The sequence below is a fragment of the Staurois parvus genome, unplaced genomic scaffold, assembly GCF_062004578.1.
Source record: "Staurois parvus isolate SC_StPar_1 unplaced genomic scaffold, SC_StPar_1.0 ptg001252l, whole genome shotgun sequence".
Taxonomy (NCBI): Eukaryota; Metazoa; Chordata; class Amphibia; order Anura; family Ranidae; genus Staurois; species Staurois parvus.
The window spans coordinates 908,707-980,795 of NW_028319048.1; the positions used below are offsets into that span (position 1 = coordinate 908,707).

The 72,089-nt window shown below is 41.4% G+C and overlaps 1 protein-coding gene and 1 long non-coding RNA gene across 2 annotated transcripts in view; both read left to right on the forward strand.

The window, feature by feature from the left end:
• The first annotated feature begins 1,815 nt into the window (after positions 1-1,815).
• LOC149437842 (uromodulin-like) lies at positions 1,816-33,723 on the forward strand. Its single transcript, XM_089660544.1, has 13 exons — positions 1,816-1,894; positions 2,803-3,000; positions 5,537-5,551; positions 8,075-8,905; positions 9,056-9,169; positions 13,754-13,956; positions 15,101-15,255; positions 17,558-17,806; positions 22,061-22,223; positions 24,944-25,022; positions 28,390-28,410; positions 29,354-29,374; positions 33,122-33,723. Exons 1-13 carry the CDS (start codon positions 1,816-1,818, stop codon positions 33,184-33,186), a joined length of 2,193 nt encoding a protein of 730 aa, XP_089516670.1. The 3' UTR covers positions 33,187-33,723.
• A 36,567-nt stretch (positions 33,724-70,290) lies between these two features.
• LOC149437843 (uncharacterized) overlaps positions 70,291-72,089 on the forward strand; it is a 13,181-nt gene continuing 11,382 nt past the window's right edge. The window contains exon 1 of the long non-coding RNA XR_016307992.1: positions 70,291-70,423. This is a non-coding gene — a long non-coding RNA (uncharacterized LOC149437843). The remainder of the gene's footprint in view (positions 70,424-72,089) is intronic.

Below are 72,089 nucleotides of genomic sequence, written 5' to 3' on the forward strand. Positions count from 1 at the left end.
ACAATTCTGTGTCTGTCCCTGAGTAACAATTCTGTGTCCCTCAGTAACAATTCTGTGTCTGTCCCTGAGTAACAGTTCTTTGTCCCTGAGTAACAGTTCTGTGTCCCTGAGTAACAGTTCTGTGTCCCTGAGTAACAGTTCTGTGTCCCTAAGTAACGATTCTGTGTCCCTAAAGTATCTGTGGCCCTAACTCTGTCCCTAATACAGAGAGGTCTGTCTCTCTTGAATGACCGGAGGCAAATGGAGAATTGTAAGATGGCCGCAATTTATAGCTCCACCATTACACAGTGCTGGCTGGCTGCTGATTGGCTAATGCGATCACATGTCATGAATGAATGCATTATGGGTCAGCGCGCCTTGTCTGCGCGCCTTCCCAGAGATCCCCGCTCCGTCGCCACACATGTCGCCGCCATTTTTGGAAAAATTTTGATTCGCGCATCCGAAGTCTGCTAATTTTCGGATTCGGCGCGAATCAAATTTTTCCTAATATTCGAAACAAATTCCACTTCGCCAAGTTCGATTCGCTCATCTCTAATCATAATAATGCCTATTATTATTATTCAGGATTTATATCGTGCCAATAGTTTGTGCAGCACTTTATAATATAAAGGAAGACATTACAGTTACAAGACAATAAAATATAAGAGCGTTAAGAGGATCCTGCTCATAAGAGCTTACAATCCAAAAGGGTGGGGCACATGGAACAAAAGGTAGTAGCTGTGGGGGATGAGCTGATGGAAGATTTAAAAGTTCAGTTATTAAGTGGAAGCAGGATAGGCTTCCCTGAAGATAAGAGTGTGACGGAGGAAAGGCAGGACAGAACACACAGAGTGGATGGCAGACGCACAAAGCTTTATTAAGACAAACAGACGGCAGTCCTTCAATACATTGGGTGGCAGAGAGGGTGGATTTGCCACTAAAGGATAACGAGGGGGCCCCACCCAGTTATAGTCCACTAGGAGAGCCAAGGGGGTGTCTCTGTAACAGGGGTAGTCCGACACAGGAGAGGGGTGCGAGGAGTCACCACCGCAACAGTCCAGGTAACACAGTGGGGAAGCAGGTACTCACGGATCCAACAGGGTGCCTGGTTTCCCAGGGGTAGAAGCAGAACGCAGGTACCTGTGGAGGCGGGATGGCCTCTGGCTCTGGCAGATGGGCTGTGGTAGTCTCTCCCCCTTCTGTGGGGTCTCTCACAATCGTAGGCAAGCTTTCTCTGGTTGTCTCTTCCCTCCTGTGGGGTCTCTGTGAGGCTGGGGTAGGCTTGCAAAGTCTATTCACAAGGGTCTCGCCGGAGCTTGAGATTCCTTGCAGACTACACAACAGAATGAATAGGAGCTCCCAGCATCCACCTCTTAAACTGCTGCAGGACGCTCCCCGGTCGCCGTGGCAACCGGGAGGGGGAAGGGAACACTAGACCCCAGGGAGAATCAGGCTGGTGACAGGGACATCCTGGGAGGGCAGGGATGCTGTCTGCATAGATGAAAAGCAGGTTGGGAGGTGTGCAGAGAGCTCCCAGCCAGCTGGCCAGGAGGGAGGGGGCCCAGAGTAATTTGATATGGCCATTTGGCCTAGTGACACAGGGGACAATTGGAACAATACAGAGCAGGACACTGAGGGCATGTGATACAAGGCATTAATAAGGGGATTAATAATTGGCAGGCTCCCATACCGTGACAAAGAGTTTTCAGGGATCATCTAAAGGCAGCCAGAGTAGGAGATAAAGTAGCTTTACAGACAAAGGTAGAGTGTTCCAGAGGATGAGAGAGGCTATGGAGAAGTCCTGGAGAAGAGCATTGGAGGAGGAAACAAGGGAGCATGAGAGCAGGAGGTCTTAGTAGGAGTAAAGAGGATGGTTGGGTGATATTTGGAGACAAGATGTGGAATGTAGCTCAGGGTATAGTTGTAGATGGCTTTGTAAGTTGTTGTTAGTATTTTGAGTTTAATTCACTGGGCAACAGAAAGCTAGTGGAGGGACTGGCAGAGGGAGGTAGCAGGAACTGAGCGGTTGATAAGGTAGATGATTCTAGCATAAGCATTCATGATAGACTGAAGAGGGGATAGCCTAAGGAGAGGTAGGCCTATGGGGAGGGATTTCCAATAGTCAAGGCGAGAGATAACAAGGGAGTGATTGAGTAGCTGGTGGTTTCATTAGTTTAAAAAGGGTCACATTTTAGAGATGGTGGAGGTGAAGTCTACAAGCTTTTGACAGCGACTGGATTTGAGCCAAAAGGACAGCCAGAGTCTAGGATTACACCTAGTACTCTGGTGTAAGGGATGGGACTGATAGTTGTATTATTTATCTTGATAGAAAAGTCATCGAGGAGGACAACTAGAGGTGGGGGAGAGATTAAGTGGTGTGACATCCATAAGTTAGTAATGCGAGAGGAGACTGAAGGAGTGTGGCGAGGAATGGAGAGATAGTGGAGATGTGGAGAATATGTGGAGAATGTCTCCATACAGAGTGTTGGGTTCACACTCAATGCTCATCAGGGTTTTCAAGAAATACCTGCATTGTGTTAGGCTGAAACCAGATCCAGTGAACAATGGTGAAGGGGATGAGGCCCCAAAAATATAACTAAATTTTGTTCAGCAGACGTGCTCATTAAATAAAAAGATGTTTCTAAATCGATTCTTCAGGAACATCAGTATTTATTGATCATATGAACAGGTTGAAACGCACCATTAATTTTGTTTGAATATTACACTTACAAATGTTTGACAACAAAATGCATTTATTAGACTTTCTTTCAATGTATAAATGTATTTAAGTTGTATCTATTTATATATCTTTTATTATTTCAGGAAACACATTTACATTTGAAAAAAATCCATATTATAATTACTACTACGAGAATTACTACTCTTACTATTACTACTCTTATTACTACTATGATTATGGTTTTATAAATGCCCATTTAGTAAAAAGTCCGGCTGCAGGATCCTGGACTCTGAACGCTCAGGGAAGATTTTCACTTTCTGTTCAAATATTGGGATTTACTGGTAAGTTCTATTATCTCAGTGTATATGAATAATTCTGACTCTGGCAGTTCCCCTCCTAGGGCTTGTCTAGTAGAGTCATTCCTAAAATGTGAATATTGTTAAATTCAGGTAAATATGAATCCATATTTTGGTGTGTTTTTTGTTCAGATTCAGATTCCCAGATGTCTTCTAGGAGACATGTGACCTCCATTGAGCCAATATTTTTGCTGTGATGCTGCAAAATGTTCTTTCCATTCTGGTATGAAAGGAAGCCCCTCCCAGAGTTCATCTCTCCCCATTGTGGTGGAGGGAGAAGGGGGTGTATGGAGACACTGTTGTGGCGGGATAGAATAGAGGATAGAAAAACAGCCATTTAAAGTAGGTGACTACAATGAGGGCAGCACGGGCCAATGTTAATGTTTCTTTTTTTAAATTGTTTTATAAAAAGGAACAGTTTTTTGCAGTGCTATACTCTAAAAGGCACTTGCATCTTGTCATTCTGCACCTTTGGCTTCTGGTAGTCAGTTTGGACTGTTGTAGTCTACTGGCTTACTAATTGTCATCTGGTACAATTTGTGGAATTGATGCCTCACACTATGTATGCATCCATGCCTATTGCTGTTGTTATCTATCCATCCCAAGGCTCCTGACACCTGCCTAGCCCACTCACCTAGTAATATCTAAGTATCCTTGGCATCATTTTTTGAATAAAAGGTTGACACTGTGTCTTACACCTACACTGATTCTGGCTGTTGTCTGAGACCACCAAAGCTCCCCTCCCCCAAACCCATTGGAATACTTTGTTAATGTATATAAGACTCCCAGGGTTGATAGGAGTTCCTGTTTATTTTTATTTTTGTACTCATCCCAATTTTTTTGGACCCACTATCTCATTATGCAGAACTGCAGGAATTTCAGAAACAATTTTGACAAGGTGATGAAGGGTGTCCTACCAATTTTGTATTGCTTTTCTCTATAATCAAGTATTATACAACTCTCTATAAAGTGTGTTTATCCAGTACCTATGGAGGTTATATTTAGTAAGTAGCAAGATGTGGAATTATTAATTTGCAATAAGTGAAAATGTTGACATTTGTTTTCTAAATGTATTGTAGGCACATAAAAAAGAGACATTAAAGTGGTTCTGGTTGGTACAATCACTGCATTAGGTAAAAAAAAACCTTCTATATGCAGCTCCCCCCCCAGGCCATACTTACCTGAGCCACTACAAAAGGGCAGCGACTCTCTCCTCTTGCTCCCTCCTCAATGGACAGAGTCATCAGAGAGAGCTATTGGCTGATTTCAATTACATCCTGTGAGGAGAAAGTGGGCAGTAGAGTTCAGCTTCACTTTATGTATGAAAGGACACACAGAGCACGGCTCGGAAGAGAGCCTGCACAAATGCACCGATAGCAAGTGGCTGACTATGGGGGAACTGAACAGGAAGAAGCCAGGAGCTCCAGCGGGGGACTGAAGAAGAGCAGAATTGAAGCTGATCTGTGCAAAGCCATTGAACAGAGACATTTTGTTATTAATCTCTTATGCCAGCAGTTTGCATATATATGGCCTCTTAACACCGAGAGGTCGCATTTATGTGTACCAAAATGTAAACAATGCAGGTAACAGAAAGGTCACAATCACTACTTCTGATTGGGAGCTTTATGATCGTGTGACCATTGTGACAGCCAATCACGGGGGTCACATAACCAAAATTCCTGCCTCCACCTCTCAGTGTCTGAGACCTCCTAAAGGGCCTAGAGGTGCCGGTGCTAAGGGGTTAAAAAAATAGAACTACAATTACTTATTGGTTTTTAAGGGTGCAATGGCTCCTGAGAGTTACAGAAGCTTCTTTTAACTATCCTGGACCTGTTCTTCTGCCAAAAAGGTTATAACAGACCAAAACATTATCCCCAAAAGTGACCCTAAATTTGACCCTAAGGTAGCTGTAACTTTATTTATACCCAGAGCCATGTGATCACCAAGAAAGTGCTGTGATGGCAACCACAATCCCATGTACTGTCTGTGTCTACATTGCTAAGACGGCTAAACAAAATAGTTAAAACAAGAAGGATCTGTGACTAAGGATCCTAATGATTTCTTCTGTGAGCTCTTCTAGACTGTAAACTTCACATTTTAATTTACCTCAACAGCCTCGCTAATGAGGCCCCTTCTAACCCCAAAGCCCCTTAGCACCTGCTCAGGCTGCTATGGCTATAGTTTTTACACTGTTGGTAATGTTCAAAGTCCTCAAATTCCACTGTAACTTACCTACATATTATTTTCTATCCTATGAAAGGGAATCCTCGTGGATTAATATGTCAATCTCTGAATATAAATTTTTAAAGTAATCAATCCTGAATGAATGCAATGCTAACAGCACATAGTTCAGCATCATGTAGAGTGGAATGTGAGCAATATTTTGTTGGTAAAGTGTAAGTTATTACTTTATAATTATTGATGTCACAAAATACCACTTTATCTGATGATTTGCTATTTCCAAGAGATGCATGCCAAGAAACAAAATCTAATGCTCTTATTTATGTTTACATTTTTGTAGGGTTGGACAAATCAGGTAAGTCCAACATACAACCATTTTGTGATTTCCTTATATGTAAACATTCCACTTCTATTATCTGTCTGTTATGTGTAGAGATCATCTGTCTATAGATGCCATTCAACATGGTCATCACCCCAGAGGTATACAAGCCAAAACGTCTGCATTTACCTTTGTTTGTTTCCTACAAGTGATACTTTTTCAGGTTTAGATGTTTCATGTACTCCCCAAAAGAGAATTTATTAAGAGACACTTTTAAGCAAGTTAGTGATAAATATAAATACAAATCAGGCATTGTGTCAGTTAGCAAAGTCTGTGCAACAGTCTGTATCTGTATGTGTGACCCTTGCAGAAAAATCCAAAAGGTTGATGAATTCTGTAGGTCACTAAGTCTGAGACAAGTTTACCACTGGAGGTGAGACAGGTTTCACATAAAACAGACAAGTAGTCAGTGGCCAAGTTCATTCTGTCCTAGTACTATTTGTTTTTATTTCAACTAGTATTTATTTGTTTTGTAAAAGTAACAATCATTGGTGAAGAAACAAGAACTATTACATATAAAACTGAAAGGAACAAAGGTGCAAGAACACATGAGGTTTGATAGTCCAAGTGTTATACTTACAATATCAAATCATACATCAATGTGAGAGACAGCAAAACCAATTTGAAGTTATTATGGTTATTTCTAAGGTTTAAAATCCAGATGGAGGGTTTATTCCAAAGCATTTAATGATCTCATTGAGTTGTGGGGATTCAGCCCACTCCCCTTCATCAGGGCTTAGGAAAATGGGTTTTGGCGAATTTGAGATGGAAATTGTATCAGTATAATTGTGTACTGAAAATCTTGAGTCTCCTTTAGCACTTTCAGCAGCTGATGAATGTAGCAAGGAGATCAATACATTTGGAACACAATTATCCTGATCCTATTTCATGCTCAAGTCCTCCAAAAGCCATTCTCTCAAGTCCTGATGATGGGGGTGGGCTGAGGCCCCAGAAACACATTGGCTGTTGAGTTCATTACATGTTTTTGATTTTAACATTTTAGCATTTAACATATTTAACATATTTATGGGTAAATTTGATCCGGGGTATGTCTGATTTTCTATTGGGGGATGACAAAGGCATTTTTCCCTGCTGGAGCAAATTGAATCATGCTTTTTTGGGGGGGTTTTCGCCTTTCTCTGCATCAACAGTGAATGTAGGATTGTGTGTATATATACCATTACATATATTTTTTTGTTTATTTGTTTTATCCCATTCTATTGGTTGAATTGGATGGACTTTTTTCAACCAGACTAATTATGTAACTATACAGTATAATTCCAGTGTGGTGCTTCAAATCGTTCATTCAACCATTATACTGATTGCCTAAGTATTCCTTTGAAGGTTCCTCAGTGTACAGAAGCAGCCTACACATCACCCAGCTACCCCACTGAGATAATAGTACTGTGACAGTACCAATCATAGGTACAGAATAGAATCCACATAGGGTCCCAGAGATATTTAATCCACCATCCCAATTTGAAATTATTGACACCAAGAAAAGAAAAGATAAGTATCCATCAAATCCAAAATTCAACTCAACTTGTTGCACAAAACATTTTCAATAGAAAAAATTAAATAGCCTGACAGTGATTATGAACTATGCAGTACAATACATACAAAATCTTATTCTCTATAAAGATTTTGTCTCTGGCTCATTTGTTATATTGTGGACCTTCAGCTCCAACCCAAGTAGCCCAAGGCTTCTGGATGTTCACAAATGTAAGACTTTTATCTTTCCTTACGGCTAACAATTTTTCAAAGGTTTAATTAATTTGAACAGCTTCAGACAGATTTGATGCAAGGTTTTCTTTCCAATGTCTAATGATAGTTAGCCTTGTGGCCAAGAGAGTGACCACATTATGAGAGCATGGGGGAAAGTCATCTAATTTGAACAGCTTCAGACAGATTTGATGCAAGGTTTTCTTTCCAATGTCTAATGATAGTTAGCCTTGTGGCCAAGAGAGTGACCACATTATGAGAGCATGGGGGAAAGTCATCTATTTCTAAGTTTAGGATGATTAATGGAGGTTTAGAAGAAATCATGACCCTTGTTACTTTTGAAGTAATTGAAATAAGATTTTCTGCCAGAAGCTTTTGAATTTCTTGACCATAGAGTGTGCGTCAGGCTGCCTACTTGTCATTGCAGTGGTATTTTAAAGCAGTTGATTGTGGAATTGTTTAATCTGCAGCTATGAAATGGTTAGCCCAGAGATATTCAACAAAGTAGATCTGTGGTCAGAGTCCTCTGTGACAGTCTCAGGGGAGCTAATGTTTTCAGCACCTCACAAGACAGATGGGCCAGAGGGGAGGTCAGGTGGAGTGGCAAGAGGTAGAATGTAGTGTGTTTAGAGGGGGCAACTTTATTGTGTCTGGCTGAAAAAGTCTGTTACAGCACCCGAGCTAATAGAATATATTTATCTAGACAATAGTTCACTGTATGTTCCTATTTTGTATAAACCCACCTACCCAAGAAAACAGTTTTTTTTCTCTTTTTAGGAACTTGTTCTGATTCTGACTGCCACCCAGATGCCACTTGTTCAGAATTTGGAGGATACGGGGAGTGCACATGTAAAGAGGGGTTTGCTGGAGACGGAACATCTTGTACTGATATAGATGAATGTCAGGACTATTACACCAACAATTGTTCTTATTATGGTTACTGTGTGAACACTGTCGGATCTTACACCTGTAATTGTTACTCTGGATTTGAATATAAAGAAGAATTTGGCTGTGTTGATATTGATGAGTGTGCGGACAGATCTCTGAATGACTGTGATCCAGTAGCTATATGTACAAATTATAATTATGGATATTACACCTGTGCTTGTTCCTATGGATATTATGGAGATGGAAGACACTGTGAAGTCAATGAATGCCAACAAGGATCACCATGTCGATCTAATGAAGACTGTGTTAAGTACATTGGATCCTATTCCTGTATTGACCCTTGCTCCAACTACACCGAACTTAATGACCCCTGGCGCAGCACTTCTAATACATATGATTATAGTAATTACTGGTATTACTGGTGGTATTGGTATCATTGTGACAATGGCCTGTCTGGCTGGTATCGGTTTAAAGGAGAATATGACCAGCAAATCCCTGAGCACTGCATACCACAATTTAGCTGTGGTACTGTTGTCCCCATTTGGATGAACGGCTCCCACCCTACAAGCAGTGACGGCATTGTTAATCGTGTAGCTTGTTCCAGCACGTATGATGGATGCTGCACAGAACCTTTCAATATTTCTGTGAAAATGTGTCCGGGAGGATTTTATGTGTATAAGCTACAGAGTACACCAGGCTGCAACTTCGCCTATTGTACAGGTAAGTACTGACACAAAGCATCATTCAGTGTGTTGTCTTCATGTGTAAAACAATATATCTATCTATATATACAGTATGTGTATGTATAATTCCTATGTGCTGTCTTTTCTTTCCGTTTATAAAACATTCTTTGTGCTCCTTCATTTCTAGAATCCAAATATAGCTGCTCAGGGGTGGACTGCGCTCCGGATGAGGAATGTAGAATTGTGGGCGGAGATCCTGGCTGTTACTGTAAAGATGGAATACAACAAGGAAATCTAGAAGGTACTGTAGCTTTTGAAACATGAGGATTTCTATTTAAAGGAAAGAAAGAAAGGAGCTCACCAGATATTAAGCTGCAGTTATCCATGCAGCCAATCACACATATACAGAGATGAGGACTTCACTCTTCCAAAGTAGACAAAACACAATCTCCCTCCACAGTAGGGATCACCCCAAGCATGCTAAGGTACTATGTGGAAATCCCCTGAGGATGTTTCTTCACACGGAACACATTGGGACAGAACTATGTGCCGACGTCATGCCACTGCTTTTGCTTCTGGAACCGACGGACATTTTTGTAAATGTTTGTTGAGCAATTTTTATTGTTTGATTGCTACTGGAGCAAAACTATTGTAGCTTTGTCACAAATGAATTGGAATATTGTGTGATTTAGATTAGTTTTTATTTAAAGTGAGCTTTATTGCCCTTTTTTGGTAAAATACTACACTATACAAGCTTTCTCTTTGTGGTTATGAGTGGCTCTTCACACGTAGTGCCTTAGAATGCTTGGAGTAATCCCTACTGTGGAGGAAGATTGCATTTTGGTTACTTTGGAGGAGTGAAGTCATCATCTGTATATATGTGTGATTGGCTGTATGGATAACTGCAGCTTAATATCTGGTGAGTTCCTATCTTGTGGAGTTCCTATCTTGTGGTGTTGCACATGATCTTGGTGGTGGATTTAAAGGATGGAGACACCATTGTTCTTTCAAGTGAAGAATTCACTTAAGATTGTTTCACTGTGTACTTTTTTTATTCACTATTTTAATCATTGCTTCATGTTGTTTGATATAGCAATGATTACATTTTTTTTTCTGAACACTTTAAGTTTACATTCTTTTTGAATCACTTATATTGATACGTGATAAATTTTATTTACAAATAGGTTATCATTCAACTTTAAAGGATCACCTTTTTAGACAAAAATATTAAACGCACATTTTTTGCAGGTAAAAAAATGTGCATTTATTATTTTTGTCTACAAGAGCCTGGAAAGCATTGAACCAGCGATCAGTAGATCGCTGATGCAATGCAGGTCTCCTGCAGACCTGTCAGAATATCTGCTTGGCTGTACAGGATGTACGGGCTGTATGGGGTGTATAGGATGTATAGGATGTATGGGGTGTATGGGATGTACGAGCTGTATGGGATGTGTGGGATGTACAGGATGTACGGGGTGTATGGGATGTACGGGGTGTATGGGATGTACGAGCTGTATGGGATGTGTGCGATGTAAGGTATGTACGGGGTGTATGGGATGTACGGGGTGTATGGGGTGTATGGGGTATACGGGATGTATGGGATGTAAGAGATGTATGGGATGTATGGGATGTACGGGGTGTATGGGATGTATGGGGTGTACGGGGTGTATGGGGTATACAGGATGTACGGGGTGTATGGGATGTACAAGATATATGGGATGTATGGGATTTCCGGGGTGTATGGGATGTACGGGGTGTATGGGATGTACGGGGTGTATGGGATGTGTGGGATGTACGGGATGTACGGGGTATATGGGATGTACGGGGTGTATGGGGTGTATGGGGTATACGGGATGTACGGGATGTATGGGATGTAAGAGATGTATGGGATGTACGGGGTGTATGGGATGTATGGGGTGTATGGGGTGCATGGGGTATATGGGATGTAAGAGATGTATGGGATGTATGGGATGTACAGGGTGTACGGGATGTATGGGGTATATGAGGTGTATGGGATGTACAGGGTGTACGGGATGTATGGGGTATATGAGGTGTATGGGATGTACGGGGTGTATGGGATGTATGGGATGTATGGGGTGTATGGGATGCACGGGGTGTATGGGGTGTATGGGGTATACTGGATGTACGGGGTGTATGGGATGTATGAGATGTATGGGGTGTATGGGGTGTATGGGGTGTACGGGTTTACATGATGTAAGGGGTGTATAGGGTGTATGGGGTGTACAGAATGTACAGGATGTAGGGGGTGTACGGGGAGCACAGGATTACGGGGTGCAAGGGATGTACGGGGTGTATGGGATGTATGAGATGTATGGGGTGTATAGGGTGTATGGGGTGTACGGGGAGTACAGGATTACGGGGTGTGAGGGATGTACGGGGTGTATGGGATGTATGGGGTGTATGGGTTATATGGGGTGTATGGGATGTACGGGGTGTATGGGATGTATGGGGTGTATGGGGTATATGGGATGTACGGGGTGTATGGGATGTATGAGATGTATGGGGTGTATGGGGTGTATGGGATGTATGAGATGTATGGGATGTATGGGGTGTATGGGGTATATGGGGTGTATGGGATGTACGGGGTGTATGGGATGTACAGGGTGTATAGGATGTATGGGGTATATGGGATGTACGGGGTGTATGGGATGTATGAGATGTATGGGATGTGTGGGGTGTATGGGGTGTACGGGTTTACATGATGTAAGGGGTGTATGGGATGTATAGGGTGTATGGGGTGTATGGGATGTATGGGGTGTATGGGGTACAGGGGATGTATGGGATGTATGGGGTGTATGAGGTATATGGGGTGTATGGGTTTACATGATGTATGGGGTGTACGGGTTTACATGATGTAAGGGGTGTATAGGGTGTATGGGGTGTACAGAATGTACAGGATGTAGGGGGTGTACGGGGAGTACAGGATTACGGGGTGTAAGGGATGTACGGGGTGCGCGGTGTGTACACGGTGTATGGGATGTACGAACAAGAAGATATACTGACAGGACAAATCAATGAACTACCATAGAGCTCCACAGCACCGTGGTCGTTCAGTGAGCACTACAAGCACACAGCCACTAAAGCTGTCGGGACTTGTAGTTCATTCATTCATGGAAGTCTGTGGATGAATGACGTGTGGGCAGAGCCCCACATCCCCACTCTGTTCTCAAATCTGAGACATAGTATGGGGGAACTTCTCCCCGTATTATCTGTTGAAGGGAGGGGGGCGGAGGGCAGCGGCTGTGGTTATGGGAACAATAGCTGGTGGAACATGAAATACGTTCCCAAAGGTGAACATATCCTTTAAAGATACTGCTATTTGATAAGTGCAATAAAATGTAACAGATTATGGAAGAAAACTACATAGTAGCCTGTACTAGTCTGGTGTCTTTGGTAGGATGATTAGACACACTTCCTGATTTTGACAAATAATTCTAAAAATGCTGTTTTAAAATAAACATGTTCTGACTTATAATGGTCTAATATTGTTAAAGTTCCATCTCCTTTCTTCTATCAGTTTCTGTGTCTTTGGTGAGCCCATTAGATTCCAGGTTCAGGCTGTACTGAGAACATCGCTTTCTGTCCAAATCTGCACTGATTCATGTCCCTTCTTTGTTCTAAGCCACTCCCCCAGCCATTCTTCTTCTAAATGCCAAATTCTTACTAGCCAATAAAGTCTGTGTCCTTTTAAACTTGAATAATAAGGGGTGGGGCATAGTATTAGGAGGGGTCGGAGCTTAGTGGTGGCTTAGGCAGATCCTCCATAAATCCAGGGTGTTGAGTCCAGTTTGAGGTATAACACATGTTCTTCCATGTCCTCTGCCTGCACTCTAGCAGCATTGTTACCAGGTTCAGTTTAATTTAAAAACTTGATGTTTCCACTTTTCAGATTGATAGAGTTAAGAATTAAAAATTGGGAATGTGCATGTCCCCTCTACCCAAAGATACCGGATACTATGGCCATGGCTGAATAGCCCTGCCTGCATGTCTTTCAGCTCTGAGAAGGTTCTTCTAGAGGAAATCTTCATATAAAGTAGCCATCTCCTTGAAAAACAAAAAACAAAACAGTTTTTGTGTTATTGGAGACCATTTGCAGTACTGGTATCCTAGGAGGATGGATTTGCAAAAAGGTGTTCCACATGTTACTTTCCTGCTAGAATAGGGGAGTTAATACGTTTCTGCCCTTCACTTCAGTGTACAGTCAAAGGGTCTTTTTAAAGAAATACAAACCCAACACTCCATTCATTCAGTTACTAAATGTAGTCAACACATTTGCAGGTAAAAAACATGTACATGTATTTTTTCTTCACATTTCAGCCTGTAAGGCATTGCAACCGTGATCAACAAATTGTGGGTGCAATGCCTGGATCCTGCAGACTCTCCCACTATACTGTCTGCCCATACATCATACTGGCGGGCAGTAACTGAGTGACAGGAAGGATCAATGAACTACCTAGAGTGCTCACCAGCTCCAGAGTAGTTCATTGAGAATTACAAGCCGTCAGGCATAACAGTTGACAGTAGTTGTAGTTCTTCCACTCACAGAACTCTATGAATGAATGAAGCGGCTTGGTGGGTGGAGCTCCACATGGCTGTGTTATTTTTTTTTCAAATGGTGACAGCGAGTGTGGGGACAAGATCTTGGCTTGCTGTCGCAGGGAGGGTGTGGATCAGGGAGAGGCCGCAGGAGTGGGAACTTGTTCCACCATCAAAACGGTTGTAACATGTTCCTAAAGGTGAACTTATGCTTTAAGCAATCCATTGTGAGTGAGGCAGATGAGTCAGGTGGATGACAAAGACCTTCCAGTATATTATATTTACAATATCCTGTATATCAATATGGGTTTTCATTCTACATTTGTAGATGATCGTAAACCAAATGTCACCTGTGGCCTGGAGAACATAGAAGTGAGGTTCAGCAAATGTCTCCTGGAGCAGTGGGGATACAACACCTCAGCCTTTCATCTAAGAGACAATTACTGTCGAGGAATCATTGAAAGAAGTAATAAAAGTTACATCACTTTCATCACACGGCCATCAGATGGTAGATGTGGGGGATTCATTGGGGTATGTAGAATCTACTGCCATGTTATCTGATGTTGTATTCATGAAATCTTTGCATTACCATTGTCCCCATTTATTTAATCCAAGGCTTCCCGCTCCCCATTACCAGTGAATGGGCCTTTGATCTTTATAAACAAATGTCCAGTTTTGGTCATCACCATATCATTATATCACCTTCTCTAAGTGCATTCAATAAGTTGTGTTCAATATACAGATCATTCATACAGAAGTCAGTTCATATTTTTTTTTCACTGGACTTCTTTACCAATGGACTTGAGAAGGTGACATGAGGACATGGAATGGACCTGTTACTATTCACACTAAGTACATGAATGGGTATGCTACTTTTATGTTACTTTTATGTTAGCCTCATGATTATGAATGATGTAATTAAATCATTTTAATGTATTGGATATGGAATCATACATTATCTTATCTGTATTTCAAGTGACAATATGAACAGAATTTAATAAAAGTAAAGGATGTACCTGATATATTTCAAATATACAGCAGACTTCCTGTAGTGATCTGACAGCAGAAAACCACTAAGGGGGGATATAGATAAAGCAAGTAAACCCGGGATATTCACCTACCCATCATCCCTTCTTCCCATTCTCTGTCCAATCAAAGGCTACATACTGGTGAATACTAATGTCAAGTAAAAATCCTCAAATGATGGATCTGAATATGCGGTGAGAAGGTTTGATGCTGAGTATCTTCTAGCAGACTTGTCGGCTTTCCAATCAGAATCAATAAAATGATTTGTAAATCACAAATGTGTAGAACAGATCGGGGTCAGCAGCTGTAACAATGTAACTGAGCCCTGGATTCCCCCTTGAAGAACAGGAGACCCGAATGAGCAGTAAAAGATGACTCAGTCCAGGTGTTGGATGATCTCTATGGTGGAGGATACAACAGGGACAGACAGAGAGCGATCAGTAAACCAATCATTGGTCACTTTATTGGTGTTTTGACTCATTTTGTTGCCTTGCTTTGATTAAAATGGCAGCTCACAGCGTGCGTCAGACTGCAGAGGAAATGAGCCGGAAACATGACTACATGACAATAACATACAATAAGTCATATATATTTTTGCCTGGAATTGTTGTTTAATTCTTTAACTTTTACTGTAAATGTTATTTTTCAGAACGATGGAACTGATATCACATATACAAACACTGTATACCTAACACCAAAATCTGACGGAGTGATTGTAAGAGATGAGTACCCCATTGACTTCCATTGCTCTTATCCATCAGACATGGAGATCAACCTTCTAACCGCTATCAGCAGCTACGTAGTGTGAGTCGCTTTCCTTGGTACCTTTCCTAGATACAGGTGTAGTGCTGAATGGAGAAAATGGAAGTCCGGCACCAACACAGTTTGGAGTAAAAGAGTTACAGACTTTATTTGATATCCATCAAGTCAATAAAAAATCCATAATATAAAAAGATTAACGTGTTTCTGCTCCTTCCGGGCCTTAGTCATTATAATTATTACAACTAAGGCCCGGAAGGGGCAAAAACACGTTAATCTTTTTATATTTTGGATTCTTTTATTGACTCGATAGATAAAAATGAAAGTCTGTAACTATTTTATTCCAAAGTGTGTCGGTGACGGACTTCCATTTTCTCCATGCTTATCTATGACAAGCACAGTGTATGTCCTGGCATGGACCAAGTACCCTGCTGAACTAATTGGTGTCCAGTCCTGTAGAAATGTATTTCTTTGATGATTTATACATCAGGTTCTATTTTATACATCAAATATGCTTTTAAATGGTTTGCCTTTAATCCTCTATGTATAAATGATAAATTATTTGTTCAACTTTAAGCCCTGCCCTTTGCACCTATAACAGCTTCAACTCTTCTGGGAAGGCGGTCCACAAGGTATAGGAGGGTGTCTATGGGAAGGTTGGACCATTCTTCCAGAAGCACATTTGTCAGGTCAGGCACTGATGTCGGGGGAGGAGGCCTGGCTCACAGTCTCCGCTCTAATCCATCCCAAAGGTGTTCTATGGGGTTGATATCAGGACTCTGTGCAGGACAGTCAAGTTCCTCCACCCCAAACTGGCTCCTCCATGTCTTTATGGACCTTGTTTTATGCACTGGTACGCAGTCATGTTGGAACAGGAAGGGGCCATCCCCAAACTTTTCCCACAAAGTTGGGAGTGTGAAATTGTCTAAGATGTGTTGGTATGCTGATGCCTTAAGAGTTCCCTTCACTGGAACTAGGGGGCCAAGCCCAACCCCTGAAAATCAACCCCACACCATAATCCCCCTCGACTAAACTACACTTGTCACAATGCAGTCAGGCAAGTACTGTTCTCCAGGCAACCGCCAAATCCAGACATGTCCATCGGATTGCCAGAGAAATTTGATTTGTCAGTCCAGAGAACATGTCTCCACTGCTCTAGAGTCCAGTGGCGGTGTGCTTTACACCACGGCATCCAACGCTTTGCATTGCACTTAGTGATGTAAGGCTTGGATGCAGCTGCTCGGCCATGGAAACCCATTCCATGAAGCTCTCTGTTGTTGGGCTCATCTGAAGACCAAATTAAGTTTTTGAGGTCTTTAGCTATTGACTCTGCAGACAGTTGGCGACTTCTGCGCACTGTGCGCTTCAGCATGCGCTGACCCCGCCCCGTCATGTGACGTGGCCTACCACTTGGTGACTGAGTGGATGTTGTTCCCAGTTGCTTCCACTTTGTTATAATCCCACTAACAGTTGAGCGTGGAATATTTAGTAGCCAGGAAATGTCACGGATGGACTTATTGCACAGGTGGCCACCTATCACGGGACCACGCTTGGAGTCACTGAGCTCCTGAGAGCGACCCATTCTTTCACCAATGTTTGTAGAAGCTGTCTGCATGTCTAGGGGCTTGATTGTATACACCTGTGTCCATGGAGGGGATTGGAACACCTGAATCACATGATTGGGAGGGGATTGGAACACCTGAATCACATGATATGGAGGGGATGGGAACACCTGAATCACATGATTGGGAGGGCTGGCCCAATACTTTTGGCAATATAGTGTATATGGTCTTTTACGTAACCTGGGTGGTAGGCTGCTCTGGTCATGACCCAAGACCCTTACCAGCTAGATATGATATTGTATACAAAGATACACAAATAATTGCAGCACAAACAGCCCCCCCTGTGTAAACATTTACGTTCGCTAGTACTGTGCATATATTAATATTTTATGAAAATTTATCCAATTATGTGAAAAAACTAAAAAGGGATTTTGATTTTCACATAATTAAATAATAGAAGTGAATATTCACACAATTTGTTGTGTGAGATATCTCAACTCCTTTAGTAAATCAGCCTCAATATCTTCATTATGAGCATTCTCCTTATAGAATAACGGCAGTCTGGCTACAAATCTGAAAGTGGGATGTGATTTATTTTATTTATTTAGTTATTTATTTATTACATAGTGGAATAAATGTTTGTCTAATGTTGCTGTTATACACAAAAATTACTTTAGAAATCCTAAAACAAAGACACTTTTTCTATATGAGACCAAAAATGAACACATCATGTTTTTGTATTTTTTGCTTCTTGTTATTTTAATAATGACTATATTCTGTTACAGTGGGGCCACTATCAACATCGCTGGAACAGCAAATTTCACAATTACGATGGGTCTATTCCAGGATTCCAGCTACACCACCCCATATACTGACTCCGAGGTGTGGCTGGACTCCTCCTCCATTCTATATGTTGGTGTCATTGTAACTGGAGCTACGGCTTCATCGCCATTTGTGCTCGTCATGAAAAACTGCTACGCCTCTCCAACAGCTGACAGCTCCTACGGCCCCCGATATGATATCCTGATAAACCAGTAAGTTCCTTACATGTGTTGTATATTATTGGTATCAAGCTATAGTAAGCTTTGTCATTTTATCCTTTTTCCAGCATTGCCAAATAAATACAGAACACCCAATCAGATCTGTAAGTAGGAAAATATGAATATTCCATTGCAAGGTTGGACAAACCCCAGGAAAACCCATATTCCTCAGATATAGCCGAGTGATGAGGATCACAGGAGCCCCGTCATTTTATTGGGGACATGGTTGGATGCTTCTCCCTGCCCTTCACTTGATTTATGTGATAGCAATATTTGGGGTGACAATGTATACAGAGGAACAGTTGGTTTTCCTATTGGGTAGATGAAGTGTTGAAGAATGACAGTGAAGGAACAGTGGAGTGTAGGTACGGGTGGGAAATGTTACCAAACTTTACTTATGAAAGTAGTAGTTTCAGTCTGACTGGAGTTTGCAAAATGTGTTCTTTAGATTTGACTCGCGGCACTACAAGGCAAAGTCTAATCAAAGATTATGAGGAATATAAAGCTTCCTGGATAAGACAGAAGATTTAAAAGGAACTGATGTGGGTAGTGGGGAGACCTATTTTAAAAAAGCTCTGTAGAATCTTAGCAAGGGACTGGCATGCTTACCCATCCATCACCCATGGGGAGTACAGAGCTGAATGCCGGGGGTGCTGGGCTTCTATATGTTGTGTGTGAGTTTGGAGGAGGAAACGCTGTTGATATGAAAGAAACTCACAAACAACAGATACAAACCCAGAACAGAGGACATTCATCTTTGCACCCCCCATGGGTGATGGGTGGGGAAGCATGCCAATCCCTTACTAAGATGATAATCAAAATCCTTAAAATCTAAAGTACTTTAATGTTCAATAGGTTTTCATTAAGAGTTTCAAGATACATACATCACAAATACAAAGGATCCACAATTGGAGCAAGTGATGGTAACACACATAGGCTGGTAATAGGATCTGTAATACACTTGTACAAGAAAGGAGCATTGAGGCACCTTAACACTGGCTGCATGATTTTATTAAAGTCTCTTTACATTTTTCAAGTTGCTTTTATGTCTTTTTGTCTAAAACTCAAAGCATAAAAAAGGGAAAGGACAGGTTTGAAATGATTTTGTCTTTTTTTACATAATGAATGCTCACCAAACCGATTTTAGAATTTACCTGTCAAGCATTGGTGTCAGAATCTAATCAATGGTGGAAAAAAAACAAAATGACCTTTCAGATCAGGAAAACTGTTACAGGAAAGAGAATATTAATGAATGGGGATTACTCACCTTTATAGCTTGATATGGTTGAAAATATTCTAACCTTGTCTGATGATATCACTTTTAGATGCCCCAACAAGAATGACCCAACACTGGGCTTCTATATGTTGTGTGTGAGTTTGGAGGAGGAAACGCTGTTGAAAAGAAAGAAACTCACAAACAACAGATACCAACCCAGAACAGAAAACATTCAGCTTTGTACCCCCCATGGGTGAAGGGTGGGGAAGTATGCAAACCCCTTGCTAAGATGAAAATCAAAATCCTTAAAATCTAAAGTACTTTAATGTTCAATTGGTTTTTATTACGGGTTTCAACCTCCCTGGCAGTATTCCCGAGTGTAGCTCGGGGTTAACTTCCAGTACCAGAAGCGGTAACCCCCCTGAGCTACACTCGGGAATACACTGCAGCGCTTCTCCAGCGATCCCTGTATCACTTACCTTGTCCTGCACTCCCGCGATGTCCCCCCTGCAGTGTTCCCGGCCATCTCCTCCAGCTGATGCCGGCATCCGTCTTCCGGGTTCCGTTCCCTGCAAGCGTCGGGACGTAGGGGGATGGAACTGGCGGGAAATTAAAAAATGTCAAAATTTGACGTTCACTCAATACAGTAAAATCACATAGTATAACATTCCTGTATCAAACCATTTCACATACATTGTGTCCCGAGTGCTTTGTCCGGCGCCCTGCCTGCATTTTTATCGCCCTTTCTGCCTGGAAACTGAGAAACGTCCATGGCGTCCAAAAAGTGTCCCTTTAGGTGAAAAGCGGTTTTAGACCGGCTAGAGAACAGCGATAGTAAATCAGAACCACTTGCAGAATTGAGTGATAATGATTGGTGGGGGAAATTCCTCATCAGACACTGAAAACGATTCTGCGACTGAGCTCAGCGATGTGCGAACTTGGCGCTATATTTCACATTTCAGTGTTTTTGGTTTGATTATATTATTGAATTACATTTATTATTATATTTTTTATGATTATTTATTATATTATATTTTATGATTTTGTGTTTCACATTTTATCCTCCCCGGGATGTTTACTAGACTCTTGTTCGGACAGATTTCAGGGAGTTATTCCTAAGAATTACAGGCCTACAATAAAAAAACAATATATTTCCATTGAAAACAATGTACCGCTTTGAGCACAGAAATATGGACATAATCAGACTCTAGGGAGGTTGAAATACATGCATACAAAATACAAAGGATCCACAATTGGAGCAAGTGATGGTAACACACATAGGCTCGTAATAGCATCTGCAATGCAGTTGTACAAGAAAAGAGCATTGAGGCACCTTAACCACTTAAGGATCGCCCTATAGCAGATAAACTGCTACAGAGCAGCCCTCCTGTGCAAAACCACATACATATACATGATCAGGGGTGGACTGACCATTTGGAAACTCGGGCACTGCCTGAGGGCCCGGGGTCAGTAGGGGACCCATGGGATGCCCCTGGTACCTTTTTTATAGGCTTTTTTGAGTTTGGGCAAGGGCACAGGGGCCCCATGATCCCCTATTGTCCGGGGGCCCCATGAGTTGTCAGTCCGCCCCTGTACATGATTCCGCACTTCTACATAGGGGGCACACACGAGCGCCGCCGGTGTACCACTTTGGCTGTGAGTACTCACAGAAGAAACTGATCTGTGAGTTCTGTGCAGCGAATGTCCACTGGCACCAGCCAACTATTGGGCGGAGAAATAGATCAGAGCTCTGCCAATGTAAACAAGTCAGAACTCTGTTCTGACCAGGGACGGACTGACCATTTGAGCACTCGGGGCCCCGAGGGCCCGGGGTCTGTAGAGGGCCCCATGAGATGCCCCTGGTACCTTTTTATAGGCTTTTTTGGGTGTGGGCGAGGGCACAGGGGCCCCATGATCCCCTATTGTCCGGGGACCCCATGAGTTGTCAATCCGCCCCTGGTTCTGACAGAGGGGAAGTGATGGATCTTGTGTCCATGCAAAGCAGGGAATAAGATCAATCACTTCCCTTAGTAAAAGCAGCACACAGTTTACACTGAAACACTAGCTAGGCACACAGTTAACTCTTTGATCGCCTTAGAAGTTTAGCACCTTCCTCACCGGTGTCACTACTACAGTGTCAGTCTATCTTTTCAGCACTGATCACTGTATCCGTGTCACTGGTTCCCACAAGGTGTCAGTTAGTGTCCGATTGTCTGATGCAATATCGCAGTCCTTCTATAAGTCACTGATCACTTGCTATTATAAAGAAAAAAGAAAAAATTTAAATTCCAGTATATATCCCATAGTTTGTAGACATTATAACTTTTGTGCAAACCAATCAATATACGCTTATTGGCATTTTTTTACCACAATTATGCAGCAGAATATATTCTGGCCTAAATTTATTAAGAACAATGTTTTTATTAGATATGTTTTATAGCAGAAATTTAAAAAATATATATTTTTTTAAACTGTGTTTTTTTTTTATTATAACGCAAAAACAACAAAAAAAAAAAGCGCAGTGGTGATCAAAGAATACCAAAAGAAAGCTCTATTTGTGGGCAAAATGACTTCAATTTTATTTGGGTATAGCTTTGCATGACCGCGCAATTGTCTTGTAAAGTAACGCAGTGCTGTATATAAAAAATGGCCGGGTCATAAATCTTTCGGAGGGCAGGTGGTTAACACTGGCTGCATGATTTTGTTAAAGTCTTGTTACTTTTTTCAAGTTGTTTTTTTGTATTTGTGTCTAAAACTCAAGGTAATAAAAAAGGGAAAGGACAGGTTGGAAATGATTTTGTCTTTTTTACATAATGAATGGGCCTCCTGTTTGCTCACCAAACTGATTCTAGAATTTACCTGTCAGGCATTGGTGTCAGAATCTAATCAATGGTGGAAAAAAACCCAAAATGACCTTTCAGATCAGGAAAACTGCTACAGGAAAGAGAATATTAATGAATGGAAATAACTCACCTTTATAGCTTGATATTGCTGAAAATATTCTGATCCTTGTCTGATGATATCACTTTTAGATGTCCCAACAAGAATGACCCAACACTCTCCATGGCGGAAAATGGAGTGTCCCTTAAAGGTCGCTTTTCACTTCAAGTGTTTAAATTCCTGGCAGGATTCAGTCAGATTTACTTACACTGTCAGGTCGGCTTGTGTGACACCTCCAACTCCTACTGTGCAGCTGTGAGTATTGATTGGTAATGTACATTTCTGTGTTCTAAGGTTGGGAATTCAGGAAAACAGATGAATTCCAAGTCAGAACTGATACATGTGAAATGTTTCTCTTGGAAAGGAATTTTGTTAATCTGTTTGGCTAATCTTGTGGTTTAGGAACCCCTGCCACACTGCACAGCCAGAAATATAACTCCACTGTTTCCTGTTTCAGTAACTTTCTTTGTCACCTGCCTGCTAATTGGACAATGAGTTATCATAGAGATGATGATGGTTGATTATCTAATGAGCAGGCTAGAGATAGAGATGGGAGCAGGAGCCTGAAATCTGAAGAAGAAAGTAGGAGCGGCGCCCTCTGTAGGTGTAGTGTGGTAGAAGGGTGGGAATCACAAATCAGACTGGAAAGGACTTACATGTTATTTTGTCGGGTTAAAGATTTTACTATACTGATAGGCTAACTGGGCTCCACTTAAAGCGGAACTCTACTTACCTGTTCTCCAGTGTTGTGTTCCCCCAGAGCTCCCCACTGGGCACTGACATCATCAGCCTGGTGGTCTTTGGGTATCAATCCAGAGATGATTTAATTGGCTGGCCCAAGATGATGTGACTCCCACACATGTGTGCACAGCTCCGTGTATAGAGAGGACAGGCAGGCAAGGGAAGTGTAATGCAGAGACATTGTATCTATATTCTGCATGAAAGATCCTGCCCGTCCTCAATGGTTTATTTTTTAAATTTAGATTGTAATGGTTCACATATTAACAAAATAAATAAATAACAAACAAATCATACTTACCTGCCCTGTGCAATGGTTGTGCACAGAGCAGCCCTGATTCCCCTCTTCTCGGGTCCCCCACCAGTGCTTCTGGCCCCTGCCTGCCCTGGAGGCATTCAAGCATGCTCGCTCCCGCTCCACCTCTAAATGCCTATAAGACACAGAGAGTGTGTCTCCGCCCCGCCTCCCACTCTCTCCTCACTGGCTAAGATTGAAAGAAGTGGGAGCCAATGTCTCCCGGTGCTGTGTCTCAGCCAATGAAGAGGGAGAGACCTAGGAGATCTGATGCTCTCATGCACAGTGCTGGATCACAATAGGGGGGAGGGGAAGACTTAAGGTTTTTTACCTTCATGCCTATAATGCAAAAACTTTTTGCCTTTACAACACTTTATGTTCCATTTTAAACTGTGAGTGTTGTATGTCTAATGAGGTAGGAATATTAGAGTGCAAGCTCCTCCGGTGCAGGGGATTGGCTTAGAGCTCCTTGTCCAGCATTACAGAATGTGTGACGGCTTTATGAAATAATATTAATATTAAAATACTACTACCACTACTACTACTACTACTACCACTACTACTACTACCACTACTACCACTACTACTACCACGACTACTACTACTACCACTACAACTACTACTACTACCACTACAACTACTACTACTACCACTACAACTACTACTACTACCACTACTACTACTACTAGCACTACTACTACTACCAACACTACTACTACTACTACTTCTACCACTGCTATTACCACTACTACTACTACCACCACCACCACTACTACTACCAACACTACTACTACTAATACTACTAAAACCATTACTACTACTATTACTACCAACACTACTACTAATGCTACCATTACTATTACCACTACTACTACTACTACCAACACTACTGCTTCTACCACTACTACCACTACTACCACTACTACTACTACCAACACTACTACTACTACTAATACTACTAAAACCATTACTACTACTATTACTACCAACACTACTACTAATACTACCACTACTACCATTACTATTACCACTACTACTACTACCACTACTACTGCTACTACTACCAACACTACTACTACCACTACTACTGCTACTACTGCCAACACTACTACTACTACTACTACTACTACTACCACTACTACTACTACTATCTCTACTACTACTACTACCACTACTACTACTACTACCACTACTACTACTACTACTACCAACACTACCACTACTACTACTACTACTACCAACACTACCACTACTACTACTACCAACACTACTACTACTACTACTACTATCACTACTACTACTAATAATAATAATAATAATAATGTGTGACTGTGGTTGGTCAGTTGGATTAAGTTCTTCTGTTGGTTTGTCTTTATGTGGCAAATATTATCAGTTTCTTTGATAAACTAATGAAAAACAATGTTAGGAAAGGGAAATCTCAACTGAAAATTCAATTAAAATTAATATTTATAAAAAATAATATATATATATATAAGACAATGGCACATACATTTACTATTAATTTGAAATTTCTTGGAATGTTTATTACATGACAGTTTGATCATTTTGTTATCATATAATAGTTCATGTCTTCATAATAAGTCGGCATGTTATGTATTTATTACAATTGAAAGTATTTCCTATTTGTAAACATGAATTGATAATAATGATATTTATTGCATTCATTTGTTCCCTTTAAAAATATTCTTGAACAATATACATAACTAACTGATATTTCCAATAAGATGAGGAGTTTTATTTGCAGTATAAACATGTTGTCATTTATATAACACCCGGGGCTCTTTGGGAAGATCTAATAATACATTAAGAATTGTTCTCATTCCTGGGATGTAGGAACCCTCAGAATTTGACAATACATGTTTGTGACATCTCTATTATTGTTTCTGGGTTAGAATTTGATGACTCTTTTTTGGGGTTTTAGAGTTGTCCGGCTATGAGATCTTCTTCGGTTGGCAATGATAATGTGAAAAATATAACTATTGGACCTATATACCAGAAAGGTAAGATTTATTTTTATAAAGACTGTTTTTGGAAATATGTGATGTCTCCTATACTGTACATGTGACTGTCAATATCTACTTCTAGTTCACAAAACATTTGTATAACAATGCTTAGCATGGGAAGGTGTTAGTCGTATGGTACAGGACACGGGATCTTTAGTTGTTGCACTGGGTATTATGCATCTGCCTTCAGGTGATTGGACGCCGGTAAAAAAGAAAAGCCTACAGGGACATCCCCCTATATAAGACCTCCCACTCCCTGAGAGCCTCAGTTGTTTGCTAGTGTTAGCTTAGTGAAGTTTCCTTTTCCTATGAAGCTTTTCTTACTCTGTTGATTCCGATTATATTCATTGCAGAACCGTAGTCACTGCGACTCTTGTGCAGCAAGGGCGGTTGGATCTTCTTGCTGTTGTCCAGCAGCTCCTCTGCACACATCACTTTACAGTTGGAAACAGGGGCGGACTGACAACTCATGGGGCCCCCGGGCAATAGGGGATCATGGGGCCCCTGTGTCCTTGCCCAAACTCAAAAAAGACTATGAAAAAGGTACCAGGGGCATCTCATGGGGCCCCCTACTGACCCCGGGCCCTGGGGCAGTGTCTCAGTTTTCAAATGGTCAGTCCGCCCCTGGTTGGAAACCAAATGGAGGAATTTTTCTCATTCTGGATCTAAAGACTCTCAATGCGTTCAGAGGTTCTGCATGGGTTCTGCCAGGCCAGTAATTGCCTCTTTGCTTCTGATTTTTTTGCTTCAGTAGACATTTGGGAAGCCTACTTGTACATTTCCATCTATCCTCCCCATCAATGCTATCGGAGTTCTGCAATGGACGATCAGCATCACCCCTTTGTCTCTCATCACTTTGGCCTGTCCTTGATACCTTCGGGTTTTCACAAAGGCGCTTGCCCCAGTCTGAGCTCTGCTCTGTGTTCTGGGGATTCATGTTGTGGGATTCCTGGATGATCTCCCAGTAAAGGATCAGTCCTCCCTATCCCTGTCAGCTAACATCCAGTGGATGATGCAGATTCTGCAAAGCTTTGGTTTAATCCTCAGCCTATGAAAGTCATTGATGGAACCTTCTCACAAACTAGAGTGCTTTGACCTGTTATACATGATCCAGTCCAGGATTTTCCTACCCTTGGACCAACTCCTGTCTCACTTTGTGGCTGCATGATTTTTTGGGGGTGGAAGGATGGCCTCTTTGAAGCAGTGCCATATGTCTACTTTCTCTCCACACTGTTGTAACTCACCATTTTGTCAGCATCTGACCCCAAGGCCAGACTCTCGCTGGGGTTTGGGGTTTTCAACTTAGTGCTGGAGTCAAGGAAGTCATTTCACTAAAAAGATGTATAATGGGAAGCAGGCTTGATTTTCTCATGGATAGAACTGTATATTCTGGCCCTATACACAGCCAAATCCCTGGAGTGGAGAGCTGGCAAGTGAACATGATCAGTCTTCATAAAATTCTGTCTTGCTTGGTGCAAGTTAAGGAAATTTCTCCTTAGAAATACTCCAAGGGACTCATCCTGCCTTTCTGTCAGTCACTCTGGTCTGAATCAGCATATGGCTTTGAGCACTAATAAAGGGGAAATGTCAGCCTTGGCTGTATTGTTTCATAGGCCATTGGCTTCTCATTCACTATTTAAGGCTTTTGTACAAGTTGTCTCACTCACCTTTCACTTTGCACACTCCACTGTTTCTCCATGGGGTCTTCATCTGGTTATTTTAGCTCTTCAGAAGCTGCCCTTTGGACCCACTTGGGATATTTTCCGTAGCCTGACCTCATTTACAAGGTGGCCATTCTTGTTACTATCACCTCTACGTGGAAGGTCTCTGAGATAGCAGCCATAGCCTGTGAGGAGCCCTTCCAACTGTTGCACAAGGACAAGACTTTCTTAAAGCCTCCTTCTTCCTTGAGGTGGTTTCTTCCCTACATCTCCTCCAGTACATTGCCATTTCTTCCTTATGACCTGCACTGACATTCCTCTCCACTGACTTGACATAATACTCACTATGAAAGTTTGTCTCTTAGTTGGTGCCGCTTTTATGCAATTTGATCCCCTTTTTGTGCTTCCTGAGGGTTTCCAAAGGGGAATTTCTGCTTCAGATTCCACCATTGCTAAGTGGATTACCTGAGTTCATGGTCTAAATGATAGGACTCCTCCCTTCTCTTTTAAAACAAACCTGTTAGTGCTTCATGGACTTTTCAGCATCAGCCACTTGATCTTCCATTCACATGTTTGTAAAGATTTACCAGGTGGACATTAAGGCCTCCTCTAATGGTGATTTCAGCCATAGGTGCTACAAGCAGCTCTCTGACTCTGTGGATAAAATAAAAGATGTGGCACTCCCAAACCCACAAAAATAAATGTTGCAAATGGAGAAAGGATGACTGAAAAGGATATAATAATGAAGTGTATATAAAAAAATTTAATAAACATCCACAGAGCTGGAGGACCTGACTTGTACATTATGGACCAAGAAGAAAATGAAAAAAATCTGATCTCTTGATTGCGTGCTACAAAACTGAAACTATCTTGGAGTGGGAGGAGTTACAAAGGAGGATGTCACTGCATACACCCCTTTTTTGTCCAATCACCTGAAAGTAGCTGCATAATAGTCAACGTAATTAATAGGGATCCTGTATTTCAAATTTCACTCCAAGAAAAAGATTTTACTGGTATGTCAAAAATATTATGAATTTCCCTCCTCTTGTAATTTTGAGAAGCAGAATATTCTGGCATTTTTCTCACTTTACAACACTTCTTTAAAAGTGTTTTTAAAAGCAAAAAAAGCTTTTTTTTCAAAAGCAAAAAGCAGCGGTTTTGCTAACAGAGTTCAATGGAGAAGCTGCTGAAATGTATGGTAGAGCGTTTTTGACACTTTTTCCCATGTTTTGCATTTTTATTCTGCCCAGCAACAAAAAAAATTACACTTTAACAAAAAAAAATAGCTGAACAAATGCAAAAATGCATCAAAAACACGTAAGAAATGTGTGTAGAAAAACGCAAACCAAACTGCGAAAAGCACTGAAAAATGGATAACAAGCAAACTGCATAGGTGTGAACTCAGCCTAAAAGTTGAAAATAACTTGTTAAAAACTGATGTAGAAGTAATGATGCGCTATTCTGTTTTTTTTCTTTTATATCTATTTCTTTATTTGTAACAAATTGGATATAATACCCAGGCTTCATTTCAGTAGCTGATATCACATAAAGTAATTGATACAAAAATATATATTTTAGAAGTACAATAAACCTTTTCTAATAATCCATGAAAAGTTAAGGTAAGAATGTTAATAATACAAAGTTAAATTAAGTTAATAATACAAATTTCATTAATAATATTTGTATCTTTATTTTACTTTCAGCTGCTGGGGTGTCTGTTGGAGGTGAGCTTGAGTTTTTTTTATAATCAGCTGCAATTTTATCAAGTGCATTATACATATAAAAGAAGTATAGAATTAGGTAGAAGTCTTATCACTGGTTGCTGGTAAACGTATTTGGCTGGATAGGAGTTAATTCTTTCCATGCGGAGAGCACCTGTGCTCATTTTTGGTATCCAATCAGAATAAAGGGGATTGGAGAAACATTGAAATTAAAAAATATAGAAACATAGAAAGGTGATGGCAGAAAAAGACTAAGTGGTCCATCGAGTCTGTCTGTTTTGTCTGTTTTGTGTGTGTGTGTTGTGTTTTTTTTGGGGGGGGGTGTTTTTTTTTTTTTTAGGCGGTGGAGTGTTTTTTTTGTTTTATTTTGTTTTGTTTTATTTTTTTTTTGGGGGGTGCTTTATTCTTGTTTTGTCTTTTTGTTAATGTTTCCTAAATATGATTGTTTAATAGAAGTTAATTTGAAGTTGCCTTGATATTAATAATTCCCAGCACAGCTGATTTGAGAGCAAATTACGGCTCCACTGTATATATATATGGGCAGCACGGTGGTTAAAGAGTTAGCACTTCCACCTGGCAGTACTCGGGTCATTGGTTTGAATCCCAACCAGGGCACCACCTGCCTGGAGTTTGCATGTTCTCCCTGTGCCTGCATGGGTTTCCTCCGGGTACTCCGGTTTCCTCCCACACTCCAAAGACATGCTGGTAGGTTAATTGGATCCTGTCTAAATTGGCCCTACTATATGAATGTGAGTTAGGGACCTTAGATTGTACGCCCCTTGAGGGTTAGGGACTGATGTGAATGTACAATATATGTGTAACGTGCTGCGTAAATTGACAGCGCTATATAAGTATCTAAAATAAATATATATGAACAAATGTGATAAGTAACATAGTTTTGTTATAAAAAAAACACCTGATTTGTGTTTATATCTTTTATTTCCAGCTGCTCTGTCTTCTGATGGAGGTAAGAGAGGAAATTATATATTATAATCAATTGCCTTTAGTCATAGTGGATCACATTTGGTTGGCTGGTGGAGTAACTCATTGGGATAAAATGTCTAAATAAGTCATCTGAGTCCCTATTCTTGGGAAGGTGTGTTCCCTTCCTCCATTCAGTGAAGTTAGGTGGGATTTCAGAAATGTGGAGGTCTTCCTCTGTATTGAGGGATCGGGGTTGTCCATCCTATGAAACAAAGTAAGAGTCTTAGAACAATTCTCATATAAAATCCGCACCTATAGAAATTACAACGTGCTGATTGGTAAGTACTGATACTGGACACCTTTTCCTTTCCTGATAAGGAAGGTGGAGATACTACAGAGATATTCCAGAGGTGGAGCGCTGTTTGCTCAAAACAAATATACTCTCAATAAAAAATAATAAATGTAAATCCACACTGGTGAAAAATGATTATTTGAGAAACAAATAAATATCTTGTGCTCACAGTATAAATAATTACACAAATCCTCCTCATTACCGTATTATAAAATGTGTGTCTCAAAACATTCATGAGCAGATGTGCTGCTGCTAGAGATGTGCACAGCGAAAATATCTGTTTATTTCGGATTAATTTATTAAGTTTAAAAATTCATTTTGTCATCATCGTTATGTTAGAATGATTCATTTTCTGAATTAATTTTGTATAGTCAGATTCCTTTCATATACTCGGATTTGTTTCACATATTTGGAGTTTGTTTCATATATCTGGATTAGTTTTGGATATTCAGATTAGTTTCATATATTCAAATTCAGCTAGTTCATCCCACAAAGCGAAATGGAGCGAGCTGATTGGAAGATTTACAAAAAAAAAACAAATGGACCAAAATTAATTTTGGATTCATTTGTTATGTTTATTCATTATAAAAAGAAATGGAATGAGCTGATTGGACGATATCCAAAAAAACAATGGGACTAAATTGATTTCAGATTCATTTGTTATGTTCATTTGTTACAAAGAGAAATGCAATGAGCTGATTGGACAATATCCAAAAAAACAATGGAACTTAATTGATTTCAGATTTATTTGTTTTGTTCATTTGTTACACAGAGAAATGCAATGAGCTGATTGGATGATTTACAAAATAAATACATGGAACAAAATTTATTTTGGATTCATTTGTTATGTTCATTCATAATAAAGAGAAGTGGAATGAGCTGATTGGACAATATCCAAAAGAACGAATGGAACAAAATGTTGGATTCACTCATTATGTTATGATTTAGAGATTCTGATGGATTCACCTCCATCCAACCCAAACACAATACATGGGAATCATCATCTTATTTCACTTTTATACCTTGCTGTATTTATTGCAATATGTTTCCATTTCATATATGGTGCATTTTTTATAATAATGAAAAATGGTAAAATGAAATGGAAGCGGAGGAACGTATGGAACAAAATAAATTCTGGATCCATTAGTTATGTCGTTACATAATTTTGGATGCTAAAAACAATAATAAAAGGCCCAAACTGTAGTGTCATGTCATTAGAATGAAACAAATGAATACAAATTAATTTGTTGTTTTCTTACAATTTATTTATGATTTGTTGAAATTCATTCCTATTGTGATACAGAGATTAGTATACATCCAAATCTCTGAATAACAACATTTGTTTTCCAGAAATATGATTTGTAATGATAAGAATCACACATGTCTAGCTATCACATTAAAAGTGCAAACCAATAAAGTTCTCATTAATATAATGCTCTTAATAAAATGTCTGTGTAAACATTGAAATCTTCAGTGCCAAGTCTGTAATATTTCACAGTTCCTTGTGCTTCAACAAGAATCCAGTGACCACAGTGATCAGTGCCCAACCACATACAGCTCAGCTTGTGGAAAACTCACTCACTGGGTCTCCCATGACCCCTTAAAAGGTCTTTATACTTTTTTTCTGTTTCTGCTGTTCTGCTTTAATATCTCCTCCTTTACTCTACTTTCCTCCAATTCCCTGCCTTAGACAGTTTCCTCCACTCTCCATGCCATCACCAATTAAAAGGGAAGAGCAGATAATATAACACCGTTTTATTTAATAAACCCCACAACATACACACATTTCATACTTACATACTGTATAGATATGTAGGCCTCATACATATAAACTGCACTGCTGGCCCCAAGATGGCCATGTGCTCCACAGACTGGAATCCTGGGATCCCCATCCCTGAAGACATTCTTTAGATGAAATGCGTTGGGTGGGGCTATGTCCAAGACGTCACTTAAGGTCTGTGGAGCACACGACTATCTTGGATTGGGGCCAGTAGAGGAGGCATACATATCTATGTAGAATTTAAGGTCACAATTTGTGTATATTGTGGTTTATGACATAAAAGGGTGTTATATTATCTGTGTTTCCCTTATTTTACATGACGGTGACATGGAGAGTGGAGGGAACTGTCTCTAGGGTGTTATTTACATCGCTGATATAGCCCTGTTGTTTAGATAGGTATAGAACAATCAACAACCAAGCAATGAAAAACATACAGGAGCAGCTCTTCTTGTAACAAGATCACATGTATCCCTGTACAAAGATTCTCTAAGTGCCCATTGGGTAGGAATACCTGAGTAGCAGCAAGTCCATAGTCCTTTAAAAGCAAGAGTCCATTAAAGTGATTCTAAAGTTTCATTTGTTTGTAAACTAATAAACATGTCATGCTTACCTGCTGTGTGTAATGGTTTTGCACAGAGATAGCCCGGATCCTCCCCTTTTTGGGTCCCCCACTGGCTCCTCCTGTCTTTTGGGTGACCCCACAGAAAGAAGTTTGCTATGGTCACCCGCTGCTTCGTGTGTCCATTCACACACCGAGCCATGGCTTTGCCCTCCCATCTCTCTCCAACTTGACTGACTGGTTGTAATTGACAGCAGCAAGAGCCAATGGTTCCTGCTTGCTGTCTCAGCCAATGAGGAGGTAGAGACTCAGAACAGCCAAGGCTGTCATTCACACCGCTGAATCACAATGAGGCTCAAATAAGTTCTGAGGGGGCTGGGGGGGCTGCTGCACACAGAAGTTTTTTTTTAACTTCATGCAGAGAATTCATGAAGATAAAAAACCTTGATCCTTTAGAACCACGTTAAGGAAAAGAAACCACAAGTGGAAGCAAGAATCCTTAAAGTCCATGTCTGGCAATAATCCATAAAGGCACAAAGTCCATAGCTGGCAGTTAAGAGTTCATAAAGTCTTCAGGTTTCCAGCCCCTCAGGGAACCCCTACTGCCCCCCCCCCCATCCCCTGGAGGAGGACACAGTCCAGCAGGGTAACAGCGTGCATCTTGGCAGTGACTTAGGAAGAGCTCTCAGGGGCACAGAAGAGACTCTATTTATACGGGTTGACCTGCAGGGGGGGTGGACCTCAGAATTTTGGTGGGAAGACCTGGCCAGCCACATTAACCCTTTCCTCTGAGATCCATCCACCGAGCAGGCCCCCCCAGGGACACAGTGCTCACATAAACATCGTAATAGTTGTAACTGAAAATTTGACCCAGATAATTGCAGAAAAGTCGGCACAGAAAAATAAAACATTAACCATTTGTACACACCTGCACTTTCATTTGAATAGTTGTATTTGGTATACACAGACAGATGGGGGGGGTCACTGCAGAGTTCCCCGATACTGTCTTACTGGGGGAAAATGAGTGTACAGATTGGATGACTGATAGCATGTTTAAGGATATTTTTTGAAATGATCATTTTTGTTTTCTGTCTTCCAGGCACTGCTGTACCAATGGCAAAGCTTTTCATCTCCGCCATTGTTTTCCTGTTCCTATTGTACTAGCATTAGTGAGACTCATCCATGTGAATTGGTGTCAGATTTGTAGATCAGTGACACTCTACACATTGTGGAAGGGTTTTATAAACACTCAGAGCAAAGCATGATCCTCTACTGCAGACAAAGTCTTGCCAAGATGGTAAATATCGGGAGAACCACAACCATCACACTTCCTGGCATATCGATTAAATCTTATATGGCTTAACACATGAACGCATTAATAAATGTGGGAGAATTTTGCTGACCAGCATAGCCAGAAGAAAATAAAAAATGAGAAAGTCAGGTCAAACATTTGGAAACATATACAAGACTCAAAAAGTTGTCCAAAGTGGGACATTTCTGCAAGGAATGATTTGTATCTGGGATAAATAGGAGATATATACACATATATGGGTTAAGGGGAATCTTTTAGATGGTATTTCATGTGATCATTTTCTATACATGATTACCAAAACTAAACACTATTAGCTTGAAAAAAACCCGAATATTATGGAAATGATTTTCAATGAGTATAATACAGATATAATAAATGGCATCTAAAAAGTTTTGTGATGGATTGTCTTTTTTTTTGACAAAGGAATACCATGGGATCCTCCCAGATAACTGATGTATACTGTCTGCAAGTATAATATATACAAAATCAAAAATTAAAACCATATGGGACTTTTATGGGGTAATTAAAAGAAAGCTGAGAAGGTATAATTAAAACAATGTTTTTATTTCACAAAAAATGCATTATTAAAAGGAGTAAACCATACTGACTAGAGATGAGCGAATCGAACCAGGCGAACCGGAATTCGAGTCGAATTTCAGGAAATATTCGATTCGCGTCGGAACCGAAATTTTGCCTACTTCGGGTGCGCGAATCGAACATTTCCAGATCAGCCGGCAAAAGTGTCCCTGCAGTGAGCTCCGCTATTTCTGACAGTTCTCGGACAGAAGGAACACATGTTTAGCGGTTGAAACATTGTATCTATTAGTTTCCATTTAGGATACAGATGTTTCAACCGCTGTACATGTGAAGAAGCTGTGAGAGAACTGTCAGAAATAGAGGAACTCTGCACATACACTTTTGCCGGCATGGAATTATTCTTCTTTTCATCCTACTTCTTCTTCTTCTTCTTCATCCTCATCCTCTTCTTCTGAGGATGAGGATGAGGATGAAGAAGAAGAAGAAGAAGTAGGATGAAAATAAGAATAATTCCAAGCCGGCAAAAAGTGTATGTGCAGAGTTCCTCTATTCTGCAGATACACTTAGAGGAGCTCTGCAGATACACTTAGAGGAGCTCTGCACATACACTTTTTGCCTGTTTGGAATTAATCTTATTTTCATCCTACTTCTTCTTCTTCTTCTTCTTCTTTATCCTCATCCTCAGAAGAAGAAGAAGAAGAGGATGAAGAAGAAGAAGAAGAAGAAGTAGGATGAAAATAAGAATAATTGCAAGCCGGCAAAAAGTGTATGTGCAGAGTTCCTCTATTCTGCAGATACACTTAGAGGAGCTCTGCAGATACACTTAGAGGAGCTCTGCACATACACTTTTTGCCGGCTTGGAATTAATCTTATTTTCATCCTACTTCTTCTTCTTCTTCTTCATCCTCATCCTCATCCTCAGAAGAAGAAGAAGAGGATGAGGATGAAGAAGAAGAAGAAGTAGGATGAAAATAAGAATAATTCCAAGCCGGCAAAAAGTGTATGTGCAGAGCTCCTCTAAGTGTATCTGCAGAGCTCCTCTAAGTGTATCTGCAGAATAGAGGAACTCTGCACATACACTTTTTGCCGGAAACCGCTGTATGGAGGGAATGTCCCAGAACTGTCATAAATAGACTATTTCTGACAGTTCTGGGACATTCACTCCATACAGCTGTTTCAACCGCTGTATGGAGGGAATGTCATGGAACTGTCAGAAATAGACTATTAATGACAGTTCTGGGACTGTCCTTCCATGCAGCGGTTGAAACATTGTATCTATTTGTTTCCATAAATGGATCCATTTATGGAAACAAATACATACAATGTTTCAACCGCTGTATGGAAGGACAGTCCCAGAACTGTCATTAATAGTCTATTTCTGACAGTTCCATGACATTCCCTCCATACAGCGGTTGAAACAGCTGTAGACTATTAATGACAGTTCTGGGACTGTCCTTCCATACAGCGGTTGAAACATTGTATGTATTTGTTTCCATAAATGGATCCATTTATGGAAACAAATACATACAATGTTTCAACCGCTGTATGGAAGGACAGTCCCAGAACTGTCATTAATAGTCTATTTCTGACAGTTCCATGACATTCCCTCCATACAGCGGTTGAAACAGCTGTAGACTATTAATGACCCTTCCAGCCATGCCCAAAAGGCAAAATACCCGATCAGCTCTACCAAAGCTGACTGCTCTCAATCCCCCAATTGCAGAGTTTGGCTTGATGGTGGGGAAGCTGCTTTCAGAGACACACAGCACTCATACTCATTGGCTGAGGACACCAGCTCAGTCTTCTTCTGCAACCCACAGCCGACCTTGGGCAGCCCACCTGACAGCCCTTCTACTAGAAGTCCTGCTAAAACAAAGAAACCCAAGCAGGGAAATGAGCCTCTTTCTTCACATAGCTTGTCCCTTCCAATGCTGCTGCTTCCTTTATTGGAGGATATCCCTGCATCTTCACAAACTGCTACTGTTACAGATCCAAAGGACATGTTCATTTCTTTGAGGAATGAAACAAAAGGTGGTGTTTCAAAGTACACTTGGGGACTGGTAATCAAGTAATTCTGTTCAATTCTATTCTTTTCGAAATGTGAATTTGAATGACGGCTATATTTATTCTATTCTATTCTATTCCTTTATTTTCTATTCTTTTCTTTTGTATTCTATTTTTTTATTTTCTATTCTGTTTGTTTTATTCTATTCTTTTAAAAAAATGAATTTCAGAAGGCAGCTATCATTTTATTAAACAGAGTAGTGTTCCCCCTGCGCTTAATATGAATAAATCTATACTAAGCAGCTAGCACCTCAAACCTTTTACTTAGAGGTGAATAAACAAACTAAACAATAATATGGTGCAGCGCTATATATGCATAAATAAATTAAACCACATAAGTGAAATGATCCTCATAGGACCTACATAAAATGTGCAAAACAGTGAACAATATTGCATAAACACACAAGCTCCTAAACTTGGACCCAGTAAGTGAACTAATAAAATAAATAGTGCATGAACTCAAATACTGAACCCACTCCCTAACAAGGGATCAATACCATACACCAATTGTGTACACAGTGAATACAAATGCGGGATAATAAATGTAAAAAAAAAATATGTAAGTGGGTTCAGTTATCATTTTATTTAGCTATCATTTAGCTATCATTTTATTCTATTCTATTCTATGCCTATACTTTCTATTCTAGTCCATTATTTTATTTTCTGTTCTATTATTTTATATTCTATTCGAAAGACCGCTATATTTTAATGCTAATACACATAGTGGTTTATTTACTAAAGCTGGTTCCCTCAGAATCTGGTGCAGCCGTGCATGGCAGCCAATCAGCTTCTAACCTCAGTTGGTTCAATTAAGCTTCAGCAATAAAACCTGGAAGCTGGTTGGTTTCCATGCAGAACTGCACAAGATTCTGAGTGAACCAGCTTTAGTAAATAAACCCCATAGTCTTTGAAGGAAATCAGCAATAATCAGCAATATGTTCATACTTAAAATTTGTTCTCAAATTCAATTTTCAAATTCAATTAGAATTTTGGAGAAAATTTAATTTCATTATTTCGGATTCATTACTGTTGTAATTTGGATACATCCAAATCTCTGAATAACATAAAATCCGTCAGAATTTCTATTCAGAATAACAGAGGATGGAACTCTGAAAGAAATATTCCAGCAACCCCCAATACTGGCCTTCCGACAACCCCCAATACTGGCCTTCAGACAACCCCCAATACTGGCCTTCAGACAACCCCCCAACCTCAGAAATAATCTAATCAGTAGGAAACTTCCTTCTGATGATGATGTCACAAATAATGGAAGCAAACCCTGCAATAAGAAACGCTGCAAACTGTTCAACCAAATCAATCCATCAAAAAGTGTCCGACACTCAAAAGGATCTTGTATGTACTCTCCAGTGCCTCAGGATACGCACAGCCAAAAGGGAAACTCAAAAGGATCTTCAATATCTCCGGATCATACAGCTGCACCTCCAGTAATGTGGTGTACCTTATCCAGTGCAGAAAATGCAGCAAAGGATCTTATGTTGGCGAAACAGGACAAAAGGTGCAAACAAGGATGAATCTGCACAGACATACCATCAAGGAACACAAAGAAGATGACCTCTGCACACCTGTTGGACACCATTTCACACAACCAGACCACACAATGGAAGACCTCAATATTTTAGTTCTTAAAGTAAATTTCAAATCCATTCAAGAAAGAACAACTTTTGAACTAAGTATGATAATTCTATTTGACACAAGAGATAACGGCCTGAATTTGGACCTGGGATTCCTCAATCATTATCCGACAGTTTTATGCCTATCAGCTCAAGAATGACTGCCTCTGCTAGTGTCCCCCCCCCCCCCCCCATACTTTGCTTTTGCTGTGTCTTATCTCTGTTTTTTTTTTCCCATCCCCTACATCTCTTGCAACATTCTGCTAAATCTTTGTTTCAGTACTGCTTAGACCTGAAGAAGGGGACATTCCCCGAAAGCTTGTCCTCAAAATTGTATGTTAGTGCAAATAAAAAAAGTATCACGGACAGGACTGAATTTCTCCTATTCAGAATGAAGCAATCCGCACAAGTCTAGAAATAAAGAGATTATTCATTGTTTATAAAGTGCATTATCATTGTTTTCTGGACGGTGTGCCAATATGTAAAACTGTGCTGGGCAAGTCCCTCACTCAACATATTGCACTTCAATCATTTTGGGGCTGGGAGCTTAGAATGTTGAGTTCCAGGTGTGGAGATCTGCAATAATGGGGGGGGGATGGAATTTACATTCTTTGACCAGAAGCTGCATACAGTATATCTATCTATATAAGTCCTTGATCTGCTAAGGTGACACTGAGGGGACATGCTTGGAGATCTGTCCATACAAATGAATCCTATTGTTCTGACTCGCCTACGAGGCCATACACTTTATCTCCAGTGATGGGATCGGTGAACACAATGATGAGGAAGTGAAGCTGGCTGTCCTAGGATGGTTCAGGCTTCCTGACACATCTTTCTATGCCAAAGCTTTCCAGGCATTAGTTAAATGATTGGATTAGCGTATATATGTAGCAGGGGAGGATGTTGAAAAATAAATGTAGTTTCCACTCCTTGAAATGTGTTCTTTTATTACTGTATATAAACTCAAAACTCCCGGTTTGACTTGAACGCCCCTCATCTACTAGTAGAAATGGTGTTCTGTAGAGAATGATTGCCTACAAAGTGCAAAGCGATAAGTGATGCAGAGGCCAGAATGGAATTAAACCATCAATGGCTCAATGTGTGGCGTCCCCCATGCAATGTGACCTTGTATGTATGTAACAAAGGACCACTCCAAGTGCCAATGCTATGCCTCGGGTACCCCACTCAAGAAGGGTGCTGGCGTATGTGCTAATCCAGTAAGAAGTAATACAAGGTAGGTGAACGTCACACACCAAATGGCTTAAAGTGCAGAGGAAGTAAAAACCAGCCTCAGCCATGACCCCTCTGATAACCACGCCCCCTGACACATTTTGCCCCACCCACATGACTTAGTCATAGAGGTACCTCAAGCAATGTTGAAACAACTAGCAGAGCCATCCTTAACCAGGGTCCCTCTAGAGATGGCTGGGGTTCCTGGAACTCTGGCCAACTGAGCTCCCATGTCATGGTTCCTGCATAGTTCCGGGTCCAACACCACTTGGCAGAGCCAACTGTAAGGGTGACATTCTGACCACCACTGTAAGGGGAGCATTCTTGCCACTGACCACCACCAATGTAATAGGATTTTATTTTCCAATGACCACTAATGAACTAATCATAGCAAGGGTTTCCTGAAAATGATTGCAAGGCTAAATTGACTGAACTGAAACCTTTCTGAAAGAGTAGAGGACATAACTTCAAATAGAGAATCGATGTTCCATGATTAACCCCTTGATGCCAACCAACCGCGGTCTCACAGAGCTGGGCTTTTTTCCGTTGGGCCGCTAATTTGTGTATCCGTCCTTCTTCTAGGAGTGCACTGCACAGCGCATTGCCAGCACAGAGACTGAGGTGTCACTGAGAGCCCCGTGTCCCGTTCTAACGATTGGGACCCGGAACAAACAATCCATGGTCACCTGATCACTATGATAGCCTCTGATTGACTAGCACAGGGACCAGTTAGTGTGAAGCCCGCCCCCTTTGTTTTCTCACTCTGAATGGAGGAGAGAGATACATTGTATCATAACATTGTATATACATTATATCATTATATACATCATATTATACATTGTATCATTATATACATTGTATCATTATATAAATCAAATTATACATTGTATCATTGCATACATCAACTTATACATTGTATCTAGAGATGAGCGAATTATTCAAAAATTCGATTCGGCTGATTCGGCGAATTCGTGGAATAAATTTGATTCGAGTCAAATATATTCGCTGCAAATTTAACTTATAAAAAGGGTGTTTCTAGGCTTCAGAGAGCCTTTATATTAGTGCAGAACACTGTACCTTTAATTTAAATGCCCTTGGAGTCTGCTGGGGAAGAGAAATAATACTGTCAGTCAGTATGACATGCAGATGAGTGCCGTCGATCTTAGAATCACCGCACACTTCACTCATTTGGGCAGTCACGGGGCCAAAACCAGAATGTGGAGCCACAGTGTGACGGTGGAGGCAGCAGCAATGGGAGGCCATACAGCACCCTATGACAAAATGGAACCCAGCAGCAGTGTGAGGAGACCTGAAAGTGGCACATGGCAGAGTGTGGCGATGGAGACAGCAGCAATGGGAGGCCGTACAGGGACCCATGACACACTCTGGACCTGGCAGCAGCATGAGGAGGCGGTACAGGGGCCCATGACAGATTACGGGCCTGGCAGCAGCATGAGGAGGTGGTATGGGGGCCCATGGCAGATTAGGGGCCTGGCAGCAGCAATGGGAGGCCATACAGCACCCTATGACAAAATGGAACCCACCAGCAGTGTGAGGAGACCTGAAAGTGGCACATGGCAGAGTGTGGCGATGGAGACAGCAGCAATGGGAGGCCGTACAGGGACCCATGACACACTCTGGACCTGGCAGCAGCATGAGGAGGCGGTACAGGGGCCCATGACAGATTACGGGCCTGGCAGCAGCATGAGGAGGCGGTACGGGGGCCCATGGCAGATTAGGGGCCTGGCAGCAGCAATGGGAGGCCATACAGCACCCTATGACAAAATGGAACCCACCAGCAGTGTGAGGAGACCTGAAAGTGGCACATGGCAGAGTGTGGCGATGGAGACAGCAGCAATGGGAGGCCGTACAGGGACCCATGACACACTCTGGACCTGGCAGCAGCATGAGGAGGCGGTACAGGGGCCCATGACAGATTACGGGCCTGGCAGCAGCATGAGGAGGTGGTACGGGGGCCCATGGCAGATTAGGGGCCTGGCAGCAGCAATGGGAGGCCATACAGCACCCTATGACAAAATGGAACCCACCAGCAGTGTGAGGAGACCTGAAAGTGGCACATGGCAGAGTGTGGCGATGGAGACAGCAGCAATGGGAGGCCGTACAGGGACCCATGACACACTCTGGACCTGGCAGCAGCATGAGGAGGCGGTACAGGGGCCCATGGCAGATTACGGGCCTGGCAGCAGCAATGGGAGGCCATACAGCACCCTATGACAAAATGGAACCCACCAGCAGTGTGAGGATACCTGAAAGTGGCACATGGCAGAGTGTGGCGATAGAGACAGCAGCAATGGGAGGCCGTACAGGGACCCATGACACACTCTGGGCCTGGCAGCAGCATGAGGAGGCGGTACAGGGGCCCATGACAGATTACGGGCCTGGCAGCAGCAATGGGAGGCCCCTAATCTGCCAGCACCCTATGACAAAATGGAACCCACCAGCAGTGTGAGGAGACCTGAAAGTGGCACATGGCAGAGTGTGGTGATGGAGACAGCAGCAATGGGAGGCCGTACAGGGACCCATGACACACTCTGGACCTGGCAGCAGCATGAGGAGGCGGTACAGGGGCCATTGGCAGATTACGGGCCTGGCAGCAGCAATGGGAGGCCCGTAATCTGCCAGCACCCTATGACAAAATGGAACCCACCAGCAGTGTGAGGAGACCTGAAAGTGGCACATGTTTGGGGCATGATTCATGGCGGATTTAGTCAATTGTGTCAGGAACTGGTGGTTTGAAATCCAGACTAATCCACGCCTGATTCATTTTCACAAACGTGAGTCTCTCCACACTTTGGGTGGACAGTCGTGTCCTCCGCGGAGTTACAATACCTCCTGCCGCACTAAACACGCGCTCCGATGCCACGCTACTGGCCGGGCATGACAGCCTTTCAAGGGCAAATTCAGCTAGTTGGGGCCAAAGGTCAAGTTTCGTTGCCCAGTAGTCAAGGGGATTGTCTACCTCGGTTGGCAGGGTGCTGTCCAAGTAGGCCCAAGCCTGTTGTTTGAGCTCCTGCTCCAGGTCCACCTGATGCTGCTGCTGCTGCTGCGGCGGGTTAGTAGTTTCCTCACTGCGCTGGTGAAGAAAGCTACTCATCATCGACTGCAGACTGAGGCAGCCGCTGCTGGTGGAGCTGCCACTGCTCCTACCACCCCACCCCTCCCCTGCTGCCATGGCAGCGGAACGCGAGCGCACAGGGCCCACAGTGTCTGAGGATGGACGTTGGCGCAGAAAGGCAGAGACCAACTGACTACATAGGTGGTTTTTATAGTACGTTATTTTGGCCTCCCTCTCAGCAGGTGTGAAAAAGGCCACCATTTTTGAACGGTAGCGAGGGTCCAACAAGGTGGACAGCCAAAAGTCATCCCTCTGTCTGATGGTTATTATTCGGCTGTCGCTACGCAAGCAACCGAGCATGCTATGGGCCATTTGTGCCAAGGAATGCGAGGGACTCCCTGCCTCCATCTCCACAGCATACTGCCACGGTGCGTCTGGGTCCTCTGTCTCCTCCTCCTCCTCCTCTACCAGATGCTCCTGCTCCTCCACTCCTGTCCGCTGAGTGGAAAAACCACCCATTTCACTCAATAATTCCTGAGCATCAATGTCCTCCTCTACCTCCTCCTCTTCTTCCTGTCCTACCCCCACAGGGGTCATGTGGCGTTGAGATCTGTGTGCCACGTCTACCGTACCCTGACCAGCCATTGTTAACAGCATTTGTTCCAGGACGTGCAACAGAGGAATGACATCATTCATCCCATAGTCCTGCCGACTCACGAATAGCGTGGCCTCCTCAAAGGGCCTGAGCAAGCGGCAGGTGTCACGCATGAGCTGCCAATGGCTGACATCTAAGTTACACAGGGAGTACCTTTATCCGCTTGTAACATCAGGAAATCGGTGATGGCCTTTCGCTGTTCGTAAAGGCGGTCTAACATGTGTAGGGTTGAATTCCACCTTGTTGCAACGTCGCAGATCAGGCGATGCTGTGGAATTCCGTTCTGCCGCTGCAGCTCAATGAGGGTGTTCTTTGCGGTGTAGGAATGGCTGAAATGCATGCAAAGTTTACGTGACATTTTAAGGATGTCTTGCAGTGGGATGGTGGATTTTAGGAACCGCTTGACAACCAGATTGAACACGTGAGCCATGCATGGCGCATGGCACAACCTTCCTTGACGCAGAGCAGACACCATGTTCTTTCCGTTGTCGGTGAACATGGTTCCGATTTTCAGTTTGCGCGGAGACAGCCATCTGTCGATTTCTCTGTTCATTACACTCAGAAGTTGCTCCCCTGTGTGACTACGTTCGCCAAGGCATACCAGGTGCAGCACAGCGTGACACCGTTGCGCCCTGCACATGTGATATGCCGGTCGGGTAATGGGACTTGGCACGGGGGTGGCGGCTGAGGACACGGCGGAAGAAGAGGTGGTAGAGGCGGACATCTTTGCTGGACCAAGGACGTGCAAACGTGGAGGCAAAAGCGTCGTGACCTGTCCAAGTTGCTGGTGCGGCTGTGCCGGCACCACGTTCACCCAGTGGGCCGTAAATGACATGTACTGTCCCTGACCGTAGTTACAGCTCCACACGTCGGCGCTGCCGTGCACTTTGGCAGAGACCGACATGCTCAAAGACTGGCCCACCGTCTCTTCTACATGTGAATGCAGGGCTGGCACTGCCTTTATGGCGAAGAAATGACGGCTTGGCACTCTCCACCGCGGCTCGGCACAAGCCATCATTTCTCGGAAAGGTGCTGAGTCCACCAGTTGGAAAGGGAGGGACTGCAGCACCAGCAACTTGGACAGGAGGACGTTCAGCTTCTGCACCGTCGGGTGCGTGCGTGCTCGCAAACTGTTGTCTCTTGGAAACGGATTCCAAGAAAGCAATAGTGGTGTGACCCTCCTGCGCTCCAAGTGTGTATTTAAAAATAATAAACCAAATAAATAAATGGGTGTATAAATCCCAAAGGGAGCTGCTAGCATTAAATCATATACCAGTGATCAAGTGAATATAAAACATAAGGAATGCTGCGCTACATTCAAATCAATTTGTGAATGTGGGATCCCAAAATATTAAATCAAAGAGTGTGACAATATTAACAATATTAATCTATAGGTGCTTACTGATAATACCAAAAATCAAATGAATCACTTAAAAAATATATATAGAAACACAAAAAACTGTATCTATACGTATGTGCATAAATACAAATACATACACATATATATAATTAAATCACACGTGCCTGTTGTGAAGTGAAAAAGAATAACCATAATATTGATACACGCAAACTTATATCTCAAAGTCCAAAAAATAGAATATTCTAAGTGAAAAAAACAGTAAACGGTGCTTCCAAATTATACTGTTAGTGACCACGAGTGAAAAAATCGTGCAGGTTTCTGGGTGTATATAGATCTACGAATCCAACCACCTTCTGGATTAGCCTCTCACCTCATCCCTTCGACCCTTGCGGATCAAAGAGCAGTAGTGGATCCCTCTCACAGATCCTCCAGGCACCAAAGCACTCCAAGACAGCTCTCAGGATATAATATTCCCACTCAGGCTCTTCTCCAGGAAAAGTTGAAATATCAATCTCTCAGAATGAGACAAAGGAATCCTCCCATAGTGTAGTATATTTATTATACCATAGGAACATGTAACAAATGTAAAATAGGAACTCACGTAGCAGCCAGTCCACATTAAAGCCTCATGCTTTCAGATGAGGATATGTCTGTTGGGTGTACAGCTGAATGCACAGGTGTACCAAGATGGCCGCCACGCCGGAAATACGTCACCACGCTACGCCGACGCGTTACGTCACAATGTCATGTGACTTCATCAGGGCTGTCAATCACAGTGACGGTCACTCTTTTATACCCAGCTAGATAAAGGGAGCCACCCACATAGGAGATGTTTTCTTCAGCCTAATCTCATCAGTACTTCCTGCGGCCATTACACTGAAGACCACTGGGGACTACTAAGCAAAAATACATAGACTAATAGCTGCAGTAGGCGCATCTACACAGACAACGTCCGAGGACTGTAAAATGATGCACCACCTGCGATTAATATACCTATTAGTTAAAAAACGGCAAAATAACTTTATACACATTCCCATTTTAATTAAATGTTAAAAAAGGATATATTATTTATTGAATAGGAATTTTATTAAAATGGATAAAATAGACCATCTCTCACCTAATTACATGCTAATAACGCATGTAATCTCCAATGGTATATACCAAAGGTACAGCCAATTAATTACACGGAAATATATATATACCCCTGCATACAAGTATATATACAATCCAAACCTCAGTCTAATCACAAATAATTACGCATAAATTTTAAAATCAGTAAAATAATTTAAAAAATAATTTAAAATTAATATTTATTAATGAAAATTGATATTTTATATTTTTATAAAAACTCTTTTATTTAAAATATTAATAATATCCCCACCCTTCACCAGCACATAAAAGACCTACTCCGAAAAAAACTCACACACATATATTCTATCCGAAAGCATGAGTTTACATAATCAATATATAAAATGTATATATCTATAGCACCATCTTAAACAACCTCAAAAATCAGAAATAAAGCAATTTAAATCAAACTCAATGTTCAAACCATTGGGGAAATAAGTGTGCATACTATAAATCCACTTTGACTCTAATTGGCTCAAAGTACGCACCTTATGGCTGCCTCGCCAATGTCTCTTATATTTCACATGACATTGTGACGTAACAAGTCACATGACATTGTGACGTAACGCGTCGGCGTAGCGCGGTGACGTATTTCCGGCGTGGCGGCCATCTTGGTACACCTGTGCATTCAGCTGTACACCCAACAGACATATCCTCATCTGAAAGCATGAGGCTTTAATGTGGACTGGCTGCTACGTGAGTTCCTATTTTACATTTGTTACATGTTCCTATGGTATAATAAATATACTACACTATGGGAGGATTCCTTTGTCTCATTCTGAGAGATTGATATTTCAACTTTTCCTGGAGAAGAGCCTGAGTGGGAATATTATATCCTGAGAGCTGTCTTGGAGTGCTTTGGTGCCTGGAGGATCTGTGAGAGGGATCCACTACTGCTCTTTGACCCGCAAGGGTCGAAGGGATGAGGTGAGAGGCTAATCCAGAAGGTGGTTGGATTCGTAGATCTATATACACCCAGAAACCTGCACGATTTTTTCACTCGTGGTCACTAACAGTATAATTTGGAAGCACCGTTTACTGTTTTTTTCACTTAGAATATTCTATTTTTTGGACTTTGAGATATAAGTTTGCGTGTATCAATATTATGGTTATTCTTTTTCACTTCACAACAGGCACGTGTGATTTAATTATATATATGTGTATGTATTTGTATTTATGCACATACGTATAGATACAGTTTTTTGTGTTTCTATATATATTTTTTAAGTGATTCATTCGATTTTTGGTATTATCAGTAAGCACCTATAGATTAATATTGTTAATATTGTCACACTCTTTGATTTAATATTTTGGGATCCCACATTCACAAATTGATTTGAATGTAGCGCAGCATTCCTTATGTTTTGGATTCCAAGAAAGACTGCTGACGGAATCCGTGAAGAGGAGTAGCAGGAGATGGAGCATCTGAACGAGCGGAAGATGCCAACGAGCGACAACTCCCCTCAGCAGAGGTGTTGGAGCCTTGACTGGCTGATAGAGGGCGATTGACGTCGGGTGACAGAGCAAGTAACGGAGCGGGTGATGGAGCGGGGGCTGGGGCAGGCAAAACCGCCGTATCTTTATCACGGTTTTCCCAGGCCACCGAATGGCGACGCTGCATATGCTGACGCAACGCTGTAGTCCTAACATGGGCCCCCTGGCCACGCTTGACTTTCTGGCCACATAGTCGACATACGGCTACGTTTACTTCCTCGGGCGGCTTGACGAAAAATTGCCACACCACCGAGTAGGAAACTTTGCCCCCGCTACTCCTCACTGGCTGACTGCTACTTCCTCCGTGCACACCGGCACCACTACTGGCCGTGGTGGTAGGCTGCAGTGGGGCTGGTGCTCTACTCCGTGGCCGTTTGCCTCCACTGACACTGCTGCGACCCTGCTGCCTCCTGGGCAACCCACCGACTGTTTTGCTCGCTGCCAAGCTGGCACCCTCTTCTCCTGATGATGCAGAAGCAATAGCCTGATGACGACGAGGCTGCCAAGTGCGATCAGCCTCATCATCATCAATTAGGGTCTCCGCCTCACTACTAGCCCCCTCGGCTGCGTGTGGGTCAGGAGACAGACCTGTCTCTAGACCGGCTACCGAGTCACTCTCCTCGCCAGTACTTCTTCGCTTGGCTGCTGAAGAGGCGGATGTCTCCCCCCGTTCCTGACCGCCCTCTGTTAGCTCTTCCTCACTGTACAGTGGGGCTGAGCCCACAGCATGCGATACTTCGCTTGGTGAGGGAACAGCAAAGGACAGGGGCAGGTAGAGGACACGTGATTTCAGTGGGCTTGCTCCCAGGCCATGCCAACTAACGGTTGTGTCTGACGTACACACCGACCGTTGGCTGTAGGTGTCAGAGGTGACCTGGGAAGAGGAAGACGACCGAGCCAACCAATCGATGACGGCAGGGTTGTCGGTGGAGACACGACCACTGGATGACACCGGGAGCACTGGCCTCTGGCTGCGACTAGTGCTGCCTCGACCCCTTCCTCTGCTGCCACGTCTGCTCGCTCCTAAAACATTGCCTCCTCTGCCACTCCTCTGCGTGTTGTCTGACATACTCTTTAATTCTATAAGCACCCCAAAAATAACGTAACGATTCTGTGTCCCTCAATAACAATTCTGTGTCCCTGAGTAACAATTCTGTGTCCCTGAGTAACAATTCTGTGTCTGTCCCTGAGTAACAATTCTGTGTCCCTGAGTAACAATTATGTGTCCCTCAGTAACAATTCTGTGTCCCTGAGTAACAATTCTGTGTCCCTCACTAACAATTCTGTGTCCCTAAGTAACAATTATGTGTCCCTCAGTAACAATTCTGTGTCCCTCAGTAACGATTCTGTGTCCCTCAGTAACAATTCTGTGTCCCTGAGTAACAATTCTGTGTCCCTGAGTAACAATTATGTGTCCCTGAGTAACAATTATGTGTCCCTGATTAACAATTCTGTGTCCCTGAGTAACAATTCTGTGTCCCTCAGTAACGATTCTGTGTCCCTCAGTAACAATTCTGTGTCCCTGAGTAACAATTCTGTGTCCCTGAGTAACAATTCTGTGTCCCTCAGTAACGATTCTGTGTCCCTGAGTAACAATTCTGTGTCTGTCCCTGAGTAACAATTCTGTGTCCCTGAATAACAATTCTGTGTCCCTGAGTAACAATTCTGTGTCTGTCCCTGAGTAACAATTCTGTGTCCCTGAGTAACAATTCTGTGTCCCTGAGTAACAATTCTGTGACCCTGAGTAACAATTCTGTGTCCCTCAGTAACGATTCTGTGTCCCTCAGTATTAATTCTGTGTCCCTGAGTAACAATTCTGTGTCCCTGAGTAACAATTATGTGTCCCTGAGTAACAATTCTGTGTCCCTCAGTATCGATTCTGTGTCCCTCAGTAACAATTCTGTGTCCCTGAGTAACAATCCTGTGTCTGTCCCTGAGTAACAATTCTGTGTCCCTGAGTAACAATTCTGTGTCTGTCCCTGAGTAACAATTTTGTGTCCCTGAGTAACAATTCTGTGTCCCTGAGTAACAATTCTGTGTCCCTGAGTAACAATTCTGTGTCTGTCCCTGAGTAACAATTCTGTGTCCCTGAGTAACATATCTGTGTCTGTCCCTGAGTAACAATTCTGTGTCCCTGAGTAACATATCTGTGTCTGTCCCTGAGTAACAATTCTGTGTCCCTGAGTAACAATTCTGTGTCCCTGAGTAACAATTCTGTGTCTGTCCCTGAGTAACAATTCTGTGTCCCTGAGTAACAATTCTGTGTCCCTGAGTAACAATTCTGTGTCCCTCAGTAACGATTCTGTGTCCCTGAGTAACAATTCTGTGTCTGTCCCTGAGTAACAATTCTGTGTCCCTGAGTAACAATTATGTGTCTGTCCCTGAGTAACAATTCTGTGTCCCTGAGTAACAATTATGTGTCTGTCCCTGAGTAACAATTCTGTGTCCCTCAGTAACGATTCTGTGTCCCTTAGTAACAATTCTGTGTCCCTGAGTAACAATTCTGTGTCCCTGAGTAACAATTCTGTGTCTGTCCCTGAGTAACAATTCTGTGTCCCTGAGTAACAATTCTGTGTCCCTGAGTAACAATTCTGTGTCTGTCCCTGAGTAACAATTCTGTGTCCCTGAGTAACAATTCTGTGTCCCTGAGTAACAATTATGTGTCTGTCCCTGAGTAACAATTCTGTGTCCCTCAGTAACGATTCTGTGTCCCTTAGTAACAATTCTGTGTCCCTGAGTAACAATTCTGTGTCCCTGAGTAACAATTCTGTGTCTGTCCCTGAGTAACAATTCTGTGTCCCTGAGTAACAATTCTGTGTCCCTGAGTAACAATTCTGTGTCTGTCCCTGAGTAACAATTCTGTGTCCCTGAGTAACAATTCTGTGTCCCTGAGTAACATTTCTGTGTCCCTGAGTAACAATTCTGTGTCTGTCCCTGAGTAACAATTCTGTGTCCCTGAGTAACAATTCTGTGTCCCTGAGTAACAATTCTGTGTCCCTGAGTAACGATTGTGTGTCCCTGAGTAACGATTGTGTGTCCCTGAGTAACGATTGTGTGTCCCTAAGTAACGGTTCTGTGTCCCTAAGTAACGGTTCTGTGTCCCTAAGTAATGGTTCTGTGGCCCTGAGTAACGATTCTGTGTCCCTGAGTAACGATTGTGTGTCCCTAAAGTCTCTGTTGCCCTAACTCTGTCCCTCAATACAGACAGGTCTGTCTCTCTTGAATGACCAGAGGCTAATGGAGAATTCTAAAATGGCCGCGATTTATAGCTCCACCATTACACAGTGCTGGCTGGCTGGCTGCTGATTGGCTAATGCGATCACATGTCATGAATGAATGCATTATGGGTCAGCGCGCCTTGTCTGCGCGCCTTCCCAGAGATCCCCGCTCCGTCGCCACACATGTCGCCGCCATTTTTGGGAAAATTTGATTTGTGCGTCCGAAGTTGGCTAATCTTCGGATTTGTCGCGAATCAAATATTTCCCAATCTTCGAAACGAATTCCACTTCGCCATGTTCGATTCGCTCATCTCTAATTGTATCATTATATACATCAACTTATACATTGTATCATTATTTACATCAACTTATACATTGTATCATTATATACATCAACTTATACATTGTATCATTATTTGCATCAACTTATACATTGTATCATTATATACATTATATAATTATATGCATCATATTATACATTGTATCATTATATACATCAAATTATACATTGTATCATTATATACATCAAATTATACATTGTATCATGATATACATTATATAATTATATACATCATATTATAAATTGTATCATTATATACATCCTGTTATACATTGTATCATTATATACATCAAATTATACATTGTATCATTATATACATCATATTATACATTGTATCATTATATACATCATATTATACATTGTATCTCTCTCTGTCCTTTCAGAGAAAAAAAAAAACACAAGTGTGTGTAAAAAATAAATAAAAATAATAATAATAAAAAAATAAACAAAAATATCTAGATCAATGTTTGATCTAGGTCTGTGCCAGGGTTAGTGTTCGGATCAAGGTCTGGGTCAAAGGTCAATGTCAGGATAAAAGGTCAGGTTAAAGGGTCAGGGTTTTTTTTTAATTAGTATCAGTGGCAGGATAAAAAAATCCAAATGCGCACTATTGTTTCTGGGCCGTACTACGGGTACAAACAAAAAATAACATACACAAATGTGATATCGCCGCGATTGACAGGTGCAGGAGAAATTATTTTGGGTTGTTCTTTGGTAGGTTATGGCTAGAGATGAGCGAATCGAACCAGGCGAAGTGGAATTCGATACGAATTTCAGGAAAAATTTGATTTGCGTCGAATCCGAATATTAGCCTACTTCGGGTGTGCGAATCGGATTTTTCCCGATCAGCCGGCAAAAGTGTCCCTGCAGAGAGCTCCGCTATTTCTGACAGTTCTCTGACAGTTACTTCACATGTACAGTGGTTGAAACATTGTATCTATTTGTTTCCATTTAGGATACAGATGTTTTTATTCGGAAACAGATACAATGTTTCAACCGCTGTAAATGTGAAAGTCAGAGAACTGTCAGAAATAGAGGAGCTCTGCAGATACACTTAGCGGAGCTCTGCAGATACACTTTTTGCCGGTTTGGAATTCTTCTTATTTTCATCCTACTTCTTCTTCTTCTTCTTCTTCTTCATCCTCATCATCATCAGAAGAAGAAGAGGATGAGGATGAGGATGATGAAGAAGAAGAAGAAGTAGGATGAAAATAAGAAGAATTCCAAGCCGGCAAAAAGTGTATCTGCAGAGCTCCTCTAAGTGTATCTGCAGAATAGAGGAGCTCTGCAGATACACTTTTTGCCGGCTTGGAATTCTTCTTATTTTCATCCTACTTCTTCTTCTTCTTCTTCTTCCTCTTCATCCTCATCCTCATCCTATTTTTCTTCTTCTGAGGATGAGGATGAAGAAGAAGAAGAAGAAGAAGAAGTAGGATGAAAATAAGAAGAATTCCAAGCCGGCAAAAAGTGTATCTGCAGAGCTCCTCTAAGTGTATCTGCAGAATAGAGGAGCTCTGCAGATACACTTTTTGCCGGCTTGGAATTCTTCTTATTTTCATCCTACTTCTTCTTCTTCTTCCTCTTCATCCTCATCCTCTTCTTCTTCTTCTGAGGATGAGGATGAAGAAGAAGAAGAAGAAGAAGTAGGATGAAAATAAGAAGAATTCCAAGCCGGCAAAAAGTGTATCTGCAGAGCTCCTCTAAGTGTATCTGAAGAATAGAGGAGCTGTGCAGATACACTTTTTGCCGGCTTGGAATTCTTCTTATTTTCATCCTACTTCTTCTTCTTCCTTTCTTCCTCTTCATCCTCATCCTCTTCTTCTTCTTCTGAGGATGAGGATGAAGAAGAAGAAGAAGAAGTAGGATGAAAATAAGAAGAATTCCAAGCCGGCAAAAAGTGTATCTGCAGAGCTCCTCTAAGTGTATCTGCAGAATAGAGGAGCTCTGCAGATACACTTTTTGCCGGCTTGGAATTCTTCTTATTTTCATCCTACTTCTTCTTCTTCTTCCTCTTCATCCTCATCCTCTTCTTCTTCTTCTGAGGATGAGGATGAAGAAGAAGAAGAAGAAGAAGAAGTAGGATGAAAATAAGAAGAATTCCAAGCCGGCAAAAAGTGTATCTGCAGAGCTCCTCTATTCTGCAGATACAATTAGAGGAGCTCTGCAGATACACTTTTTGCCGGCTTGGAATTCTTATTTTCATCCTACTTCTTCTTCTTCTTCTTCTTCTTCTTCTTCATCCTCATCCTCATCCTCAGAAGAAGAAGAAGAGGATGAGGATGAAGAAGAAGAAGAAAAAGAAGAAGTAGGATGAAAATAAGAAGAATTCCAAGCCGGCAAAAAGTGTATCTGCAGAGCTCCGCTAAGTGTATCTGCAGAGCTCCGCTATTTCTGACACTTCTCTGACATTCCCTCCATACAGCGGTTGAAACATTGTATCTATTTGTTTCCATTCATGGAAACAAATAGATACAATGTTTCAACCGCTGTATGGAGTGAATGTCACAGAACTGTCAGAAATAGGCTATTTCTGACAGTTCTGTGACATTCCCTCCATACAGCGGTTGAAACATTGTATCTATTTGTTTCCATAAATGGAAACAAATAGATACAATGTTTCAACCGCTGTATGGAGGGAATGTCACAGAACTGTCAGGAATAGCGGAGCTCTGCAGATACACTTAGCGGAGCTCTGCAGATACACTTTTTGCCGGCTTGGAATCCTTCTTATTTTCATCCTACTTCTTCTTCTTCTTCTTCATCCTCATCCTCATCCTCAGAAGAAGAAGAAGAGGATGAGGATGAAGAAGAAGAAGAAGAAGAAGTAGGATGAAAATAAGAAGAATTCCAAGCCTGCAAAAAGTGTATCTGCAGAGCTCCGCTAAGTGTATCTGCAGAGCTCCGCTAAGAAATAGCGGAGCTCTGCAGATACACTTTTTGCCGGCTTGGAATTCTCCTTCTTCTCATCCTTCTTCTTCTTCTCATCCTTCTTCTTCTTCTCATCCTTCTCCTTCTTCTCATCCTTCTCCTTCTTCTCATCCTTCTTCTTCTTCTCATCCTTCTCCTTCTTCTCATCCTTCTTCTTCTCATCCTTCTCCTTCTTCTCATCCTTCTTCTCATCCTTCTCCTTCTTCTCATCCTTCTTCTCATCCTTCTCCTTCTTCTCATCCTTCTCCTTCTCCTTCTTCTCATCCTTCTCCTTCTTCTCATCCTTCTCCTTCTCCTTCTTCTCATCCTTCTCCTTCTCCTTCTTCTCATCCTTCTCCTTCTCCATCTTCTCATCCTTCTCCTTCTCCTTCTTCTCATCCTTCTCCTTCTCCTTCTCCTTCTTCTCATCCTTCTTCTTCTCATCCCTCTTCTCATCCTTCTCCTTCTTCTCATCCTTCTTCTCATCCTTCTCCTTCTTCTCATCCTTCTCCTTCTTCTCATCCTTCTTCTTCTTCTCATCCTTCTTCTCATCCTTCTTCTCATCCTTCTCCTTCTTCTCATCCTTCTCCTTCTCCTTCTTCTCATCCTTCTCCTTCTTCTCATCCTTCTCCTTCTCCTTCTTCTCATCCTTCTCCTTCTCCTTCTTCTCATCCTTCTCCTTCTGCATCTTCTCATCCTTCTCCTTCTCCTTCTTCTCATCCTTCTCCTTCTCCTTCTTCTCATCCTTCTCCTTCTTCTCATCCTTCTCCTTCTCCTTCTTCTCATCCTTCTCCTTCTTCTCATCCTTCTCCTTCTTCTCATCCTTCTCCTTCTTCTCATCCTTCTCCTTCTCCATCTTCTCATCCTTCTCCTTCTCCTTCTTCTCATCCTTCTCCTTCTCCTTCTCCTTCTTCTCTTCCTTCTCCTTCTTCTCACCCTTCTCCTTCTCCTTCTTCTCATCCTTCTCCTTCTTCTCATCCTTCTCCTTCTCCTTCTTCTCATCCTTCTCCTTCTCCTTCTTCTCATCCTTCTCCTTCTTCTCATCCTTCTCCTTCTTCTCATCCTTCTCCTTCTTCTCATCCTTCTCCTTCTTCTCATCCTTCTCCTTCTTCTCATCCTTCTCCTTCTTCTCATCCTTCTCCTTCTCCTTCTTCTCATCCTTCTCCTTCTCCATCTTCTCATCCTTCTCCTTCTTCTCATCCTTCTCCTTCTCCTTCTCCTTCTTCTCATCCTTCTCCTTCTTCTCATCCTTCTCCTTCTTCTCATCCTTCTCCTTCTCCTTCTTCTCATCCTTCTCCTTCTTCTCATCCTTCTCCTTCTCCTTCTTCTCATCCTTCTCCTTCTCCATCTTCTCATCCTTCTCCTTCTCCTTCTTCTCATCCTTCTCCTTCTCCTTCTCCTTCTTCTCATCCTTCTTCTTCTCATCCCTCTTCTCATCCTTCTCCTTCTTCTCATCCTTCTCCTTCTTCTCATCCTTCTCCTTCTTCTCATCCTTCTTCTTCTTCTCATCCTTCTTCTCATCCTTCTTCTCATCCTTCTCCTTCTTCTCATCCTTCTCCTTCTCCTTCTTCTCATCCTTCTCCTTCTTCTCATCCTTCTCCTTCTCCTTCTTCTCATCCTTCTCCTTCTCCTTCTTCTCATCCTTCTCCTTCTGCATCTTCTCATCCTTCTCCTTCTCCTTCTTCTCATCCTTCTCCTTCTCCTTCTTCTCATCCTTCTCCTTCTTCTCATCCTTCTCCTTCTCCTTCTTCTCATCCTTCTCCTTCTTCTCATCCTTCTCCTTCTTCTCATCCTTCTCCTTCTTCTCATCCTTCTCCTTCTCCATCTTCTCATCCTTCTCCTTCTCCTTCTTCTCATCCTTCTCCTTCTCCTTCTCCTTCTTCTCTTCCTTCTCCTTCTTCTCACCCTTCTCCTTCTCCTTCTTCTCATCCTTCTCCTTCTTCTCATCCTTCTCCTTCTCCTTCTTCTCATCCTTCTCCTTCTCCTTCTTCTCATCCTTCTCCTTCTTCTCATCCTTCTCCTTCTTCTCATCCTTCTCCTTCTTCTCATCCTTCTCCTTCTCCTTCTTCTCATCCTTCTCCTTCTTCTCATCCTTCTCCTTCTTCTCATCCTTCTCCTTCTCCTTCTTCTCATCCTTCTCCTTCTCCATCTTCTCATCCTTCTCCTTCTTCTCATCCTTCTCCTTCTCCTTCTTCTCATCCTTCTCCTTCTTCTCATCCTTCTCCTTCTTCTCATCCTTCTCCTTCTCCTTCTTCTCATCCTTCTCCTTCTTCTCATCCTTCTCCTTCTCCAAGGGCATTTAAATTAAATGTACAGTGTTCTGCACTAATTTAAAGGCTCTCTGAAGCCTAGAAACCCTTTTTATAAGTTAACTTCGTAGCGAATAAATTTGCATCGAATCAAATTTCTTCCTGAAATTTGGCGAATCAGCCGAATCGAATTTTTGAATAATTCGATCATCTCTAGTTCTCATCCTTCTCCTTCTTCTCATCCTTCTTCTCATCCTTCTCCTTCTTCTCATCCTTCTTCTCATCCTTCTCCTTCTTCTCATCCTTCTCCTTCTCCTTCTTCTCATCCTTCTCCTTCTTCTCATCCTTCTCCTTCTCCTTCTTCTCATCCTTCTCCTTCTCCTTCTTCTCATCCTTCTCCTTCTCCATCTTCTCATCCTTCTCCTTCTCCTTCTTCTCATCCTTCTCCTTCTCCTTCTCCTTCTTCTCATCCTTCTTCTTCTCATCCCTCTTCTCATCCTTCTCCTTCTTCTCATCCTTCTTCTCATCCTTCTCCTTCTTCTCATCCTTCTCCTTCTTCTCATCCTTCTTCTTCTTCTCATCCTTCTTCTCATCCTTCTTCTCATCCTTCTCCTTCTTCTCATCCTTCTCCTTCTCCTTCTTCTCATCCTTCTCCTTCTTCTCATCCTTCTCCTTCTCCTTCTTCTCATCCTTCTCCTTCTCCTTCTTCTCATCCTTCTCCTTCTGCATCTTCTCATCCTTCTCCTTCTCCTTCTTCTCATCCTTCTCCTTCTCCTTCTTCTCATCCTTCTCCTTCTTCTCATCCTTCTCCTTCTCCTTCTTCTCATCCTTCTCCTTCTTCTCATCCTTCTCCTTCTTCTCATCCTTCTCCTTCTTCTCATCCTTCTCCTTCTCCATCTTCTCATCCTTCTCCTTCTCCTTCTTCTCATCCTTCTCCTTCTCCTTCTCCTTCTTCTCTTCCTTCTCCTTCTTCTCACCCTTCTCCTTCTCCTTCTTCTCATCCTTCTCCTTCTTCTCATCCTTCTCCTTCTCCTTCTTCTCATCCTTCTCCTTCTCCTTCTTCTCATCCTTCTCCTTCTTCTCATCCTTCTCCTTCTTCTCATCCTTCTCCTTCTTCTCATCCTTCTCCTTCTCCTTCTTCTCATCCTTCTCCTTCTTCTCATCCTTCTCCTTCTTCTCATCCTTCTCCTTCTCCTTCTTCTCATCCTTCTCCTTCTCCATCTTCTCATCCTTCTCCTTCTTCTCATCCTTCTCCTTCTCCTTCTCCTTCTTCTCATCCTTCTCCTTCTTCTCATCCTTCTCCTTCTTCTCATCCTTCTCCTTCTCCTTCTTCTCATCCTTCTCCTTCTTCTCATCCTTCTCCTTCTCCTTCTTCTCATCCTTCTCCTTCTCCATCTTCTCATCCTTCTCCTTCTCCTTCTTCTCATCCTTCTCCTTCTCCTTCTCCTTCTTCTCATCCTTCTTCTTCTCATCCCTCTTCTCATCCTTCTCCTTCTTCTCATCCTTCTTCTCATCCTTCTCCTTCTTCTCATCCTTCTCCTTCTTCTCATCCTTCTTCTTCTTCTCATCCTTCTTCTCATCCTTCTTCTCATCCTTCTCCTTCTTCTCATCCTTCTCCTTCTCCTTCTTCTCATCCTTCTCCTTCTTCTCATCCTTCTCCTTCTCCTTCTTCTCATCCTTCTCCTTCTCCTTCTTCTCATCCTTCTCCTTCTGCATCTTCTCATCCTTCTCCTTCTCCTTCTTCTCATCCTTCTCCTTCTCCTTCTTCTCATCCTTCTCCTTCTTCTCATCCTTCTCCTTCTCCTTCTTCTCATCCTTCTCCTTCTTCTCATCCTTCTCCTTCTTCTCATCCTTCTCCTTCTTCTCATCCTTCTCCTTCTCCATCTTCTCATCCTTCTCCTTCTCCTTCTTCTCATCCTTCTCCTTCTCCTTCTCCTTCTTCTCTTCCTTCTCCTTCTTCTCACCCTTCTCCTTCTCCTTCTTCTCATCCTTCTCCTTCTTCTCATCCTTCTCCTTCTCCTTCTTCTCATCCTTCTCCTTCTCCTTCTTCTCATCCTTCTCCTTCTTCTCATCCTTCTCCTTCTTCTCATCCTTCTCCTTCTTCTCATCCTTCTCCTTCTCCTTCTTCTCATCCTTCTCCTTCTTCTCATCCTTCTCCTTCTTCTCATCCTTCTCCTTCTCCTTCTTCTCATCCTTCTCCTTCTCCATCTTCTCATCCTTCTCCTTCTTCTCATCCTTCTCCTTCTCCTTCTCCTTCTTCTCATCCTTCTCCTTCTTCTCATCCTTCTCCTTCTTCTCATCCTTCTCCTTCTCCTTCTTCTCATCCTTCTCCTTCTTCTCATCCTTCTCCTTCTCCTTCTTCTCATCCTTCTCCTTCTCCTTCTCCTTCCTCATCTCCAAGGGCATTTAAATTAAATGTACAGTGTTCTGCACTAATTTAAAGGCTCTCTGAAGCCTAGAAACCCTTTTTATAAGTTAACTTCGTAGCGAATAAATTTGCATCGAATCAAATTTCTTCCTGAAATTCGGCGAATCAGCCGAATCGAATTTTTGAATAATTCGATCATCTCTAGTTATGGCAGTAGCAAGAAATATACAGCTACATTTAAAATAAATGTTTTTGGGCCAGTTTTCCTTTGGTAATAAAAAAAATCAAGAGATATCATTACCATTTACCACCAAATGAAAGCCCAATTTGTCTTGAAAAAAAGCGCGATATAATCCACCTGGATACAATATGTAGTTGTGATGATATGTACGGATTTACTAACACAGGTCAAAGTTGCAAAATAATAAGAAGAAATAGCTTACAAAATGTAACATCCTCCCATCAGCTAATTTGGGAAAGGCGCGCTTCTGAGCTAGAATTGAAAATAAACCTGACACCTAGCGCTTTGGATTTTATATTTTAGTATCGTGTTTTTTCTAAGTTTACTCAATCAAAAATAATTACCGGTGATGTGGCATTTAAACTGTGGTACTATAAAAAAAGATTTGGGTCTGTTACTTCTAAATTAGACTTTCTGAATTCCACACTTTACACAGGTGAAATATTGCTATTAAAGGCTTGAAAACTAAAATAATTTAAAATGTAAATTGTTATTACAAGTTGTTTTTTCATCTTTTCTGAAATTTTTTTTATTGTAATAGGAATGTTACAGAAATTGACAAATCAGAAAAATAAATAACATCTCAGAGTTGTAATACTGTATTTACACTAAAGACCTGAGAACTAACATCTCAAAGTTAAAACATTGTTACTGAAGACCTGAAAACTTAAATATTTTAAATTGTGATTTGCTCTTAAAATCCTATTCTTTATATTTCTTTAAATTGTTTTATTTTAATAAGAGTGTTAATTAAAAAATCAGAAAAAGAAATAACATTTCAGCTCTGAAATATTGTTTTTCCACTAAATACCTGAGAACTAAAATATTTCAGATTGTGATTTGTTCTTAAAATGCTCTTCTTGATATTTCTTTAAATTATTTTATTCTTAGTAAGAATGCTAAATGACAAATCAGGAAAAAAATAACATCTCAAAGTGAAAACATTGTTACTGAAGACCTGAAAACTTAAATATTTTAAGTTGTGATTTGCTCTTAAAATCTTCATTTTTATATTTATTAAATTTTTTTTATTTTAATAAGAGTGTTAATTGAAAATCAGAAAAAGAAATAACATTTCAGAGTTGAAATATTGCCAATAAAGGCCTGAAAATTAAAATGTTTCCAATTGTGGTTTGATCTTAAAATACTCTTCTTTTTCTTTCTTTGAATCTTATTATTTTAATATGGATATTATTCAAAAAATTATAAAACAAAATCTCAGAGTTGGACTAATGCTACTAAAGAGACCTGAAAACTAAAATATTAAAATTGTGCTTTGTTTTCAAAAGTCTCTTTTCTATGTTTGTTTTATTTTTTTATCTTAATAAGGATTTGATTTGCTAAATCAGAAAAAGAAATAATATCAAGGAGTTGAAATATTGTCACTAAAGGCCCAAAAATGAAAATATTTAAAATATAAATTGTTTTTTAAATTATCTTCTTTATATTTCTTATTGATAAGGATGTTGATTGCCAAATTAGAAAAATAAATAACATCTCAGAGTTGAAATATTGCCAATAAAGGCCTATTTTAAATTGTGATTTGTTTTTAAAATGTTCTTCTCTATATTCCTTTAAATAATTTTTTATCTTAATAAGGATTTCAATTCCCAAATCAGAAAAAGAAATAACATCATGGAGTTGAAATATTGTCGCTAAAGGTCTAAAAACAAAACATTTAAAAAAATGTAAATTGTTTGTGAAATTCTCATTATCTTTCTTTATTTTTTTTATTATTGATAAGGATGGTACTTGACAAATCAGAAAAATAATTAACATTTCAGAGTTGAAATATTTCCTGAAAACTAAATTATTTAAAATAGTGATTTGTTCTTAAAATGATCTCCTCTATATTTCTTGAAGTTGAAATATTGTCAAAAAGTCTCTAAAAACTAAACTATTTAAAAAATGTAAATTGTTTCTAAAATTCACTTTATCTTTCTTTGAATTTTTATTATTATTGATAAGAATGGTAAATGACAGATCAGAAGAATAAATAATATCTCAGAATCTTAATAAGGATTTTAATTGCCAAATCAGAAAAAGAAATAACATCATGGAGTTTTAATATTGTCACTAAAGGCCTAAAAACTAAAATATTTTAAAAATGTAAATTGCTTCTAAAATTCACTTTATCTCTCTTTGAGTTTTTATTATTATTGATAAGAATGGTAAATGACAGATCAGAAAAATAAATAGCATCTCAGAGTTGAAATATTGCCACTAAAGTCCTGAAAACTAAATATTTCCAATCTTGTTCTTTTTTTTAGAAACAATTGAGTACTGTCTGTGATACTTGTTTTATTTGCACTACCATACAATTTTCAGGACAAGCTGTCCCCTTCTTCAAGGTCCAAGCAGTACTACGTCTCAAAGTTTTAGCAGAATGTTAAAAGAAACAATCTCTGAGAGAAAAAAATAAATAAAAAATAAACAAAAATAAACAAAAAAATGTACACAGTAATGGTTATAAAACTAGGATTAGACTAGAGATAAGACAGTAAAAGCAAAGACTGACATCAAGCAAGATGGAAGATACTGTTTTTTTCTTTAAATTCTTTTTTTCATTCTTTCAATGTTTATTATCTTAATATGGATAATAATTGACCATACATACAATTTTAAGTCTCAGAGCTGAAATATTGCCACTAAAGACCTGGAAACCAAAATATTTAAAATGTGATTTGCTCTTAAAATTTTCATCTCTATATTTCTTTAAATTTTTTTCATCATATTAAGGATACTAATTGAAAATCATATAAAGAAATAACATCACTTAACATTGTCACTAAAAGTCTATAAACTAAACTATTGTAAAATTGTAAATTGATATTAAAATTCTCTTCATTATCTTTCTTTGAATTTTTATTATTATTGTTAAGGTTGGTAATTTACAAATCAGAAAAAGAAATGACATCTCAGAGTTGAAATATTGTCACTAAAGGTCTGAAAACTAAAATATTTCCAATTGGGGGTTGTTTCTAAAATTCTCTTCTTCTTTCTTTCTTTGAATTTTTTTTATCTTAATATGGATATTAATTGACAAATCATAAGAAATTTGTTTTTTCAAATATTGCCAATAAAGGCCTGAAAACCAAAATCTTTAAATCTATTATTTGTTTTTAAAATTCTCTTCTCTCTCTCTATATATATTTTTTATCTTAATAAGGATTTTAATTGACATATCAGAAAAAGAAATAAAATCATGAGGTTGAAATATTGTCACTAAAGGCCTAAAAACTAAAATATTTTAAAAATGTAAATTGTTTCTAAAATTCACTTTATCTCTCTTTGAGTTTTTATTATTATTGATAAGAATAAAAAACTAAATTTTTTTAAAATGTAAAGTGTTCTTAAAATGTTCTTCTTTATCTTTCTATGAATTTGTATTATTATTGATAGAGTTGGTACGTTACAAATCAGAAAAAACTAATAACATCTCAGAGTTGAAATACTGTCACTAAAGGCCTAATAATGAAAATATTTTACAATCATATTGTGAAGTGAAAAAATGCTGCGCTACATGAAACAATGGCACAATCCTCATATAACAAAAAACAAAAAAGTAAAAAAAAAAAAATAGATATATAGAAGATAAAATAATTGGAAAAAATTATTAATATTGAAATAAAAATATAAAAAAAAAATATATATATATATACATTAACAATATATATACGTATATGAACATACATCCTCCACCATATATCTGCTCACCTCACGCAGTGTGACCGCACATTGTACAATGTTACGATCTAGCTGCACTTTTGTTCCCATATGGACTCAGAAGATCAGCTTGCTGAATGAAGACTCCAAAGTGAGCTCCCTCCTGATAAACATCTGGGTATCGGCTGTATTCCTCATTAAAAATAACTCACTTTAGAGCTTTATCCTTTTAAACTTTAATTCATCAATTAAAACATATGAAATACGTTCCGGAGGTGTACTTTGCACCATGTATGATGAACATCCAGTGATGTACTGATTAGACACTAGATGGCAGTATCATCTCAGCAGCAGAGTCCTGCACATGCTCAAAGCAGACACCATCCTTAATGCAAGGCACAGCACGGGGCCACTTAATGAATGCTATTGCCTGCTGTAATGTCATATCAAGAGCCGTTAGTAGAGTACTACAAGCCGCTATCCCGATGAATGGCAACGTCATGACGTCATCAGCACACTCCTCCCCTGAGCATGTAATCTTAATAAGGATTGTAATTGACAAATCAGAAAAAGAAATAACATCATAGAGTTGAAATATTGCCACTAAAGGCCTAAAAACTAAAATATTTAAAAATGTAAATTGTTCTTAAAATTCTCTTCTTTATCTTTCTTTGAATTTTTATTATTATTGATAAGGTTGGTAAGTTACAAATCAGAAAAATAAATGACATCTCAGAGTTGAAATATTATCACTAAAGGTCTAAAAACTGAAATATACTATATCCGCTCTCCCCGGACCCCGCATTCACTATATCCGCTCTCCCCGGACCCCGCATTCACTATATCTGCTCTCCCCGGACCCCGCATTCACTATATCCCCTCTCCCCGGACCCCGCATTCACTATATCCACTCTCCCCGGACCCCGCATTCCCTATATCCGCTCTCCCCGGACCCTGCATTCACTATATCCGCTCTCCCCGGACCCCGCATACACTATATCCGCTCTCCCCGGACCCCGCATTCACTATATCCGCTCCCCCCGGGCCCGCATTCACTATATCTGCTCTCCCCGGACCCCGCATTCACTATATCTGCTCTCCCTGGACCCCGCATTCACTATATCCACTCTCCCCGGGCCCGCATTCACTATATCTGCTCTCCCCGGACCCCGCATTCACTATATCCACTCTCCCCGGACCCTGCATTCACTATATCCAGTCTCCCCGGACCCCGCATTCACTGTATCCGCTCTCCCCGGACCCTGCATTCAATAAATCTGGTCTCCCCGGACCCCGCATTCACTATATCTGCTCTCCCCGGACCCCACATTCACTATATCCGCTCTCCCCGGACCTCACATTCACTAAATCTGGTCTCCCCGGACCCCGCATTCACTATATCCGCTCTCCCTGGACCCCGCATTCACTATATCCGCTCTCCCTGGACCCCGCATTCACTATATCCGCTCTCCCCGGACCCCGCATTCACTATATCTGCTCTCCACGGACCCCGCATTCACTATATCCGCTCTTCCCGGACCCTGCATTCACTACATCCGCTCTCCCCGGACTCCACATTCACTATATCTGGTCTCCCCAGACCCCGCATTCACTTTATCCACTCTCCCCGGAACCCGCATTCACTATATCTGGTCTCCCCAGACTCTGCATCCACTATATCCGCTCTCCCCGGACCCCGCATTCACTATATCCGCTCTCCCCGGACCCTGCTTTCACTATATCCGCTCTCCCCGGACCCCGCTTTCACTATATCCGCTCTCCCCGGACCCCACATTCACTATATCCGCTCTCCCCGGACCCCGCATTCACTATATCCGTTCTCCCCGGACCCCGCATTCACTATATCCGCTCTCCCCGGACCCCGCATTAACTATATCTGGTCTCCCCGGACCCTGCATTCACTATATCCGCTCTCCCCGGACCCTGCATTCACTATATCCGCTCTCCTCGGACGCTGCATTCACTATATCTGGTCTCCCTGGACCCTGTATTTACTATATCTGCTCTCCCCGGACCCTGCATTTACTATATCCGCTCTCCCAAGACCCCGCATTCACTATATCCGCTCTCCACGGATCCCCCATTCACTATATCCGCTCTCCACGGATCCCCCATTCACTATATCTGCTCTCCCCGGACCCCGCATTCACTATATCCGCTCTCCCCGGACCCTGCTTTCACTATATCCGCTCTCCCCGGACCCCGCTTTCACTATATCCGCTCTCCCCGGACCCCACATTCACTATATCCGCTCTCCCCGGACCCCGCATTCACTATATCCGTTCTCCCCGGACCCCGCATTCACTATATCCGCTCTCCCCGGACCCCGCATTAACTATATCTGGTCTCCCCGGACCCTGCATTCACTATATCCGCTCTCCCCGGACCCCGCATTAACTATATCTGGTCTCCCCGGACCCTGCATTCACTATATCCGCTCTCCCGGACCCCGCATTCACTATATCCGCTCTCCCCGGACCCTGCATTCACTATATCCGCTCTCCCCGGACGCTGCATTCACTATATCTGGTCTCCCTGGACCCAGCATTCACTATATTATCACTCCCCGGACCCCGCATTCACTATATCATCTCTCCCCGGACCCCGCATTCACTATATCCGCTCTCCCCGGACCCCGCATTCAGTACATCTGCTCTCCCCGGACCCCGCATTCACTATATCCGCTGTCCCCGGACACTGCATTCACTATATCTGCTCTCCCAGGACCCCGCATTCACTATATCCGCTCTCCCCGGACCCCGCATTCACTATATCCGCTCTCCCCGGACCCCGCATTCACTATATCTGGTCTCCCCGGACCCCAAATTCACTATATCTGGTCTCCCCGGACCCCGCATTCACTATAACTGGTCTCCCACAGTAAACGGAATATGGAAATGTAATTATTTTAGTAAATATAAACTGCTAAATACCTTTTCTCACCAGCAGTATAGAGTAGTCTTGTGACTTCTATCAGTGTCCAGCAGAGCACTGGTTAATGCTTGTAGGAGGAGTTTTCATTCCCCTCTAACTGTCCTATGATACTGCAGGACCCCTGACCCTCTTTCTGGACAGTGCTGATTGGCCTTGTGCTGATCACATGCATCTTCCTAAAGAAAAAAAAACTCTCTAGCCATACACACCAAACTGAGCATGCACAGAGTGATTCCTGGAGCTTTGTACTATCAGCAGATGGATTGGGGACAGTATAAGAAGAAGAGAAGACAGGATCAAACAGCTTTTTTACACAATGCAGATAATTAACCCCTTAGGTTCCACAGTGAGTATAACAAGCATGCTTTACTGCATCTACAGACTGATTGTACTGTTGTGTGTTTAGTAACACTTTAATGTGATGTTTTATTTAATCTCCTTGTAGCATGAAATAAACACATTAAAATTAAAAGAAAAGTGTAATATACTAAAGTCAGCCATCCATGGATGGAATCTCAGCTGGACTGGCCAAGATTTGACCCATCTATGGGCAGGCTGGTTGTATCCAAGTTGATCCATTGATTGACTTCAGTACAGCCAGCCTGTTGGATTTTGCACATGCGATTTTGGCCAGTGGCTATAGCCTCTGGTGAGCAGCAGTGAGCCTTGTGTCCTGCCGGCCAGGAAAGCTCCCCACCAGCAGAACACAATATATAAATTGGACTACATCTAAGAAACTAAAGCTGAGGCAGTCTAGCCAATGCAGTTTTCTGAATGAGCGCCCAAAATATCCCCAAGAAGAGGTCTCAAAAGGAAGGCACCAGAAGAAAAACAAATATTGGGTTGTGTTAGGTGTGAATATCCGGGGAGCTCATCTTCTACTTTCATTGCCTATCTGGTGCTAAAAGATTAATATATTGAAGATCTATTCAAAGAGCTAAACTGTGAAGAAAAGGTGACATAATGGTCAAACTTCGCTTACAATACAGAAAAGGTAATTTACTGAAAATATTTAACTTATTTACCTCGAAGTCTCAAGGAGTGTTCGGTTATTTTGTTAATAATGCTTCGGGCGACAACAATAACATTTTTTTGAGTAGCAAACATGGCAAAGTATAAGGGAGTCAACATGTAATATGATAAGGAATGCACCGAGAGGCTTTGTTGTGTTTTTCCCTTTTGAGGGGCAACAAAGCAGACATTGTACTTGTGAAAGAATAATTGTTGGGAGAAGTTTGTGTTCATGAAGAATCGATACAGAAAGGAGATTCTACAATGAGAAGCTGGATGTCTCTTCCTTCGGGTCCGGCTGTGTGCTCCCCATGACAGCTGATGTGATTAAACCTGGGTGGGAGGGTTAAGGTGGTCTATGCCATAGCGGCTCATGGTGGGGATTAGAAATGTATGAAGGGTCTAGTTCCATTGCTTGCCTAGAAAAAGAAAATCGGAACCCAGCAAGGGAGGTTCAGATCCTGTACCTTTAAATATTCATGAATGTGAAAGTGATCTCAAATACATAAATGTACCAATAAAATGTCAATAACACCACATAATTGAAATAGTCCATTAACACCGTGTGTTGAAGTATAAATAAAACATTCCCTTTAGTTCCACCCAAAAAAAGATCTTGTTTGGAATCCGGCCACCAGTGAGTCCGGCCACCACGTGACACACACAGCCTCCTACCAGATCAGAACATTCCAAATTATAGGTGCTTTGTGAAAGTTCAGAGGTGCGTGGGCCTTCTACTAATGGAGCATCCAACTACAGGGAACCACAGGGCACAACAAGAGGAAACTCAACTGTATACCCTCTTTCCCTCCAATGATGACAATCCGGCAAAGAAACAGACGACAGCCTCCAATAGTTTAAAACTTGGTTTACTTTAACCCCAGAAGTCCTTCATCAGTGGCCTATATCTCTATACACTAATTATCACAAAATAATAATCATACAAGTCATATGTTTTATTAATAATCATTTATTATAAACTATGTTCAAACTTGTTCTACAAAACCTGCTGCATTGAATGAAAACTTTGACATTTATTATGTTTAGCTATGTTCATAGCCATGCTTAGTTATAATAGTCCCAAAGGCAGTTCTTGTCCTCTGATTGCACTTGCTGCAGAGGCGGATATTGCACTCGCTGCAGAGGCGGATATTGCACTCGCTGCAGAGGCGGATATTGCACTTGCTGCAGAGGCGGATATTGTACTTGCTACAGAGGCGGATATTGCACTCGCTGCAGAGGCGGACATTGCACTCGCTGCAGAGGCAGATATTGCACTTGCTGCAGAGGCGGATATTGCACTTGCTGCAGAGGCGGACATTGCACTCGCTGCAGAGGCAGATATTGCACTTGCTGCAGAGGCGGATATTGCACTTGCGGCAGAGGTGAATATTGCACTCGCTGCAAAGTGGGTTGGTATATCCTATACCACAGTGTCTGCGGCGTCCTCTACTTGTTTTTGTAGGGAAAGTACCATACATGTCCTTGCAAATGTCTTTTGGTGGATGGACAGTTGACCTTTTGTCTCCGGTGCCCTTTGAAGGACTCCCTTTCTCTGTGGATGGTCTCTTCCTGTTATCTAAGGGGTCCTGTCTGTGGAATTGAGCTCCCATGGATTAAACCTGGTCACCCTCTCTTTGGTTTAATGACAGTTGTGCCGACTAGGATAAGAGAGGATGCTAACTGGGCTTGGAACAGCCTCCTGTTTAGTATCTTTTTCTTGGGAGCATTCCGTGCTTTTCAGTCCTGTTTGTACAGCAGCCAGGCATTGATCACAGCTAGGATGATGGTGTGCCAGAAGATGTAAATGTACCAGCAGCAGGAATTCAAAGGAAACATAATTTGCTGCACCAACATATCCACACCACCCATGAATTTGTTGTAGACACCCACAATGTAAGACCTTTGAACCTCAACATATCTTTAGGTGGCTTTGTTCCATTGTTGAATCTTCTCCACCAGTTCTGGCCCAGCAAAGGATGACGACAGTGTGATCTCCCTGTTTTCATACCATTTCACTGCACAGATGTTGTCACTCACCTCCACTCTGACATCAAAGCTTCCTTTGCCCTTTTTCTTTAGACTTTCCCCACCATCAAGGTTACAGTTGGAAAGGCGTACCTGCCTGGCTGTTCTAGTGTAATGAATTCCCTGGTCAAGCAGCTTGGCACTCAGTGGGACTCTAGTGAAATAGTTGTCTGTATAGATCTGGTGTACCGGGCCCATTTGAATAAATGGAAAATGCTTTGCATGCATTTCTGATGATGGAAAAATGCTTTGGACAACATCTGGATATGGAGCAGTTAAAAAAAACGCTTCTAAATGCAAGCGCTTATAAACGCGGTTAACCATGTTTCCACGCATTTACACACATTTGGCGTTTGAAATGCCGGTAAAATCTACTCCTGAACGCAAGTTTGGTGCGTTCAAAAAAACAACTGTAAACTCAACTGCCTATAAAAGACAATGTGTACAAGGACACATAGGAAAGCTTTAGGGAGGGTTCAGGGGCTGCTGAAAAAAATGCAGAAAAGCTAATGAACATGAGTTTATCAGCTGAAGTGTACATGAACCCTAACAAACAAAAGACAAACAAATGAAACCAGCGCTCAAATCTTCATGCAGACCAGGAAATAGAAAATGCCAAACGAAGAGGTGCTGCCCCTCAAAGATGGGGAAATCTGAATACTGGTGAACAAAAACAGACAAGGGCGCACTCTCATCGTGCATTACCGCGGAGACCCACGTATTTATTAAATGAAATAGAAATATACTCACAAACCAACGAGAATTGAAAAACAAAAAGAGTGGTCCGCAACAACAGCGGATGCAATGCTGTGCCCTTGGTGTGGATAAGCTGACGCGTTTTGGGAGACGGACTCCCTTCCTCAGAGCTAGAAGTGTGCCTGCTGGTCCCTGGCCTATATACCAACCAATGTCAAAATGAGGGTCAAGAAACTGCAGTGTACATGAGCCCTAACAAGTGTGTCAAAACATGAGCAGCGCCACTGGTTTCTGGCTCCAGCATGCGCAATGATGGCAGCACTGGCTCCGCCCCGACACGTTTCATCCAAAAGGATTTTCTCAGGTGTGCTGATGTTCTACATGATTATATACACAATACGGGCTTATGAGTGCCACCTTTGCTGGAGAGAGGGAGTGAAAAGTAGCGTAGTTGTAGTGCAGTCCATAAAATGTAAAAAAAATATAAATTTCTTCTACTGTATCTTTCCTATTAGAGAAATGTTTTGACATAAAACAAGAAAAACAGGCTATTTTGATGTCATTTGTGTACAAAATATACAACAGGTATAAATGGTAGTACAAAACCAAGATCAACAGGTATAATTAACATGTACATGTAATCATTATAAAACAGGTAAATTGGATACATGGAAATGTAACTGATATGGAAAACCAGGTAGCATCAATCAGGTATCTGTGCTTGATTAGCTATAGTGAAGGACACATTGGGGGTTCTAATAGACTCTTGGGGGTTTATTTACTAAAGCTGGAGAGTCCAAAATCAGACTCCCTTCTGCATAGAAACCAATCAGCTTCTAACCTCAGCTTGTTCAATGAAGCTTTGGCAATGAAACCTGGAAGCTGATTGGTTTCTATGCAGAAGGGAGTCTGATTTTGGACTCTCCAGCTTTAGTAAATAAACCCCATGATGTCTCCGTAAAGAGTGCCTATGACTTGCCCATACTATCACATCGGGGGGGGGGGGCTTGTTAGCGCTCTTGTTAAAGCCATCAAGTTAAATTAAAGAAGTAAAATAAAAGTATAAAAATAAATTGTATCAAAACAAATGTTAAAAAAATCTAGCAGCTCACCACCCCGTAAACAACGCGTTTCAAACGTCTGGATGAGAACAATTCTAGTGTCAAAATTCATTGTTAACAGTACCCAACAACCTATAAAGACTTTTAAAGAAGAAGGTTACCTAAGGAGAATTTTGGGTACAGTATTTTTTGTGATTTCACAAATGCACACATTTTTCCACTTGATACATTTGGTATCTATTTACACAAAAACACCCCATTTTTTTTTTACCAAAAATTAGGTATCATATTGTGTTTTTTTGAATAAATATCATTTTAGTGTATTTTTGCTAAAATATGTGTTTGATAAATAGCTGTGCAAATATTTAATGACATAAAAAATTGCATCTACCACCATTTTATGCTCCAGGATCTCTAATTTCAGAAAATATACATTTGTTTTGGAGTTTAAAGAAAGAAATGCAGATTTTATCATGTTTGTGAAAAATAAAAAAAATTTCCCTAGTAGACAAGTGGTTATGGGTGAAGGATCTGCATCCAGGTGAGCCTGCTTAAAGTTTGCACACTGCCTCTATTATATACACCCCATTTGTTGGGGATTCCGTTTTGAGTAAAGAATCGCACTCTACCGAGTTGCCTTGGCACAACCATCTAGCTTCAACTTGTATTTACAAATGTATGCAACAAAAGCCAGTTTCTACGTAGTTTATAGTTTTGTAAGTTTTTCTTTATTCTGGGTATTAAATATCTTTTATGTCTCAAATATCTCAATATGTTCATTAACTTCAGAGAGGGTTTTTTTCTTCTAATAGCTAAAGATAGCTCATTGAGGTCATTTACTGGAAATATTTAAATGATTTACCCCGAGGTCTCAGTGGGTGTTCAGGTACCTTGATAATAATGATTCGGAGTAACATTTTTGGTGTGACAGTAATGGTAGAGTATAAGGAAGTCAATATTAAATTTAATGTGGAATGTGCCAAAGGACAAGGGACTTGGAAAAAAACGTTATAAAAGAGCAGCAGCAAGGCTGATATCGTATTTGTGAACAAACCATTACTCAGAGCAGTTTGTATTGATGGAGGATTGATACAGAAAGAAGAATCCAAAATGAGAAGGACGATGTCTCTTCTCCTTCTCCTGGTCCTGCTGTGCGCTCCCCATGGGATGGCTGGTGAGTAGATCCAGGTCACCTGATGTGATTCAACCTAGGTGGGAGGGTTAGGGGTGATCTATGGCATAGCAATTGATGGTGGAGGGAAGACACCATATGGAGGACCTAGATCTATTCCTCAATAAAACATCTACAGACCCAACAAGGGAGGTGTAGATCCTTCACTTAGAATATGCAAAAAGTGCATCAATATTCCCCTTATATATCAAGATTGATAGGTTCCCAGAAAACTTAATGCTATAATATGTATATAATACATTATGTATGGAAACTCATAAATCTGCCAGGGAAAAAAAAAACTGGTTGGGAAAGATACGAAAAACCCCTCCCCAAAAAAATGATTTAAACATGTTACTAGTAAAAAATTGTCTGAGCATGAAGGTCCCTTTACGGGATAGCTCATAGTTGGTGACTGGGGCCAAAAGGAAGGCAAATCTATAAAATACTTTCCTTAGCTCTTGGTATAAAAAGAAATTGGAGGAACTCAAGCCCATAATGGGGATAGTATTGCCACAGCCTCAAATGAACCACAATGGCTCAAAATCAATAGGTCCAGAGACAGAGAATAAAAAGTGAACCAAACATCAGGACCAGAAGGCTTACACCCATGTGTCCTTAAAGAGCAGAGCTCTGATTAAATGCCATTGTTTCTAATTTTGAAATACTTCTTCTAGCTGTCTTAGTACCAATGGACTGGTGCAAGGCCAGTGTGGTGCCTATATTTAAAAGGGCGTTGAACTCTTTATCAAGTAACTACAGACCGGTTCCTTTAAATACACATACAATATCAGCGCTCGAGTGTTGAAGGATACAGATTTAGGACACGGGGCTGAAGAGTTTTCCTCCTTTAATACTGTTCAGAACTAAAAGTGTGCAGAGATTATTCCAGGCCTCGCAGCTTCCTTCTGACCCGGGTAATCTTTGATACTAAAGAAACAGAGAAAAGAAAAAACTCAATGGCCTAGTGCAGAACCTTCTGACCAAGGGCGGACTAACAACTCATGGGGCCCCCCGAGCAATAGGGGATCATGTGGCCCCTGTGTCCTTGACCAAACTCAAAAAAGCCTACGAAAAAGGTACCAGGGGCATCTCATGGGGCCCCCTACTGACCCCGGGCCCTTGGGCAGTGCCCAAGTTTCCAAATGGTCAGTCCGACCCTGCTTCTGACACCATTAAATTGTCAACTTTTTAAATTAAAATACTCACAAAAGATGTAAAAATCATCAAATCCTAGGTACAGGGTGCTGTCACGTCCTCAGAGATGGAATGTATGAGAAGATTACCTCTCCAGTGCATAAAATGAAATGAAGTAGCTGAGACTATCTAGCACATGTTGGTGTCAAGGTCAAGCCTTCTTCCTCAGAGCTAACCTCTATTGTCAGGAAGATCCTCAAGATATTTATAAAGAAGCACTTAGAAGAGTTTTTCGGCAGAAATAAGTCCCCATGAGGACTTAATTCCACACAACATATTTCTTGAATGAGGCAATTGGCCATTTATTTGAATATATTATAAACCTATATGTGGTAAATAAGCCGCAGCTGGTGTCAAAGTTGTATAACAAACACACATTAGCTTTTATCGACCTGTTATGATCTTAATGTGATTTTAATGTATCAATCTTGTTTGTAATAAAATGTTTCCTTTTTTTATGAATTACAATGTG

What these genes read in the sequence shown, in the direction of transcription:
- LOC149437842 (XM_089660544.1), top strand. Translation starts at nt 1,816, where the DNA reads ATGAGAGCAGGAGGTCTTAGTAGGAGTAAAGAGGATGGTTGGGTGATA. An exon ending in GATGTGGAATGTAGCTCAGG is followed by an intron (nt 1,895 to 2,802) that starts GTATAGTTGTAG and finishes TTATTATTTCAG; the next exon opens with GAAACACATTTACATTTGAA. An exon ending in GATGTGGGGGATTCATTGGG is followed by an intron (nt 13,957 to 15,100) that starts GTATGTAGAATC and finishes GTTATTTTTCAG; the next exon opens with AACGATGGAACTGATATCAC.